Below are 72,089 nucleotides of genomic sequence, written 5' to 3'. Positions count from 1 at the left end.
CTACAAAAAGAGAAGGATTGGCTATGATATATGCTTTGCACAAATCTAGACATTATTTGTCGGGATCACATTTTAAAATGTTTACAGATCATTCAACACTAAAGTATTTGGTTAATAATCCTATCTTAGGAGGAAAGATTTGTAGATGGTTACTATTATTTCAAGAATATGATTTTGAGATCATTATTAAACCACGAAGACTAAATGCAGGACCTGGCCATTTGTCAAGGTTGGAAACAGGGGAAGAACCAACCAGCATAGAAGGTAATATTCCTGATGTGCAGTTATTTGCAATCAGAATTGTGGATGACCATTTTGTAGATATTATTCATTTTTTTAACACAATAATGGATCCTTCAGAATATACTACACAATAGACGAAATAATTGGTGGTTAAGGCAGATGGATTTTCATTGATAGTAGGACAATTATATAAGATGGGACCAGGTGAGATACTGCGCAGGTATGTCAATGAACATGAAAGATAGATGATTCTAACAGAGGCTCATGAAGGCGAAATTAGTGGATATTATGCAAGGAAGGCTACTGTGCAAAAGATTTTGAGAGCAGGATTGTCGTGGCCTACACTACACAAAGATGCAAAGGAGTACTACATAGCATGTGATGTATGTCAAAGAACACGAAAACCTTCAAGAAGAGATGAGATTCCAATGATACCACAAGTTACATTGCGAGATTTTGATAAATGGGTTATTGATTTTGTTGGACCTATCAACCCACCTGGAAATAGGACTGGTCCGAGGTACAAAGTTACTGCAACTGATTATTTGACAAGGTGGGCCGAAGCACAACCAGTAAAGGATTGCAGCACATAGACTATTACGAAGTTTATTTTTGAATACATGCTTTCGAGATTTGGATGTCCAAATATTTTGATGAGTGACCAAGGTTCCCACTTACTAAATAAAACCATTGAAGCATTGACTGAGGAATTCCAAGTTTATCATCAGAAGAGTACTCCTTATCACCCTCAGGCTAATGGAATAGTAGAAGCATTTAATAATATTTTGGAGAATGCACTGACTAAGGTATTAAATTTGAATAGAGATGATTGGGACCTTAGAATTCCAACAATATTATGGGCTTATAGGATCACATGTAAGAAATTGACAGGTCAAACACCCTTCAGATTAGTTTATGGGCAAGAAGTTGTGATGCCCATGGAATACATTGTCCCTAGCTTGAGGATTGCAGCTTTTACAAATATGGCAGACCTTGACATAATGGAGGAAAGAATGCCGCAGTTGATTTATTTAGAGGAAGATAGATTTATAGCAGGATTCCATCAATAAGTACAAAAAGCAACATAAAAGGATTTGCATGATAGACATATTAAGCAGAAGAAGTTCCAAGTAAGAGACCTTGTTCTCCTCTATGACAATAAGTTTGTAAAATTTCCAGGGAAATTCAAGATGCATTGGTTAGGCCCATATATTATTAAGCATATTACTGATGGAGGCATAGTTCAATTAGAAAAGTTAAATGGAGATTTGATTCAAGGAAGGGTAAATGAAAACAAGTTGAAGCTATATAGGGACAACCTTGTCCCTACAACCTTGCTCTAAAGAAGAAAGGGGAAAAGTCTCAGTGCCACTTGTAGTTGAAAGTGGGCATGAGACTATAAACTACGTTGCAGAAAGAACTTCAATGTAGGAAGTTACTTCATTACAGTTTGGATTATTTCAATGTACATAGGAGATGCGGCATAAGACAAATGCTCACTACACTATGGGATGCGTCGAATTTTGCCGAAAAACATAAATATTATTGTTAAAAGGGGAAATACGTGGAAAGTTGCATTTACGAGAATAGATTGACAACGTCTAAGGATAGATATGCAATTAATGAACACAATTGGAACACAATTTGGACAAAATCTAATCTAATTATGGGGTTCAAAATTTCAAACTTGTTATAAAAATCTGCCTCCCGCCCATATCGAAACAATTTGTTGAATTAAGAATTCAAGTACTGAAAGTGTGAATAAATTGCAAAGAACTTCCACACGAATGTCCTGTCAACTGAAGAATTTGTGTGTATATTTGACAAGAGAGGCATAGAAGGAGTCATGGAAGCAGTTGCTGGTACACCTGCAACATCAACTGAGATGCATGTAGTAGCATTGCCCATAGTAGCATCAACCACAGTAACATCAACACAAAAACAACGAAGATCATTGAGGAAGAAACTGACCAAGGTAGAGAGAACTAAGAAGAAATAGGATAAGAAATCTATCAAACCTCAACAACAACCCAAGAAAGTTAGAGATAGCGAGGAAGAAGCAGAGCATGCAAAATATATGGAAACAAAGGGTGTAGCGTTTTCACCTCTACCACCATACATTTCGATGAGGAAACCAACTGTAAACCCAGTCAAAGACTCAAAGGATGAAAAGTTCAGCACCTTCATACACTTGCTGCCAGACAAAGTACCATTTAATCATAAATTAATTGGAAAAATACCGCAGTTTAAGTTCACAGATTATGACTTTAATGACAGGAAGAAGTACCCTCAGTTCGCACCATACCAATATTTGAAATAGGTGCACTATGCAGATAGTGGAAAAACAAAGCTAGAACCATAGAAGTGTGAAAATGGGTTGGCGCAATCAGGACTACTAAATATGTTAAATGTGCCGCACTTCGGCAGAAGTCTAGGAAACACGGTGCGTGTGCATCAGTTGCTTGTGTTGGTACATGATGGATGCTTATGTGTTAGGTCCCTATACTACTAGTGTAACCCATTATTGTTATTAGTAAAACCCCCTTATTATATTGTTGTTCCCATGTAGTCCCCATATTGTTATTATTGTGCCCCATAGAAGCCCACTATTGTTATTATTTTTCCCTTACATTATTATTGTTATGTCGGCTCTGATTATATTATGACCCCTTAAACTCCTATAAATAGAAAGGAGGCTTTGTCATTTTAATCATCCAAGGATTGTTCATTTGTGTAATGTAAAGGAGGTTTCCCCATCAAAGAGACTTATTTCTAAGGCCTTGATCTATCTTTTATATCTTTTTGTGAGCTGGTTTCATAACATTTGGTATAAGAGCTTTGGATTTTAGGGTTTCACTACTCCAAACAGGTCATCGTGGCATTTGCATAATAACGTTTTTTTATGCAAAGTTTCAGAAGCTAAAACAAAAACCCATTTGAGATGAAATCTCGCTACACCTTGGGTCCAAATTTCAGATCTTGTCTCGCTATATTTTAGGATATATGATCTAAGGAAGTTAGGGTTGTTGCAAGCTCCAGAATTTCATCTAAAACAGGTCATCATGGAATTTTCACTACAACTTTTTTGCTACGAAGTTTTAGAACGTAAAATAAAAACCCATTATAGAAGAAATTTGTCTAAACCTTGGGTCCAAAATTTAGCTCTTGTTTCGCTATATTTTCATAGATGTCGTCCAAGATATTTAGGGTTTCTGCAGGCTCCCGAATTACATCCCAAACAGGTGACCTGGGGAAAATAGTCATAACTGTCTCTCTGAGCATCAGATTGAAATTTCATAATAAGTTACATAAATAGAATGGAATGTAGTTTCCTATGTATATTTTTCAAATCCGAAGACCAAAACAGTGACACGTGGTACTTCATACAAGTTCACTCTTCTGAAAAGGTCTATAATTAGGTCATTGCGGGAGATTGGGAATAAGTCTTTCTTCAGGAATCCAATTGCAATAAGACTTGCGGAGTTAGAAAGAGGACTCAGAGGGCTATTATAGACACAAATTTTAGAACTTAAAGATCTAAAACTACAGAGTTACAGTCGTTTCAATATCGAGAGCCTAAAATCAAGAAAAATCAAGATGAGGAAGTTTGATGGCAAGGATCCGGTAAATTGGATACTACAAATGGAGAAATATTTTGATTTACATGGTGTACCACTATTACAAAAGGTATGTATTGCTTCTTCATATTTAGAACAAGATCAATTTTTATGGTATAAAGGGTTTTGTTCTCATAAACAACTTGTTACGTGGTCAAATTTCATGGAGGAAATTATAGCACATTATGAGGATACAAAGAGCAACACCTTCTTTAGAGAAACACCACAAGAATTGGAAGGAAAAAGAGAAAAGGAGCTTTGTTACAAAGTGGAAAGCAAAATTATGGCAACAATGAAGTCTACCCCTCACAACTATAAAGATGGAAGTGTTTTTTCTCTTAGCCTTCCACAACCTACAAGGGTTACACCACAACAATTGGAAGAAAAAAGAGAAAAAGGGCTTTGTTACAATTGTGATAGAAAATGCACTAAAGGTCATAAGTGTGCTGAGAAGAAATTATTTTACATTGATTATGAAGAGGAGGAAGAAAAGGATCAAGAAACATCAAAAGAAGAGGGTATACACCAAGAACCTACCCTAGAGAAAGAAGAAATGAATCCGACCATATCTTGTAAAGCATTGGCAAGAATTACCACTCCTAAAACTCTCAAGATAGAAGGACATATCAAGAAGAAAAAGGTTCAAGAATTGAAAGATCACATCGATAAAGAAGAAATGAATCCAACCATATCTTGTAATTCATTGTCTAGAATTACCACTCCTCAAACTATCAAGATAGAAGGACATACCAAGAAGAAAACAGTTCAAGCAGTGAGAGATCACATCGAGAATTAAAAACAAGTTCTCCAACTTCTAAAGGATAACGCCACTTTGGTGCATAACTGAATGAAACAACAGGAAGATCAACATCGCAGTGAAATTTTTTTGATGTAGGTGATTGGGTATTTTTACGGCTACATCTCAAGAAAGATATTGATGAGAAGGAAGAGTTGGCAATACTACATGCACTTAAGAAATGGCGAACTTACCTTATGGGAAGACACTTCAAGTTAAAACTAGATCATGATAGTCTAAAATACTTTTTAGAACAAAGATTATCTTTAGAAGAAAATAAAAAATGGGTCACAAATATGTTGGGTTATGATTTTGAAATCATCTACAAAAAGGGAAGAAAAATGTTATTGCAGATTCGCTCTTAAGAAAGGATGAGGATGTGGAAGCATTGTTTTGTGCTATTTCTATTATCTAACCAGATTGGATGAACGAAGCAAGGGATGAATGGAAGAAGGACGAAGGAGTGTCGCCACTCATTCAAAAGTCGCAGAAGGTCCCAGTTCAAAAAATATTGCCAGAACTTGACGAGGAAGGAAAAATCATATTGTAACCTGGAGCAGTCATAGAAACAAGAACCCAACTGCTACAAAATTGATCAATTTCAGAGTATCTCATCAAGTGGAAGAACTCACTCTCTGAAGATTCCACATGGGAGGAAAAGAATTTTATACAGAAGCATCAAGAACTACTCAATCATTGAGGACAACACTTTTTGAAGGAGAGGGGCATGTTAGGTCCCTATACTACTAGTGTAACCCCTTATTGTTATTAGTACAACCACCTTATTATATCTTTGTGCCCACGTAGTCCCCATATTGTTATTATTGTGCCCCATAGAAGACCACTGTTGTTATTATTTTTCCCTTACATTATTATTGTTATGTCGGCTCTAATTATATTATCACCCCTTAGACTCCTATATATAGAAAGGAGGCCTTGTCATTTGAATCATCCAAGAATTGTTCATTTGTGTAAAGTAAAGGAGGTTTCCCCCTTAAAGAGGCTTATTTCTAAGGCATTGATCTATCTTTTCTATCTTTTTGTGAGTTGTTTTCATAACATTATGGATGGGAAATAAGATCCCTATAGACCCAATGCTGATCTGGAGGATCATGATACTACCGTACTAAAGGTGGAACCCCATGAAGGAGTTCACTAGAAAATATTAGGACCATGCCATATCAGAGAGTATGAAGAAGAAGTTTGGGCTAGAAAAAGGAAAAGAGGCTACGACATAAATTCAATCAGTGACTAGGAAGTTTGATTCACAGTGCACATATTGGCTAGAAAGATAATGCGAAAGTGTTGGGAAAACCCTCACCTAACCATGATCTGAATAAAACTGACACCGAGATCACAAAACTAAACCGAGCTTGGAAGGCCTCTGGACTCCATCACTATCCTTGAGGAATTTTCCATCTCCTTGTCTCTCAGCCCTTACCGCAATCCACACCAGATCACTAGGCCCTAAACTAGGACACCAGTCTGGGATTTATCGCAATCCACACCAGATCACTAGGACCTAACCTAGACTCCACCCTCAGGATTTACCATGTATCCTACCAAAACGTCAAGAGATTCCTAGGCCTTTGGGAATTTTCCTGAGACCACCTCTGCCTCGGATTCCGAAACCACCCAGAAATTCCAAATCTCAGAACCAAGAAAACAATCCCATCATACCATGGCTATATGGAAAAAGGCAAGGTAAGGTTGAAAACCACTTTCACAACCTGGAAAAACCATGCCACTGACAACAAGAGAACCATATACCAACATGCAAATCCATGCATATCAAAACCTGTTAGGAAATCACACATGAAATATGTTACCTACAAGTATTCCTACTGAAGTTTATTGATCCTCCTCTTCCTTGCTTGATCTTTGCTTTCCTTACTTTGCTTGCTTTTCCCTTTCTTGCTCTAAGGCTAGAATGATCCAAGAAAACTCGAAGTGTCCAAGAGTGTGAGAGAGAGAGAATAATGAGAGAGCTCCAAAACTAAACTAACCAAAAGCTTACACTGACCAAGCCTAAGAAAAATATTTCCAACTGATCCTCAGAAGAATTTTTACTAATGAGGCCTCTATTTTCTTCATTTTCCATTATTTTCCTTCATTTTCCTCTTCACATGCAACCTGTGACCTTTCATCTTCCTTTTCTCCTAATTTCCATTATTTTCATAAATGTCAATTAATGCCTCATGCCTTCACAAAGCCTTTTTCATTTCCTTTGACAATTTCCTTAGCCATAATAACCAAATTGAACACCCACTAGGATGTTTTTCCCACCATTCAACTTGGAATAAGTGTCCTTTAACTGTGGTCTTATTTTTCCTTTATTAACTTTTATAACATTAAATTTTAATTAGGGGCTATTACAGATCCCTCCCCCTTGGGGAACACCATCTAGGTGTTAAACCACACCAAGACTTTAGCAAAACCACTGAAAAGCAAACTGAATGCCCATGGAGCTTTATAACTTAGCTCGTTACAGTATTTACAATGACCATCGCTGGAACATGAAAAACATACCATTTACTGATGCTTTATAACATAGGTCATTACAGTATTTACAATAACCACATATACACATATGCGCATTTGCTAAACCATCAAATAAAAAGATACAATGCCCATATCAATCAACAAGGGAATCCAAAGGCTCACACCTCCACCCTCAAAAGTAATACCATGATTCAGTTCCTTCCCAAGAAGTCCAAAATCCATTTCCAAAGTCAATAATGCATCCAAAGTCCAGTGCTACAATCCTGCGCCACTTGTCCTTTCAGCGAACAATTACTGGCTCATTGTTCCAAGGCGCACTCCCAATGTGCATCTGATTCCATATGGAAATGCTAATGACCAAAACAAATCCATCCTCGACCTTCCCTTCTCTGCTACACAGTCCCTCAGGCAATCCGATCACCCCCTTTCGTGTAGTCACTAACCTTCCAAGTTCCCTGACATCCCCTATCCCGAGCAATCCATCCCTCAGAAAGGCTTCCTTGCATCATAAGGTCAAACAACCAAGGAATATACCTACCTCAAAACCATCATATCAGTCATAGCATGCTCATGGAAATCATTAGACACTATTAGAAATGTCCCATAATGGCCCTGCTCCTGAAGTGCTTTACCAACATACTGTTGCTTGTTCCAATTTATTTCACTACTGCTGCTAATTCTTGTAGTTGGGTTCAACCACCCAACTAGACATTTCTGTGCTTCATGTATCAAGCACATAACTTCCATTAGATTTAAAATAATTTGAATTAAATTCACATCATACCTCATCAGTAGCTTTTCAATAAGGTACACTTTCAATCCTGTTTACTTCCTGTCACAACAATTCAAACTACCATCTTTGATCAAATCATTATGTATAAGCATATCAGGTCAGGTTATCTCAAAACACAACCATCATAAATCAAAATAATGAATTTCATGAAATCATCATAAACCAAAATCATGAATTTCATGAAATCATCATAAACCAAAATCATAGATCACATATAACCATCATAAATCAGAATCATAGGTCATATGTATAAGAAAATGAAATAAGATACTAATACTTATCCTTCATCAATCCTTACTTCTACCTTTTTCCTTATTCTATACGTACTCCGGATTAGTTGCCACACCTGAAAAAAACCTAGTGCCTTCACCTCAACCATGTCCACATACACATAGTATGCATCACACACATACAACCACACACGACATACAACACCATGCAATACATGCACCTACACCCAATGTACAATACAATACAATACACACTCCTACATCTACTATACACCACAACACAATACATATACATACACAAAGTACAACACCACAAATACACATGTCACAATACCATGACTACGCAATGCACATACATAGTACCACATGCTTGCAGCACAACATGTATGACATGCACATAATACCACATGTACACCAGTACCATATGTACAACATGTACACAATACCACCTGTACACCACACAACCTGCACAATATGTTCACAACATCACATGTACAAAACACCACCTGCACAACGTGTACACAATGCCATATGTACACCACACCACCTATACAATGTGTACACAATACCACATGTACACAACACCATGTGCACACAACACCACATGTACAATCATGCACACAACACCATATGTACATAGTACCATATCTACATAGTACGATATGTAAAACATGCACACAAAACATATGTACATAGCATTGCATATAAAACATGTACATATGATGTAGATATCATCATATGTATACAACATCGCATATCCGTCATGTGCACAGTACAATATGTACACAACATTGCATATCCAACATGTACATAACACCATGTATACCCAACATTGCATGTGATATACACACAACACCATATATACAACATGCATGCAACATCATATGTACACAATACTACATATACAACATTACACATCACCATAGGTGCAATCGCTGAATATACAGTATGCACAACATATACACAACAATAGCACTACACATCCAAAACCATAATGCCTCTACCAAGCAACCTTGCTTCCAATGTCTCTCCTCCATCCATGCTTATCTGAGGATGTCGCAGAGCACATTGTTTTCATTCCGATGATGTATCCTTCAGTTTTACTTGTCATAACATGAACATAGGCATAATACAAGCATACAATATCAATTTATATTCACATGATATTGACCTCATATATTTGTCATGACTACTCTTCCCACTTGATTCATCATAAACCAGGAACATCTTCATGCCATTCACCTACATAAGCAATCATTCCTCCACAAGAATGATCCCTAGTGACCCTATCAGACAACGACATACATACATACATGTATACATATAAACATCAACATAAAAAAATCATGATCCCTGATGACCCTATCAGATAACAACGTACATACATACACATATGCATATAAAGATTAGCATAAAGCAATCATGATCACAACATAATTACTAGATATCATAAAGCCAAGGTTAAGAGAACTTCCTTTATTCATGCACAACATGCAAAATATTAAGAACAATAGTTCCCAACATAACCAAGGCATCTAAAACCTCCAATTCATTTACTTTACCCTTTCTATTACCTTTCTGATGATTTTCCTGTCACCATCCATTTACCTCAATGGACCCATCCAATCCAAATAGTTGTCATATGCTTGCCTTCAACTGGCCTTATACATGCACTGAGCTTCATCCAGGCCTTACACCACAAACAAAGTGGCCAGGCCTCACACCCATGGAAAAGTTTATTGGCTAATATTCACAGGTGGGCTAATTCTGCATGATTTTTCTAGAAAAAAAAATCACTAATTTCCATTTTTTCTAAAAATATTTCGCCCAAATTTTACAATATAAAATTGTTTTATCTTAAAGATCACCAACATTATATAAATAATATATATAAAATCATTATAAATTTCAATAATTTTATAATTATATCAACAATAAACATTTTATAGTTTGCATATTAGGGAGTAATGAGATTCGCTAATGCTTTTAAACTTCAAGATCATTTTCCATCCTTAAAATTTTCCTTGCTTGCACCAGACATAAACAAAATCGTAAATCAAGCTCAACAAATCACAAAAGACCAAAATTGAAAGACTAACAATAGACCACATGACTTAATCTCATGGTCCCCAAGGAAAGCTCAACCCAAGCCTTCTTCAAAATTTCGTGGAAACCTATCTTGCCATGAAACTCCATGCATCACACTACCATAAACACAAAATTGTCAATGTATAAATAAATATAAAAATATACCAGTTACCTTACCTTTTCATACTAATGCCAAACATGTTACCCTGCAACTGCTCAAACATGTCAACCACATGTTCCAAATATCAAGACAATCATATCTATTAATTTGAAATCAACCTTTACTAAGACTATCAATCATGTTATAATCAATAGTCAACTCATAGTCATTAGACATAATGCTACAACTATCACCTACTTACACTCAAGTATATATCTGTTGTCTCAACACATATGTGTTAGTACAACCATCTTAAAGCAAGATCATTTCTTCATTCAATCCTATAGACTCATACTCATATCATGCAATAAATCAAACATTCAATAAACTATAAATGTACCATGTTAGATATATCAACTAGATGACATAATAAACACCAAACACTCAAACACCAAATAGATGACATAATCAAACAGTCAAGCACCAAATATACAACATATGAAAACTCATACTTTAATGTATCTTAGGGGAGGCTATCTTGTATGCACAATCAATCTATTTAGCATGATATAACTTCACAACACGTCAACTCAAACATAAGGTCATGATATCCATGGCAATAACTATATAACATGTTCACATCATAAACTCATAAAAAAATGTCATTCATGCAATCCCATATGCACAGTCAATTTAGATTAGTAAAACACAATTTCACAAATAATTCGACTCATTCCTAAATTTCATAACCCTAACCATTTGCATAGGCCAATCCAAATTAGTATAATACATATAACATCAAGATCTTAATGTAATAACCCTAATCATCAAGTTACTAGCATATAACAAAAACAAGTTATATATCATTATTATCAACAACATATAACCTAATCATCAAGCTAACTATCATATAACAACAAGAAGTTAACCCATAACATACTCATCAACAACATATAATACAAACATCAAGTTATCTAACAAAAAACAACAATAACACTGCATACAACCACATGTTACTATCATTCATGACTATCCGAAACATGTGCATATGACTACACTAATCAACTAGCATCTATCATGTATGTAACCATAACATCAATAGAACGAAAGGAATACACATAACTATAATTCATATAACAAACATTAATCAACATACTTGCATGCCCGCCATACAAACCTGTATGAAGATCTTCTCTTACCCTGAAGTACATTGTTGCAACTTCACTTTAATGATCTTCAACTCCTGCTCTATCTCAGCCAACTAATTAGCATCATAACATGCCAATATCATCATGATGACCTAATTGCATATAATGACCCCACAATGCATGTATGACCTACCATACATGCATAACCATAACCATGAAAATGCATGCATAATAACATATAGACACCGAAATTCATATACAACCATACACTCATGACGACACATCCCACAATAACACCATCAACCTTCACATGGTGACATCACTAAAATCATGATAAGAGAAATGCAAATGAAACAAGCACATGGACTAAAAGCATAAGGAACACATATGCAACCAACATGAATGCATAACCAACACACCGCCCATCCAGTCTGAGGGGTGAACCATGATCTTATACCACTCTGTGGTATCAGATATCACCCAAAAAGAATGGAAACCAGACACCACCCAAAGAGAACGAAACTCGGTCTTATACTACTCTGTGGTATTAGATATGACCCAATCAGAGTGTAACTTGGCTTTGATACCACTTTGTAACACCCTCCTCCCACATTTGCCCAAGTAACTGGCCAATTGGGGTAGACATGTGATAATAAGTTACTATGATATGATTTGACTCCCTATGTGTCAATTAAGGAAGTGGAATCGACAAAAACCCAAAACACATACCTTTTGTACCTACTATAGGACTCCCAGAATTCATCCCAGTCATTCCCCTTACCAAACCTTGGGTCCCACTGACATTTTAGACCATTAAACCCATATACATTCCCTTGATATGGATAAGGATGCATCTAAAAACCTACAGACGCAGGCACAACATGGGTATGGATGCATCTAGGGACTCTTATTCTCATACCTGTGCATGCGAATCTAGAATTTGTGCCACTTTTCAAGCCCAAAATCCAGGTCACTTCCTAGAAACCCCTATAACTTTCAAAATCCATAATTTACATTATAAGAAGAATTGCAAGGCAAAACTAACTCTAGGAATAGGCCTGACCATACCTAACCGACACTGACATTCTTTCAAACACTTGGCATCAATTCAATCTATAGGACATGAATACAAGAAAGAGCATAAATGATCGATAACTGATATGATACTTAACAAGAAGGATCAACACACTCTTTCCTTAACTTTTTTGACATCACTTAGGTCTTGCATACAATTATCCTTTCAGTTACAAGTAAATACATGACATAACCATGAATATAACCAATCACATAACCATGCTTATAACCAACATTAAACCATGTAAATAATAATGAAATAAAAGCTATTAATCTCACATAATAACCAGTACAAAATCAAGAGAACTTAGCTTTTATTAAACATAGACAAGAGCCAACCAGGTTCGAGACTTCCACGTACCACCCAATGATAGACATGGCTGAACCAAATATTTATTTTGGCCAGTCACTCCTGTGCCATATTCCAAGCATGAATGTGGGATCTCATGGATAAACCAATCCAAAAACAACCAAGGGAATCCAGAGGTTAAACAACCACCACCACCAAAACTAGCACCGAGATCACAAAACCAAACCAAGCTTGGAATTCCTCCGGACCCCATCACTATCATTGAGGAATTTTTTGTGTCCTTGTCGCTTAGGATTTACGGAAATACACACCAGATCCATAGGCCCTTAATCGAGCCACTAGTCTTTGGAATTTACTGTAATCCACACTGGATCACTAAGCCCTAACCGAGACTCCACCTTTAGGCTTTACCATGTATCCCACAAAAACCGGTCAAGGGATTCCTAGGCCTTTGGGAAATTTCCTAAGACCACCTCCCCCGAAATTTTGAAGCCACCCGACAATTCCAAAGCTCAAAACCAAGAAAACAATCCCATCACACCATGGTTATCCAAAGAAATACAAGGAAAGGCTAAAAACCACCGTCATAACCCGACGTAACCATGCCACAAACAACAAGAGAACCATATACCAACATGCAAATCCATGCATGTCAAAAACATCTAGGAAATCATACATCCAATATGTTACCTGCAAGTATTCTTGCTAAAGTTTCTTGATCTTGCTCTTCTTTGTTTGATCTTTTCTTTCCTTCCTTTTCCTTTTCCTTCCTCAACTTGCTTTTCACTTCCTTGATCCAAGGCTAGAATGCTCCAAGAAAACTCTAAGTGTCTAAGAGTGAGAGAGAGAGAGAGAATCATGAGAGAGATACCAAATTGAACTGACCAAAATCTTACATTGACCAAGCCTAAGAAAAATCTTGCCAACTGATCCTCAGAAGCCATTTTATTAATGATGCCTCTATCTTCTTCATTTTCCCTTAGTTTCCTTCATTTTTCTCCTCACATGCAACCTATGACTTTTTACCTTCCTTTTCTCCTAATTTCCATTATTTAAATAAATAAAATGCCAATTAATGTCTCATGCCTTTCCAAAGCCTTTTCCATTGCCTTTGCCAATTTCCTTAGCCATAATAACTGAAATGAACACCTACTAGGATGTTTTGCCCACCATTTAACTTGGAATAAGTGTCCCTTAACTGTGGTCTTATTTTTCCTTTATTAACTTTTATTATATGAAATTTTAACCAGGGGTTGTTACATAGAAACTCATCAAAAAGGAACTTAGAAGTCAAGTTTTAGATCTCTTCCAAAAAATTATGTTAGACTTGAATGACTTTTCACAAGGAATGATCAAACAAAGGAAAAGAAATGGTAAGCCTTCTCTTAAGAAATTTCAAGAGACCCAAAATATTAATACTGTTATTGTTGGTGTTCAGATATGAATCATGCAATTCACCTAATTTCACATTAATTGTCAACTTGGGGCTCGGATGGTTATTTCAAGGCTATCATGCAAGGTATATGCATGCCATAGTTTCCCTACCCAACATTGAAAATTTAATCATAACATAAGAATGTGTAACAAGTTATAACTGTAATAACAATCAGAGTAACAGCAAGATAAGACTCACAACAACACACTGAAATCATTACACAACAAAGAGATAATAGAACATAAAATAAACCAATGCACACATCTAATCCAATAATGCCTGGTCAAGAGAGTGGGCCCAACTCCCTGATCAGGGTTGTGGAAAGATCAAGATCTATAAAATACTCAAAATATTAGCAATTGCATTAATCAAAATATCATTATAGAGGTTTGTTGATACAACTAAAAAATCTCCCATATCTCTAAGTGGTGGCTTTCCTAACCCCTTAATCACTACTTATACATTTCATTAACAACTAAAAGTGCCTAATATTACGACAACTGTCTACCTACAAATACATAGTGATTCTTGAGATATAACATAATACAAAGATAGCCCGTGTGTTAGTTGATTGGTTGAACCACCATTGTAGATGATATCCAAAGATAGCATTTCCAACTCGATAACACAGGGGCTTCACTCAATGAACCTATGATATATCACATGTGTGCATGACATACTAAACAATACCCTTAATTTGACAACATATTGGAAAATTCCTCTAAAAGTTACATTATTTAACCACCTACAAATACGAAACCAATACACCTTCCCAATTAGAAAAACCCCAACTTCCACTAGATATTGTAGGTGTCCATTTTTTTTTCATTAACAATTTTTATACCCCTTTATATTTTTCATTAACTTTGAGCTCCATTTTTTTATACCTGCTAATATTAAAACCCTTTACCCCCTATTATATTCTCAATATATTATGTCAGTTTTTCCTCAATATATATCCCCCAATATGAATGCATGTGGTATGGTATTTCTCCCCCAGTGAATCCCTCATGCTCGATAGTCATCATACGTTGAATCATGCTTCTGATCACCATTACTCCTATTATGCACGAAAGTTTAAGTTAGCAAGTCACTTTAGGAAATAATCCCTTGTGACTATGCTTCATTGATTAACAATTCACAAAGACATGACAATGGGTGTAGCTTTGTTGTTTAGAATACAATCGACCAACATGGACATGAAATAAGTACAAGAAAGGGATAAAAAGGTGGGTAAAAAGTGGGAAAATTTAGCAACTAACATCTCCCCCCAACTAGCCTTTCTACATATCCTCATGCAGCTTGTCTCCTGTGCATATCTGTGTTAGAGCCATTATGGTTAGTGTTAGGTTCCTATACCAATAGGTGTCATAATTTTGAATGGATGAGGTTAAGCCTTGTAATATTGTACATATCTTTGCTTTCTGTGAATGTTTTCCATATTAATTTTTTTTTTAAATGTAAAGAGGATATGTCCTACAAGATAAATCAAAGCACAAAAAGAATAAGAAAAGGTTAAAAAAAATGAAAATATATGAACCCCAAAAGACAAAAAGAGACCATGAAAGTGTGCAAGTCAAAATGCCACTACTATTTACTTTTTATGCATAATAAATGATTGTGTGCAACTTGTTACTCATGCCACAATCCATGATAGTCAAAATGTTTAAACTTGACTATTTCATGTTTTCAATTTTATGTATATAGATAGAGAATAAAAATCTGGCCAAACAGTGTAACCTTGGCAGATAATTAGATATGTAGAGTAAATAAAAGGAGCCCAACTATTTAATCTGAGCCCTTGAATGAAATAAGGTTATATTTAAATAGTTTTCTATTGTAAAGAGAAAAAAAAAATTTGATAAGGGTTTGCAAGCTTAAGTGCACCCTAATAAAGTGAAGAAAAAATGGTAGGAAAAGTAGATGGGTAAGTAGGAGAAAGGTTGCAGAAGTATGATGATTGATTAGGCAAAAGAATACTTATCATTTTCATCATAAAGTTCCATATATCAATGGAAAATCAAGCATGCAAAGAAATTTCAAAGTCAATTAATTAACTTCCCTCATTCATTTCACCTTTTACTTAACTAATTTGCCATAAATGAAGTCCAAAGTACTTAAAACCTTTAAGTCAAAGAGGCTCATAGCATTTCTCTGACTTTTGGAGGGACCGGACCCTCGACTCAATGATTTATGGATATCAAGTACTACATTCCCCTCATAAAAGTTCATCCCCCCACCTTTAGTCCATTCATTTTCCTAAATAATGTTCCTTTCCTAAGGTTAAAACACTTTTGCCTAGGGAAAACATTTTCCCCCCCACATAAATCATTTTCACATAAAAAACCCACCAAAACACTTTACCCTAAGTATTAATGTTAATATGAGAAAAACATCTAATTCGCAAAAAAAACATTTTCTTAAAGTGTTTTTCCCTTTTCCGCTCATTTTTTCATATTAATTACTAATTTTATTATATTAAATCCCAATTAAAAACCCATTTCCCCGTATATATATAGCTCCTATGTGTTAATTAACCCTATACCCTAGTTTAACTATAAACTATTATTTTCACCTAAAACACGACCAAAATCTTTAATTGGTCGATCTGCGATCAAAGTTAATAAAGCGCCATTTAATCCTCCGTTAATCACCCCGATGGCCTAATCACTCTTTAAGCCATCATTAACCCCTGAAACCACTGTGATTAAGTGCCCATCGAGCCCCCCACTAGCCTCTATGCAGTTTCCCCACCCGATCTCTGTGTGATCGTCTCCCTCCTCATCCAACGACCCTCATCCATATCGGGCCAACCCGACGTCCGTCCTTTACCCGCCCGATAAAGTGGTTTTTCCCCAGCCCCCGATGCTACATGTCAGTTGATGAATGGAATCGGGCAGTCCCTTCCAAACACCACCAAGCACCCAAAATCAGTGCGAAATAAATCGTTTACCGCCATCTCACTACACGACAAAGTGAACACTGCTCACCCTGTGCCCAAAAAACTAAATTTTCGTGCATAAAACCCAAAATGGCCCAAATTGCCTTTTTTTCGCTCAAATTTCAACTATAAGCCTTTGTATGCATGCACAACACCTGCAGATGTCAAAACTGTCAACCCACATTCAATTGCACTCCAAAGATGTCGTAGAACCACCCAGACAGCCTTGCAGCCTATATGTAACCCCTTCAACCACTTGTAGTTTCCAGCCGCCTTGCTCAGAGCCATTTCACCCCACTTCCAGTTATTTAAACCAGAATTCACCAAACACCCTGTCAATTTTAAAGAAACCAGTTTCTGGGTGTTCTTATTAAGTTAAAAATTAATTAAAAATACTCAAGAGCTCAAGCATAATCCTTGATAAACACCATTGCCCTGAACACTACAAATTACCCCCCCCCCCCCCCCCCCACATACTCAAATCCACAAGAACTGAGAATGGCTACCCCAATTGCTATTGATGTGAGACCCATCTCTAAACCCCATTTAGACCTAGACCACCTTCCCCTGGCCGATAAAGATTTCTAGATAAAGGACACCTTTGTCCAAGAATCCCCGCTCAAAGTATTCTGCCAAAGTAGGGATAAATACCTTAACCATGCTGAGAAAATACCAGTTCCCCCAAGTCCACATTTTCCTAGAAATTGTACATTATTGTCATGCCAACTATATTCTAAGCCAAAGAGCAGTCATGTCCCCTAAACAGACCATACTTTTTACCATCACTACAGAATCCATAAATGAAATGTTACTACTCCAGCCTGGGCAAAACTTGACTCCTCTTTCAATTGGAAACTTATTAGACCAGTTTCCTAAAGTTGGCAGAGATGTTCCAAACTTTCATAAAAGAAGAAAAACACATCCCAAAGGATCCTCCTCCATATGTAGCTACAATTTTTTCCCCATGGGGTCAGAGCATTGTAGCCATGATATCCTGTATCCTAGGTTATACCACTAGTGAATATATTGATGAAATTATCTTAGCTTTCATGTCCATCTACACTCCAGGGCAGCCTCTTGCTGTTATCTATGACTATGCCCAATTTATAGCTGATAGGATGCATGACTAGTTTCTTAGAATGAGCAATGAGAGAGTCTTCAAATACTCTTTTGTGTTGTACCATCTTTTTCTATATTACCAATCTAATAAGTTCCCATTCACCCTTCAGAAGCTTGACACAAAGTGTCAGCCCAAATCAGTCATTTTTTGGACCCCATTGGTCCACAAATATCAATCTCCATATTCATATGCTAACTTCATTGACCTATTTGTACATCCAATCATGATGATGTTAATAGGAAGCCCTCCTCCAAGAATCAATGTAGACATTAAAAGGGTCCTTCAATTGTCAAAGTAGACCAAGGTGGGTGATTGGTACTTATACCAAAACCATACCGAAATCAGAATTTATGGTTGCATGTTGGCACCATACAAGCTTCCAAGATACCTCCCAATGAGGTTGTTTTCTTTAGAATACTACAGGCAGATTATCAATGCAGATGAGACAAACTTTGTCAATGCCAAGAAGAAGGCCAACTTCAAAATAAAATACCAACTAGGCCCCTTCATATGTAACTCTAGGGAAGCAAGCCATGAAGCAGATGCAATATTACAGAGCATGAAATTCCAAAGAAGTTTTGTTTGGAGATATGACCCTTTGGAATTCATCACCAAGAAGAGGCAAAAGGTCAAGCTATGACCTTTTATTCACCATCCCATACCTGAGATTGAAGCCTATGCTAACTAATTAGAATGGGTGGAAAGGACCTTGGTTGATGAAGACAACACCATAATAGACATAGAGAATTCTATAATCGATCTGGAAAAAAAAACTTAATGAGGATTCTTTCCTGCAGGTGCCACAACAATCAATCAGGCCAGAACAATCAAGCAAGCTAGAGGAGTCAAGCAGGCCAGAACAATAAGAAGGACCAAAAACTACTTCAAGTACCCATCCAGTCATGCAAACTCCTTAGAATGAGGAGAAGATCCCAAAAAGAAACAGAGAAGGGGCTTCCACTTCAGGAATGCCCACCTTTGATTTGCAGCAATAATCAAAAAAGAGGAAAATGCCCAATCCAGCCTCTAAACAAGAACTTACTGAAGACTCAATTGAGGTCACAAACACACCTGCTGAAAGAAGTAGGCCTACCACTCCATATGGAAGTATGAAAGAGCACTCCACATCAAAAAATCAGGTGTTGGAAAGGTGGCACAGTGTTGAATTATCTTCCTTTAGGATGCCTACAGACAAAGATCAAGATATCAAGGAAAAATACAAAGAGATCAAAGCCAGAAATGAGAGGCTTAAGGCCCAAACATATGCCCAGTATTTGAAGATGACCCCTACCAATCAAACCAGGCTAATGTCGGCCTTTGATATCAAAGAGGGGAAAATACATAAGACTTTCATCAAGCCTACAATTCAACAGCCAAAAGTAGCATCATATTTCGAGAAGGTAGATTTTGAAGTACTGACAAGGGAAATCCATCCCATTGACCAGATTGAACTACAAAAACAAGCAGGGGAGATGATATACTCCACATTGACAGGAAAGGCCATAGTTTCCCACCAACTACAAAACTCCTTGAATAACATATCTGCACAATTTCAGTTGGAGAAAGCCTCTTCATAGGCCAAAGATACAAGAATCAAGTCCTTAGAGGACTTAGTAATTGAATTGGGACACGATCCCAAGGATGTAAAAGCTACAGAGTAGCTGATTAAGAAGAAAAATGATGATATTTCTGCACTTAAGAAGCAGCTAAAGATACCCCAGCTGCATCATCCACAGACATTAGAAGTCCTAGAAGCCCAGCAAGGACATGAAGAGCTCATGGACTTGGTCCTAAAGTTGAATGATCAACTCAAGGAGACAGAGAAGGAGTTGGACCCTTTAATTCAATCGAAGCAAAGTGACTTGGCCACAAATTCTAGAACTATCATCCCTATGGTATCCACAAGAGTTCTTTCTACACTGGTAGCATCACTGGCACCCACAACTCCACCTACCACAACATTTCTAGTAACAACAAAATCTACTACAGCAGTAGGTGCATCAGGAGACAAAGTAGTAGAACTTGTGAAAGTCATGGAAGATATGTCTATCTAGGCTACAGAGCTAAAAATATTAAAGGAAAAAGTAGCAAGTTTGGAAACTCACTGCAAACTTGCCCAACTCAAGTAGAAAGAAGAAACACAAAAGGCCCAGAGAATGAGTGAAAGAATCAAGGTCCTAGAGAAGATTTAACACTGCAGAAACCACTAGGACAAACCAAAGAAATGCTCTGGGCCAATATCATTGAATCTGTCAATGATATTTGGCCATCAATCCAAGTAATTTTTGAACATACAAAATTGGTGAAGATAGCTACTGAAGGTATCTAGAAAGTAAAGGAAGAATTGGGGGATAAACCTGAGGATGCCAATCGACTTATCCACTCTCTAAACAACAAGAATAGATATGAGCTCCATGAGCTTAATATATAAGACAGGATTGAGGCCATTCTAGAAATTAGGAAGGTTCTTTCCAAGAGGAACCTTATTCTCAACTTACAAGAGAAGTGCCACAATATGCAGGTAGCCATTGATAGGTTCATGGCCAAATTCCAAATTTTGAGGGAAAAAGCTTTGCCTAGTCCTATGGTCATCAATGATAAACTCATGACCCAGTTGGACTGATGCAGGTCTACCCTGCATAAACCCAGAATCTTTCACATTCTCACGCATACAAAAATGTTTCTCCAAATCTCTGAAAAACGAGATTCCAATCTGGCAATTTCACAACTATCGCAAACGGTTCAACATATGCGGAAGCTTGTCAAAAAATGGTTCAAAAACCACAACCCAACAATCCCCTTTTCAAAGGTTTCAAATAGCATTAAAAAACCCTAGTGCTTCCCATTTAGTCATGCGCTCAATTTGCCAATTGACATTAAATGTATTACGTTAGGTTTAAAACTCAAAACATCAAACTGGCTCGTTCAAGGCCGAGCACCCATCTATAATTAAAATCTGTTCCAATTGCTTAAAATAGACCAAGTTTAAAACAGAACTCTACGCCTCATACAACGTTCCAATTGATTAAAATAGACAGAGTTTAAAGCAGAACTTTGCACCTCATACAGCTCTGTGTCTGATTTCAAATCAATTTCATTCAACAGCGTTTTAACCGACAGCTTCCCTCCAACGTAATTTCATTCAGCTTACCATCAAACGACAATCGATTTTAAGCATTTTTAATATCAATGAAGTCGCCACTACAAATAACATTTGCCCACACAAAATTACAGTCCTTCGATCCTTGGATTACCCATTTAATTTGGCACTTAACACTACAATTTCCATCTCCAGCATTTGATTTCATTTAACCTCATAGCGTTTGGTTTCAATTACATGTGACACCTGCACTAAATCCACAAATGAACCAAAACACGACTTCCAAGTCGCGATCTTAGATACGTTGTTTATTTTCAATTCGATTCAACCACAAAACAACAGTAACCCTCTATTTCATTCGATTCAAACACAGATTGACGGTAAATTCAAGTTTCTCTACACAGTAAAGTCTCACAAATTCACTATGTACACAATTCAGAAAAAGTCCTTTAGAAACAAACAAGAAGTTAAATACAAAAGGAAACCTTTTGGTTCAAGGCCAAATATTCAAAATCCATGGCCCTTTCAGTTGTTCCTAGATTTTTAGGAAAAAAACCCCTGTCTCCTACGTCTGTCCCTGTTCTATGCTACCCAAAAAAAGAATTTATACATTAGTGATATCTAACTACTTCTTTCCACACAAGAAAGAATTAGCTATTTATTTATATCTCAACATTTAACTAAACTAGACCACTTTTAACTACTTGCCCTTATTGAAATTAACACAAATTCAACAACTAGTCTGCCTCAAATCTTGCATTTAGCCACAACATGTGACCACCCCGTCACATTGCTGGCCCAAGTCTAGATGCTCCTGCATCAGACTCTCACGCTTGAAAACATTCATGATCTCCTGATCATGTGCTTTCAAGAAGGAATGAAGAAAAGTAAAAATCCCTCCTCGATCCCAGACTTGGTCCTGGAGTTCTCCATATGCTCTGCTCCTCTGTTTAGGCTGCGTGTTAGCTGCTTCCTGCTTCATCTTCCTTCTTCGGTCACAATAGTGCGGAGCTGAAAACACTGTAATAAGCTTGCCATTGTGTTCAATTTCATCTTCCTCTTTAACTTCATGGGACCTAACCACCCGCGCAAGATTGTTTTCTTGGAAAAGACAAACCAACCTTTGGGTCACATCTTCTCCAAAAGACAAACCAACATTCCATGTGCTGTGTCCATGCCCTTTATGGAGCTGTGCATCGCTACAAAGTATTCTACACATCAAACCCTCTTCAGGTGGCTCGCGGAATCGAACAATTTCTTTGATATCTTCCAGTCCTATACCATCCACGCTAAAAAGACTATTATGGACAACAAGAATCTTATCATTGAGGACATGAGCCGAAAGCAAACAACAAAACGCTTAAGTGAAAATCTCAACCATACTTCTGCTGCACTTGGACTTGACTTCTCCCTCAAAACTATAAATCTGGTTCTTCCTCCTGCTTCCATGATTTCCTCTTGGAGACATATACTTGAATACAAATGGCACAAGTACGACTTCAACTGAAAATAAGCCTCGATCAACAAAATAATCATTAAAAAGATAAGGATTTTCCTCTGAAGGAAGCCTACCAACCTCAAGGATGTTAAAAAGGTCATAATACTGACCATGGATGTCATTACAAACAGTGAATTTCTTTCCGTTCGGAGAAATCACCTCCAACAAATCCTTTACTTGCAATACTATTTGAAATGCACACCTTCTGCGTATAGTTTCCTGATTCTTGAAGTCATTCATCTTTATAAATTCCAATGTTACATTTTCTCCTTCTACTCCATGCCATCGCTCCACCTTTATTGAATGAAAATTAATGGAATCATCAACAAAGTGATTCTCAAGACCATTCGCTGAGATGGCATCAATAAATCTAACTTTTTTTACTGCTGTTTTGGTCTCTTCAAGCTTTTTGGTGGCATCAGGACCATTTGGACAAATTCCTTTAACTTGCTGAAAATCTTCTAATATTTGATTGTTCACCTCTCCTGATGCTGCCAGCCTTTGCCTTCTGGTCTGCTGCAACTTCAATTTCTTTATGTTCTCAGTCTCTGTTTCCAGTCGATCTTCTTGCTGGTCGTCTTTATTAATTCTCCCTTCCTGCTCTAGCTGGTTGCTGCTATCCAGCTGCTTCTTCCTTTGTCTCACACATCTACACTTTGTGTCTCCTTTCAACAGAGTTTCAACTTGCTGTGCTGGACTTTTTTCTTTCATCAACACTTCAGTGTGTTGATTTAACTCCTTCAAAGAGTTTTCAAATTTTTCCCCCGCATCAACTATTCTAATAAGGCTTCCTTGGTCTCCCAAAGTATCATGGACTACATTGACATCCTTCCTACCAGCTCCTACAGAAGTAAGTTTAGATTTTCCTTTCTGCATATCAACATCATTATTTACTTCTTTGATGGAATTACTAATTACATTTTCTATTCCATGTTTTGAATCCCCACCAATGCTATTTGTCTGTGTAGACATACGGATATCATGTTCTGTTGACCCTACAGAACTGACATTTATGCCCTGCTTATCAGTCTTATGTTTGCTTTTTACATTTCTGTTACTTTTCTTCTTGTGGACTAGAGAAGCACCATCATTACCACTGGCAGCAATTGGAATGTTTAATGGCATACTCGTTTCAAACTTAGAACTACCTGACATGTGGAACCCATCATTTTTAGTAACCAACTCCACAGAATTTTCTTCTTGAAAACAAATTCTGGGGCAAACCCAAAATCCGGTTTCCCCAATAAAACCACCTTCAGGTCTGTGGGTTAGCGGCCTATAAGAGTCGCTTCTCAATCTCCTCTTCTTATCTTTACTGGCACCATGCTTGCTATCAGTGCAACGGGGGTTTTCTTCCAAAACTGCCACGTCGGTTTCCTCAAAAACTTCGTCTCCTTTGCTAGTCTTCAATCCCACCTTTGTGCGACCTCTTGACTCTTTTTTTTCAGTCTTGGACCCTCCATCGTCTTCATTGTCAGTAGACCGTGGTGTCTCTTCAACCTTTTCTTCTTCCTTCATTTGACTGCTCGACTGAGTCAAATGTTTCTCAGCACCGACAACAATACCTGTATTCACCAATAAATTGTTAGTTTTAAAGAAATAGGACCTTTCGGTCTCTTTTGATGCTTCAGGCATCAATCTAACATCATTTACTTTCTGGACTTCAATAGATCTTGCTTCGAATTGTTGGCTGCTTTCGTCTTCATCCTACTGATTCACAGTTTCTTTAATGTCCCTACAAACACAACTTCCTTGCTGATTCTGATCTTCCATCTTACTGCCAAATAACTTCTGCTCGATTCCTCTGATTTCGACATCATATTTTTTAATGTCGTTTTCGAAACCTATAGTTACATCATTGTTTGAAAATTTATGACATTCATTCAACTCCATAAATGTTAAAAATATTTCATCTCTTTCATGCACAGTAACTGTAATTTCTCCTGGATCAGATTCTACAGGTTTTCCTCCTCCATCAGGTTCCTTTAGCCACCGTTCCAAAAACTCAATTTCCCTCTGAAATCTTTTTAGCACTTCATCACTACACTCTAGCAATCTTCCTAAGTTATCCTGGTTTCAACATCATTACATTGAAAACTTTCGTCAGCAATTTCATTAAACAAATACATTTGTTTACCTCCTTGGAATTTTTCTTCGGCATTTCCACGTTTCTCCTGTTCCATAACAGCTTCGATTTTCTGTCTTATTCCCAACAAGAATTCATTTGTGATTTCTTCTTGTTGTGATAAATCATTACCTTCCTTTTCTGAAAGGATTTCCCTACCAGGATTTACCTCAAACGTTTCATTTTCCTTTGTGATAGTTCCATCAGACTGCTCACCATCTTTCGCGCATCCTGCAAACATACATAAACTGTGAGAAAAATTGCAAGACTACATAGCCTCATCTGCTTCTCTCGCCAACACATCTTCAGATGCTTTTGAACTATCCCAATAGTTCATGAGATCCTCCTCTTTGGTCTCTTCACCCAGACTTTCACCCTGTTCTGGGCCACAAATGGAAACATCCATTTTTAACTCAGCCTCTCTGAGTTCTCCACAACTTAACACCTGCTCGAGCTTCCTTAGCTCTTCTGCCAACTGTATGTTTGTCAGCGTTTCTCTCTTTGCGTGTAGCTTCTGCCACTTCATCCTCTTTCTCATGGTCCAACCATGTGTCTGGTTTTTCACATTCTCCTGTAACAACTCCATCAATCACTCAAGTTGCACTGCTATCTCAACTTTCTCTTTCTCATACTCTTCATCAGTCAACTGCTTCCATATGCCATTTGCCTTGGCATCCTTCTCCCTCTTTCTACTGTGGCCTTTCTCTGAACCTCTGCTCCCTCCTTTATGACTTTCAATAGTCATCTTATTCGCCATGAGTTTCTTGCCCATGAGTTGCACCAAGCCTCTACAACAGCAAGCTCTCTAGCTGCCACTTACCTCACCAATCCTTCCCTCCGGATCTGGTCTTTTGGTAATCACCTGGTCCTCTACTGGAACCTTTTGAGCATTTCTCCACTGCTCCTTCAGGCTTCTCCCATCTGCAACTTTCAAGAACACACTTGTCCTTTTCATTCAACCTCTGTTGAATCTTCAGGTTCTGCCACATTCACTTAGAATCCTTTGTTGGACTCCTCTATCAATGTTCTACAGCTGTGATCTGCTTCTTCCCGCTGAGACTTTCTTAAATCTACTTGCAACCTGAACTCTGCAAACAACTTTCAAACCAAAGTTAAATATCATCTGACAACTCACCTTCAAGATCCTATTGATCTTGCTTCACTTCCTCAACTGCACTTGCATATCTGCGCTGCAATCTTCATCAGTTCCAAAATCCGATCTTAACACATGCAATTAATCTAACTGAAAACTTAAATCTCCACACAGAGCTATTCCTGCTCTCATACCACTTGATGCAGGTCTACCCTGCATAAACCTAGAATCTTTCACATTCTCACGCAAACAAAAATGTTTCTCCAAATCTCTGAAAAACGAGATTCCAATCTGGCAATTTCACAACTATCGCAAACGGTTCAACATATGCGGAAGCTTGTCAACAAATGGTTCAAAAACCATAACCCAACAATCCCCTTTCCAAAGGTTTCAAATAGCATTAAAAACCCCCAGTGCTTCCCATTTAGTCATGCGCTCAGTTTGCCAATTGACATTAAACGTATTACATTTGGTTTAAAACTCAAAATATCAAATTGGCTCGTTCAAGGCCGAGCACCCATCTGTAATTAAAATATGTTCCAATTGCTTAAAATAGACCAAGTTTAAAACATAACTCTGCACCTCATACAACGTTCCAATTGATTAAAATAGACAGAGTTTAAAGCAGAACTCTACACCTCATACAGCTCTGTGTCTGATTTCAAATCAATTTCATTTAACAGCGTTTTAACCGACAAATTCCCTCCAACGTAATTTCATTCAGCTTACCATCAAACGACAATCTATTTAAGCATTTTTAATATCAATGAAGTCGCCACTACAAATAACATTTTCCCACACAAAATTACAGTCCTTCGATCCTTGGATTACCCATTTAATTCGACACTTAACACTACAATTTACTACAATTTCCACCTCCAACATTTGATTTTGTTTAACCTCACAGCGTTTGGTTTCAATTACATGTGACACCTACACTAAATCCACAAATGAACCAAAACACGACTTCCAAGTCGTGATCTTAGATAAGCTGTTTATTTTCAATTCGATTTAACCACAAAACAACAATAACCCTCTATTTCATTCAATTCAAACACAGATTGACGGTAAATTCAAGTTTCTCTACACAGTAAAGTCTCACAGATTCACTATGTACACAATTCAGAAAAAGTCCTTCAGAAACAAACATGAAGTTAAATACAAAAAGAAACCTTTTGGTTCAAGGCCAGATATTCAAAATCCATGGCCCTTTCAGTTGTTCCTAGATTTTCAGGAAAAAAACCCCTGTCTCCTACCTCTGTCCCTATTCTATGCTACCCAAAAAAAGAAGTTATACATCAGTGATATCTAACTACTTCTTTCCACACAAGAAAGAATTAGTTATTTAGTTATAACTCAACATTTAACTAAATTAGACCACTTTTAACTACTTGCGCTTGTTGAAATTAACACAAATTCAACAACTAGTCTTCCTCAAGTCTTGCATTTAGCCACAACATGTGACCACCCCGTCACATTTCTGGCCCAAGTCTAGATGCTCCTGCATCATGGACTGTGGTGATAGACAGAGAAAATTGGCTAAGGAACAAGCCAATTCTTCATCCATTAAAGCCCTGCCAACAGGCAAAGTGTTATATGACACATTGGAGAACTTGTTTTTCCTTGAGCATGAGGTAAAACATTTGTTCCTCACCAAGCCAAATTTTTCAAAATGTACAAAATCTAATGAAATCTACAGAAGGATGGTGAATGTAAAATTGCCTGATGCAGAATGGTGGGAAACGATGACAGATTTACTGTAATAAATTTACATAAGAAAGTTACTGCACAGTAAAAATAAAGGAAGCCAAGTAAATAGGTGAAAACAGGGCAGCAACGTCAAAGAGTATCAGTTGAAAGATGAGAATGAAAAAGACTCTAGTGTGAAATTCCACAACTGCAAGCCAGCATAATGGGCTACACTTAAACCATAAAGGCCAACACAACCAAAATTAAAGGGACAACATGAAACAGTTCAATAGCTGTCTCTATTTTTTGGAAGAAGATATTTGTATTCCCTAAATTAAATCTCAAGTTGTTTTGAGATATTTTGTAATAGTTTTTGTATATATACTTCATAATTAGAAGTATGAAGGGTGGATTCCAAGACCGTTCTATAGACTTTTTCTCTCAAACCAAAAATTCTATTGTATTAATGACTGTATTGGCTTGCTGGATCAATGAATAAAGATAATATATTTTACAAGATTCTTGTGTAAAGCGAAATACAAATAAGTATTCTCTCATGTTTAATGTTGTTTTCCTTATGTTTTTTCCATAATATTTTATATATTTGTAAAATCCAAATGTTATAACATGGAATGATATTTCAGAAATTGCTTAATTGCACTCTGCCTTGACTGTTATGAATTATTGTATTTTTTCTTCACAAATCTAAGTTAAGGAATTCTTGATTGCTCCTTAGTTTAGGTAACTTCTAGTGATCTATAACAAAGGATTCTAAACTGCCCTTTGTTCATGATTATCCTCTGTTCTTCGTTCTGATCCTGGTCCAAGGGTTCTTAAGTGCCCTTTCACCCTAGTTAGAATTACTTCACCCATTAGGCCTAAGGGTTTGAATTTTGCTCTACTAGCCTGCCCTGTGAAGATTCCCTTTACTGATCTAATCCAGTTATGCTATCCATTTGTTGACCCCATAGCCCAATGGCTTGAAGACCTAGCTCTATCCATCTGCTCCAAGAATTCCACTAGCCAACCTTCAATTCAAAACCAAAACCCCAACGAACACTAAGAACTAGCCTAAAATCCCATAAAAATAAAGCTAAATTATATAGAGAGTTCCCTCTCTAAGTCATAGGTTGGCTAGAGCCTATACTTAAAAGATTGGTTTGTGGTTACCTCAGTTTCTTGCTTCTTCTGATAAATTCTAAGGAAAATTTTGAGTGATAACAATCAGCATGGAGCTGTGCAAGGTCATATTTCATGGCCATTTCTGTTCTAGGAACCTTGTATCCATCTGTGTGAAAAACTTCCTTCCACCAATCCTTGTGTAGCACATAAGTTGGTGTGTATTTCTTTGCTGGAAACCAAACAATGGGAAAACGAAATCTTAGACCCATCCATTGGGTCCCATAGGTCTGAATACATGCAATATATCGTGATATTCTGCGCAAAGCCCAAAAAGAATTAGGGGCCCCAAAAGGTTCATGTATCCTTACTGTAGACGACGACAACACCCATTGTTTTTGACAGCTAGCTCGGGCCTCCTCCTGACAAGTAAAAATTTTCTTTGTACACATGTCAACACACCACTTATGTGTTGCTAGGATCTGACCCTTCCGTCCTTCTATTCCCAAGAAGGTATGATGTTTGTTAAAAATATTCACAGCCTAACAATGCTTTCCTCAAACTACACGTGGCATGTTCACTTGGTTCTCTTCGAATGTGTCGAAGGATTTCTTCCACTTAACCTAGTTAATCGTGAAGGAGGTGAAGGCTCTCGACTAGATATCACCCACATATGGCACTAAATTGAATGATTGATCGATCCATAGAAAATAATTGTGCATGTAGAGTTCGCACGTCAAGTGTTGGTTCAGGATATTGTGACCCCTTAGGATCCACAGAAACTGTATCAGATCTTCAATTGCATGGCTTATATCCTGATGGATGCTCTCCAAATAGAAGAAGGGGTACTGTTCATGGAAGAATAGAGCATAAATATGAGCAGGAGGTCGGCACACCATTACAGTTGTCCCACAACAAACATTTCATCTTTGTCAGCCCTTAGTAGATGCACTTTCTCTTCTAGTTCCTCAATCCTTTTATGCTTCTTTTCTTGTTTCTGCTTTTCTTTCTCCATTTGGGTCATGTAATCAGTCACTACTTTCACAACTTGTTCTCGAATTCCTCTCACTCCTTCCCGGTGGGCTTCCAAAGAGATAGACCCTCATTTAAGGCAAGATGCAGTAGCCTGCCATTTTTGAATTTCTGTGATGAACTAGAATTCCCGTGACTCAGCCATATGCAAAAATGGCTCAGTCTATACTGCTGCTGAAGTGTTTTCGGCTCTAGGATTTGCAACAGCCCAACCAATATTCCTCTTATGCTTCCTCACCCATCTTTATAAGCTTAGCACATGCTTCCTCAACTTAATAATTTCCATTTTTAATTACATATTCTCCCTAAATTGTGATTGGTACCTTTCCTGGATGGGGGCCCTTCTCTTTACACATTGTTCAATGAATTCTTGTTTGATAAATACCTCCTCCACTGGTCTCATGTCCATTGTTGGATTTGGCGGATTGATGTCAGGAAAATCATCAACCAGTTCTGTTTCACCCTTATTTCTTCTCTCTTCTCCTCAACTGGTGGGGCAACCCCAACATTTTATTCCGCAGATCTTGAAACCACCACATCTTCCCTGAATGACTCTAGAGCCACTGCAGGCCCTTGTGGAGTAACATTTTCAACACCCTTTTCCTGTGGCTGCTCTGTTGCCCAATTATCTTCCTCCATTTGCTCAAAAATTGGTTCTAGCCCTTGCGGGTTGGTACCAACAACAATGTTTTCTTCCAACGGCTTTGTACGAACAACATCAACCATAGTTTCTTCAACTTGCCCCTCAGTCGACATTGGTTCTTGTGTAATAGTGTCAACCACTAGTCCTTTGATTTGCCCAATTTTTCCACCAGTCGACACTAGTTCTTGTGTGACAGTGTCAACGATGGTGTGCGTAGCTATCCATACAAATTTTAGTATCAGGGGAGAGATATTTTCTTTCACTGAGCATCTAGGGGAGTGAAATTTTCTTTCCCCTCTTGGCAGGGAGGCGAAAAGTAAAGAACAAGGGATATCCTCCTCGATTTCCATCCTTTCAGCACCTGTTGTTTCAATTCTTTCTCCTTCCCCTGGTTGTTTCGCACTTTCCTTCTCCTTTTCTTCATGTGCCACATATTTTTCCATTTCGTCCACTTGATCGATAGTTGACATTGGTTCTTGTTTAACAATGTTGACTACGACTTCCACTTCTTCCACTAGTTTCTCCATCACTTTGGCAGGCGACGCTCATTCTTATGTAACAACTTCACCTGTAGTTTCTTCCATTGTTGGAAATTATTCCATCAATTTAGCGATCAATGCTAGTTTTTGTGTAACAATGTCGACTGCACTTCCTTCCACTTCCATTGCTCTTGCTTCCAGTTTGACAGTCGAAACTAGTTCCTGTGTAGCAGCATCACCTACACACCCTTCTACCTCCATTTCTTTTGCTTTCAAGTCAGTAGTCGATGTTGGTTCTTGTGAAACAACATCGTCTGTGGCCCCTTCCTCTACTGGCAATTCTATTGTAACTTGCTCCATGGTCATTTCTTCCAATTGTTTGACAGTTCACACTGGTTCTTATGTAACAACGTCGTCTGGGATTCTTCCTCTACCACTAATTCCTCTTCCTCTCTTGCCGACATCATGGCCACGAGTTCCTCTTATTCTAATTTAGGGAATTGTGACCAAGCCACGGAATTCTGTGACAGGGAATGCACCACCAACAGAATGACAAGCCTATGGTTTGTGAGGACTGCCAACGGTTGATGCAACCGATGAGCAGACCATGCCATTAACTAAAGGTTATTCCATAAGAAATATGGCATATCTAGAGAATGCACATGAAGGAACCTAAGGCTTGCAAGAAGTTAAAAATGGTATTTAAATAAGGTAGTGATCCGACCTTCACAAGTAATGTATCGCACCATAAAGTACGCAACCTCATCCCATGGATGTGGCAAGTATTTCTGATCGTATCCCCTTCCCTTTTGAACCATGATTTATCCTGTCTGTAAGAATAATTCTGGAAATTCTAGTAAGGGTGATTTTCGAGCGAACCATTTCTGCCCTCCTTGCAGCAACCCACTAATAGTCGAGATAATTTCCTCCATGATAGGAATGTCCAACCCAGGGACTCTGGAATAATTCATATCCAAGTTGAATGCAAATTTGACTGTAATAGCTTCATCGAATCCCTGCAACCTCTCGAAATAGGTATGCCATCCCGAATTTTGAAAAACATGCCATACATCTCGATGGCGTCGGATCTACGCTATGTCTTCTAGCTCAAGCCTTATAACTTTCCCACCTATTCTACAAGTTTCTCTGTGGCAGCACTCGGAGTAGCAACAAAAACATTGAGGAGAGTGTTAGTGGGTAAGTTGTGATGACAGTGATTATGGTTGCAAATGATGTAGTGAAAGGGAAATCCAAGCAAATATTATGGGGAAATCCATGGTGAATTATGGTAAATAATGGAAATTATTACAATGCATTGGGAAGGGTCGTAATTCAATAAAATCATATGTAGTTCAAGTTCCAATGCGTATGTATAAATGCGCAAGGTATGGTGGGGATCAAAATGATGATGTGGAATGTACGAGTTGGCATGACGTTCAACAACGATAATGATGAATCATCATTTATATTAAATACAACATGTTTAACATTAATATGATACCTCCCTAACTAAGGGATGACCATCCACGGTCATGTCTAGTCATGTCATAGGTGAAATATCAATCAAATCCATGAAGTTGGTTGGGGATGTACCTGGCGACTTACCTTAACAGAGTAACAACACCAGAGGAGTAACAACACCAGTGTTCGTAGACGAAATTGCCACGAACGGAGTAGCAACACCAATGTACTTAGATGATCGCGACAAACAGAGTAACAACATCAATGAAGTACTTAGATGAAATCAACATCTGCATAGTAACAACACTAGAGGAGTAACAACACCAGTGAAGTACTTAGATGAAATCAACATCTGTAGAGTAATAACACTAGAGGAGTAACAACACGAGTGGAGTAGCCACACCATAAAAGTACCTGCAAGAAACATAATGATAGAGTAGTAAAAACATTTTATTGTATATATATATGTGTGTGTGTGTGTGTATTTTATTTATTTATTTTGTTGAATTAAGAAAAAGGTGTAGAGGAAGAGTTCTCTGCACTAACAATTTCAAAACCAGAATTATCAGAAAGATGTTTAATAAAGGAGTCTTTGGAAACTAGACAATGATGCAATCTAAGGTGATGTCCATTTACAATTAGGGGAGTATGTGCCTCATCAATTGTTATGAGCCTAATAGTCTCGTTATCAAACATCGTGTCAACTTCACATGGTCCCATCCATCTAGAGCAGAGTTTTCCTTTAAAATATTTGAACCGAAAGTCATAGAGCAATGCCCAATCTTTAAAACACCTTTTTATTGATAAATTTAGCATGCCATTTAGTTCACTACTGATGAATTATAGTAGTGTTATGGATAGCTACCAAACGAATTTCATCCAACTCATTTTGCTGTTCCAGTCGATGTTTTTGGGCTTCTAAAAGATCCAAACCTACTTCAAGGATGTCCTGAGCATCTTAATTTTGAATTCCACTGGAAACAAATGGGATTTCCCATAGACAAGCTTGTATGGTGAAATCCTATTGTGTTCCACCATGTTGTTCTATATGCCCAAAGTGCCTCAGGAATATTTTCGGCTTAGTTTTGGCAATGGTTTGCTACAGTGCTCGTAAGGATATTCTCCAACACTTTATTTGTACTATTGACCTAACCATTCACCTGAGGATGATATGAATATTTCACCTTGTACTTGATTCCATAATTCTTCATAAGTCCTGCTATCATATGTGATGTGATGTGATGTTAAACATTTAATCATAACATAACAATGTGTAACAACAAGTTATAACTGTATCAACAATCAGAGTAACAACAAGATAAGACTCACAACAACACACTGAAATCATTACACAAGAAAGAGATAATATAACAGAAAATAAACCTATGCACACATCTAATCCAACAGTTCCTAGTTAGGAGAGTGGGCCCAACTCCCTGATCAGGGTTGTGGCAAGATCAAGATCTATAAAATACTCAAAATATCAGCAATTGTATTAATCAAAATATCATTATAGAGGTTTGTTGTTACAACTCAGAAATATCCCATATCTCCTAGTGGTGGCTTTCCCAACCCCGTAATCACTACTTATACATTTCATTAACAACTAACAATGCCTAAGATTATGACAGTTGTCTACCTGCAAATACATAATGATTCTTGAGATATAACATAATACAAAGATAGCACTTGTGCTGGTCAATAGGTTGAACCACCGTTGCAGCTAATATCCAAAGATAGCACTGCCAACTCAATAGTCATCATATGTTGAATCATGTTTTTGATCATCATTCCACCAAATATGCACAGAAACTTATGTTGGCAAGTCGCTTTAGGCAATAATCCCCTATGACTATGCTTCATTGATCAACAATTCATAAAGACATGATAATAGGTGTACCTTTTTTTGTTTAGAATACAAATCGACCAACAAGAACATGAAATGAGTACAGGAAAGGGATAAAAGGCCGGGTAAAAAGTGGGAAATTTTAGCAACCAATAACTATATCAGATGGTCCAAAGTGAATAACTTTGGGTACTAGTTGTACCATTGGAAAATCAATTAATACACCCCTCTCTTTAAAGAATTTCAGTACATTTTCACATGGACTTATGATGATATTAAGGATTACAACAAATCCATCTTTCAAAATACTATACCACTCAAATAAGGTTCTAAACCTTACGAAAAGAATTAAGAATGATCAATCCAAATTTGAAACCCCTTGTAAGGTTGGAACTTGAAAAGTTGAAAAAGGCTACGATAATATTCTCAATTAAAAATTCAAAATAGGTATCATTTCTAGTGGTGGTTAGAAATAAAAATGGTGACATTCATATTTTTGTATATTTTCATGATCTTAATCGAAAATATTCCAAAGATAATTACCCACTTTCTAACATGGATATGTTATTTTAAAAAGTGACTAGTTATGCATTTGTATCGATGTTAGATGCATTCTTACGATACAATTAGGTTCTTATTGTTGAAGAAAATAGAAACAAAACAACTTTTTTTCACACCATGGTAAACATTTGCTTTTGTTTATGTGTCTTCTGGATTGAAAATGTTGATGTGACAATTCAGAGGGCTATGGACCATGTTTTCAGTGATATGATTGGAAAGTATATGATAGGTTATCAATTTGATCTAACTTTCCATTTAAATTTTGAGAGAGCATTAGTTAAAACATATTAAGCAAGTTTTCCAATAGTTTAGAATGTATGACATATCTCTTACTCATAATAAATGATTGCCTACAATATCAAAAGGAAAATTTGTAGGTCATATTGTGAGTATGGAAGGCATATATATTGATTAGGGGGGCTTAAATTAATAAATGACTTGAAGCAACCTACACCTCATAAAGGAGTATAATATTTCTTTGGAAAGATAAATTTATTTGAAGTTATGTCCTTGATTATGCTTTGTTTGTAAATACAATTAATAAATTATTGAAAAAATATCAGTTTTTTTTTTTTTTTTTTTTGTCTACTCCTATATTGATACAAAATAAATTTACAGAGAGGCCACAGCCTCAAGATGTCTAGCCCAGAGATGCGGCATGCTCACATTGCAAAGCCAAACACTATCCAAAAAATCCTGCTGAAGACCGACCATAAGGGCTTCTAGGAACATGACCAAGACTAATACATAGAAACAGAAAAAACACCATTATCGCGACTGAAACTGAAGACTGACCCGTGGAAATTTAGTAACCAAAACAAGATGACTGGGATCAGGCAAGAAAACAGAGAGGCACTGCCCAAATCAAAATTGAAGTCAGACCTGAAAAATAGCTGTGACTGAATTCGAGACCAAAACATATTGCCCGAAAAATGCCGCCCACGCATATCATGGCGATAAAACAGGAGGAAATTGAGCACCTTCGTGTCTCAGAGAGACAAAAATCATTGAACACAGACCTGAGTAGGCTTCATGAGAGGTGGAGGGATGCTCTTCAATGATCTGGCACCCATAATTGTAGAGGTCTTTGTCATCGGAGGGATGGCCCTCTTTTCTTGAAGAACCACTACCAGAAGGGATGCTCGGACCAGCCTGATTATCCTTGACCTAGGCTGCAATGCATTTACTTGGACCTGGAGCCTTGCTTTGCTTGTTATCAAATTGAGTAGCGCCATGCCTATCTTCTGCCCTCATCTCCAGAGTCACCCTAGAGGTCATGGCATCCTGACTAGAGGTAACCTCACTAAGCTCAATGGTGACTGAGGCTAAAAAGGAGACATTACTAAGAGTACAGGGGAACTGAAGATGAGCTGTATTAGGAGGAGAATTGAGAGAGCACACTACCAAATTGAACTGCCCACGACCTTGTCCACGACCACTCCTGGTAACAGGATAACGGTCAGAGTAGAAGTCCGAGGAGAATGACAAGGGTTCTGTCGTGGAGGAGGAGGCTTGGCGGTTAACTTGCCCCTGGGAAATTCCCCTCCTGCAACTCATTCTCTGGCGTAATCTGGTCATAGTGGGAAGAGCAGGAGGTTCAGAATTGACTGCAATACTGTGGAGGCAGAAGGGGACTAAGAGTACCTAAGCTTCAGTACCCAGAGGGGCAGTGGGAGGGACAGAGGACGAGCTGCTATTACAAATGTAGAAATGGCGGTGAGGAACTTGAAGAGCCAGCAATAATTCCACCCAGTGTTCCAGAGCCCAACGATTCCCAGGGTTGGTCTAGGAGCGAGGCTCTGCAACAGTGAAGGAATGACGTGAGCACAGAGGAGGAGCGAAAATGAAACCAGGAAGGGGCGACATGATTGAAGAATGAACATGCTAATAGGGAGGGAAAAGCTACGTTAATGCAGCAATGAAGTTGAGAGCATATGCATTAAAAACTATAAATGCGCGAGGCCGGGTGGCAGTGGTAATGAACCACGCGCCAACCCCTATAGCCGCCCACGTACCATTCGAGCCATTAAACACCCGGATCCAGGAGTGATATATCTTGTTGCACCAGGAGAGTGCAGTCTTGTTGGAGTTGTATATCATTGGAACTGTTCAAGGGGCCAGAGAAGAAAGGGAGCTGCTGATCGACTCCTTGATTTTCCAGTCTAGCTGCTACCTTATTGGTTGTTCGTTGAATATGCTTGAAGGTGATGCTGCGTGGAGCCCTGAACCACTCTTCAATTTGTTCCAGTCTGCTTAGGAGCTGCCAGCTCAAAGCAATTTTTGCTGCTGACGAGCCTGATTGAATCTGAATGGCAACCTCTATTACAACTTGAGAATCCCCTTCCACCTCTAAAGGGAAAAAATTGTTTATTTTTGCTATACAGATGCCCTACCATAAGCCTTCAAGTTCGACAGCGTTGTTGGTGTCTCTTCCAAGTGAACCATGATATATGTGCAGAACATAGCCTACAACATCTTTGAAGATACCACCATAACCAACAAGCCCAAGATTTCCCTTAGCAGCTCTGTCAAAGTTCAGTTTGTAAGGGTGGATGGCAGGAGGGGACCAGAATTGGGAAAACTTAGAGCGAATGGAGGATTTGGGCTTGATATGAGCTAAGAAGGTGAGACCCAGGTTCCAATTGGCCAAAATGAGGCATTCCTGGGGTGAAACTGGCAAATCTACGTCTTGCCAATGTCTTAGAGCTAGAGTTTCTTGAAGGTTTTGCTTGAGAAGTAGCCAAAGAGTGTCTAGGGGCTTACTATGATTTTTGAAGATTCTGTTATTTCTTTCCTTCTAGATGATCCAGTAGACAAAGCCCGGTAAGAGGTTCCAGAGGGAATTGAGTAGAGGACTTTGGAAAGGATGCCGAGGCCAATTCCTGATGGTATTTAAAATATCTCCCACACATTTGCCCATTCTTCTATTACACTGTGTTGTTCTCCCCCAAAGTTGATCTGCTAATGGGCAGGTGTCCAAGAGATGCAAGATGGTCTCTGTGTGAAGATTGCAGTTGGGACATCTGGAAGGCCCAATGAATCCTTGCTTTTGTAGATTATCCCAAGTGAGGATCCATTTTTTGCTTAGTAGCCAGAGGAAAGTGGAGACCTTAGGCTAGATACTTGGTTGCCAGACCTGATCCCATAGCTGATCCTTTATGTTTTGCATGGGTTGATAGAGAAGATGGTATGATTCCTTGGTAGTGAACATATCTTTGGGTGTATATCCCCATCACACCTTGTCCTTCTGATCAGAGAGTTTAATTTTCTTGAGTTTGAGCTCTTGATCGACCTCTTCATAAGTTTCCTCATGCTAGTTAGCTTGCTAGGTGTTAGCTTTTCTCCAAAGTTGAAAACCTTGAGGGGATTTCTATTGCCAAAATTGATGGACATGGATTTGATCATTTTACTGCATAGTTTTTCCACTTACGTTTGTGAAAGAGAGAGGCGAGTTTGGGAAGTTGTTGCCAAGAGTCCTCTTAAAATCTTGCAGTGGTACCCGAGTGGATTTCCCAGAATCTATGTGCTTGAATAAAGGCACTATGTTGCTTGGCCGCGTTCCAAATCAGCGAGCCAGGGGTGGTCATGCTGATGCGGATGAGATTCTCCATTGGACTGCCTGGAGCATATTTGGCCTGCCAGAGACGTGCCCAGGGAGTGTGCGGTTTTGAGATCCAATTCCACCAGATGCGGGCGCCCATGGTGTTGTTGCTGTGGAGGGGATCCCTCAGACCAAGCCCACCAGCTGACTTCGGAAGACAAACCTCCGTCCATTTGACCAGAGCCCATTTTCTGTTGTGGCCTGAGGAACCCCAAAGAAAGTTTCTTTGAAGATTGCGGATATTTTTAAGAACCCATTTAGGGGCAGCCAGGATTGAAAATAAATACAGAGGCATGGCTTGGAGAACGGATTTGATTAGAATAAGCCTGCTTGCAATGTTGAGCGAGCGGTAGGTCCAGGAGGAGAGCCTGGTTTCTAAATTGTCAAGGAGGGTTCTCCAGGAAGCATGTTTAATGGCTGAATCAAACAGGGGAGCTCCAAGATATTTCGAAGGAAGCATGGCTATCAGAAAGCCCAGAATCCTGGCTATATTTCTCTGAGTGAGAATGGGAGTATGGAAGAAGAAGAGCTGGGATTTAGAGGCATTGATAGTGGTGCCAGAAGCTTCTGAGAAGAGATTGAGAAGGGACTTGAAGGCAGAGGTCTCTTGAACTGACGGAAAAAATATCAGACTTTTGAACGAATTCTTGAAACTCAAATTAATTTTGAAAATATCAAGAAATCAATTACTATTGCCCTTATTTTGGTTAGTCATGATTTTTATAGACATTTCATACTTTATTCATTTGGTTTAGAAAAACTATTATTGCCATAATTAATCAAAAGAATCAAAAGGGGAAGAATTTCTTATTTCTTTAATGAGAAAAACTTTACATGATTTCCCTTATTTTAGTTAGTCTTGATTTTGATATGGATTTCATATTTTATTCATTTTCTCCAAAAGAAACTATTGTTTCCATACTTACTCAAAAATATCAAAAGGGGGAAATTTTTTCTATTTCTTTAATGAGAAAAATTTACATGATTAAGTGAGAAAGCAAAGTGATTAACAATGATAGAGGAAAGATAGTGGGTGATTCTTTTAATATTTTTCTTATTGTATTTTCTTTAACATGATTGATCCAAAATATAGGCTTAATATTTTACAACCAATTATGTTTTTTATTAATTTAAATACTTTCTTAAATACAATACAATGGGATCATATTTAAGAAAGAGAGTGAGATGCAAGGGGGAATAAAATGTGGGAGAGAGACAGAGAGGTGAGACACATAGTGAGAGAGAAAAAGCAAGAGAGAGAGGAGGGGGAAGAGAGGGAGGGAGAGAGATGGATTTGGAGTGGGGAAGAGAGGGAGTGACCAGGGAGAGATGAAGATGGAATGAGGAGAGAGGAGACTAGGGAAGAGAGAGAAAAGGAGAGGATAAAGATAGGGAAAGAAGGGGAATAAAGAGACAGAGAGAAATATATATGGAGGGGGGAGAGAGGGGGAGATAGAAGGAGAGAGGGAGGGAGATAGTGACAGAGTTGGAGGGTGGAGAGAGAGTGTGTGTATGATGGGGGAAAAGACAGAGGGAGGTGGGAGAGAAGGGGAGAGAGGAAGGAAAAAGAGAGAGGACTTGAGAGAGAGGAGAGAGAGGGGGAGAGAGAAATAGAGTTGGAAGGGGAAGAAATACATAGAGAGAGAAAGGTGGAGAGGGAGTGGCAAGGGAGAGAGAGAGAAAGAGAGAGAAGGGGAAGAGATAGAGAGGGAAATGAAGAGGGAGAGACAGATAAATATATAGATATATATGGGGGGAGAGAAAGAGAGAGAGAGAGAGAGCATGACATATGTTTAGGGGTTTGAGATAAAGAGACAAATAAGGAGAGATGGAAGGAGGTATAAATATAGATAGCAGGGGGAGAGAGGAAAGAAGAGAAATATAGAGAAAGTTAGGGAGAGGTAGATAGAGTGAGACAGGGAAGAGAGGGATGGGAAGAGAGAGAAGGAAAGGAGGAGGGAGATACACATAGAATGGAAGGTGGAGAGAGAGGGAAGAAGAAAGAGTCTCACAGAGACAAGTACAAAAATAGAAGTTAGATTTAGAAAATCATGAATATTTTAGATTTTAGCTAAAATAGATGTATTGATTTCAATGTAGTTGTTGATTTCTAATCCTATTTGATCACATGCACTACATGCATTTATTTCAATGTAGATGTCAATTTATAATTCTATTTAATACCTTACACTAGATGCATTGATTTCAGTGTCGATGTTGATTTCTACTCCTATTTGATTGCTTACATGGGATGCATTGGTTTCAGTGTAGATATTGATTTATAATCCTATTTGATCCCTTGCACTAGATGCATTGATTTCAGTGTAGATGTCGATTTCTAATCATATTTAATACCTTACACTAGATGTATTGATTTTAGCGTAGATGTTGATTTCTACTCATATTTGATTTCTTGCATTAGATGCATTGGTTTTAGTGTAGATATTGATTTAAAATCCTATTTGATTACTTGCACTAGATGCATTTATTTGAGTTTAGATGTGGATTTCTAATCCTATTTGATTGTTTGCACTAGATGCATTGATTTTAGTGTAGATGTTGATTTATGATTTGATGCAAGAAGATGTATGATGTACATTAATTTCAAAGTAATTAGATTAATAGTGTGTATTGATTTCCATGTAAGCACATCTCTACTCCTCCATCTATATCTTTATCTCCCATTGTCTCTCCTTCTCTAACTCTCTATATCAACCCCTAAACATAAACACTCTCTCTCCATATCTATCTCTCTCACCCTCCCTCCCTCCCTTTCCCCTCTGTTATAGACAATTTTGTGCCTTACAACAACAAGCATGAATTGTCAATAATCCAAGGGATCCAAAGTTCCCTAAACATGATGTTCCTACCCCTAGAGGAACAAGGTCAGCAAACCAACAGCTCTCAGATCAGTTCTCCACCTGAAAACACTCAAAAACAAGCAATCCTGAAATCAAAGCAGGTGCTCCACTAGGTTTCTGCGCTGAAACTCAGTTGCTCCATGGTGTACCTGCGTTGCAAAGCAAGTGGGACAAAGGCCACCTGCGCTGAGCGAGATGGGACAAGTGGCACAATGAGTCATTGCTTTGGAATCTTCCAAAAATGACACTTGGATCAGGTATTTCACCTTGTGATGAGTCAGAGGCTCTGTTTCTCCAAGTGGACTCAAGAACTGAAGATCAACTAAAGATTAACTGAAGAGAGAGAGGACACAAGGCAGCTACACATCAGTTGCAAGCTGACTCATCCTTTCTCAATTCATCTATATATTGAGCTCTCTCCTATGAGCTCAGGAGGCTGGAATTTTGTGCAAAGTAATGATATGCTGTTGGTTTCACTATTGAGCTATTGGGTGATTGTTTGAGAGAGGTGAAGAGGAGCAATTCTTTCTGCTGGGAGGTGTTGCTGGGTTGGAGCCTTCAATGGTTGTAATACTCTCAGAACCTTTACTTCTTCATTAATAAAAGCTATTGAGGTTCTTCTATGTGCTCTTGTTTCAATAATATATTGTGATGATTGCATGTTTGGTTTACACTAATCCATGAACCAGTTATGATTGCATGCCTCTTGTAGTTTCCTTCTTTGTTATTTTGCAGGATCTCATTGTAGCTGGGCAAGAAAAAGAACAAGGAGCTAGGAGCAAGCGGCCAAAGAGAAGAGTTTGGATTTGACATTAAGCGCAAGGCAACGGTTAGTGCATTTCTCCATTCTCTTTTGCTTTCATAAAGAAGTAAACCTTAAGTAGTTTGTTTTACAGTTGTTGCTAAGGAACTATCACCCTTAGAGTGGGATAGGGTCATCCGAGTCGGATACTTTTCCCTACAACAAACTGGCGACTCCGCTGGGGAGCGTATCCGTTTGATTGTGTTTGTAGTATTTTTCTATTCATTTCCTGAACAAAAGAGTACCAAATCGAAAAGCTTTTGACTATATCAAAAGCGAAGTAGAGGGCAGCTACTCTGGCTCATTTCTGAGCAAGATTCATGATTTGAAGAGCTGATCTACAAAGATCCTTGTAAGCTCTTAGTGATAGCTTTTTACCTTCCTAATCATCCCTTTGAGTGTGCTTGACTGATTGTTTCTGATTTGAGCAAAAACCGTGCATTTTTGAGAAAATTATGACCCGGAAACTGTGAAAACGCAATTCTCGTTTTCCAAAGCAGGTAGTACACAGGCTACCTGCTTTGCAACGCAGGTCCCGAAGGGGCTACCTGCGCTGAGAGCCAGTTTGGTTGTGCAGCACCTGCGTTGGCCCAAAATTGCCTAGTGCATTTGGGGTTTCCTCCCTTTCTCTTGCCTGTTTTCACCATTGATTTGGCTGCCAGTTACCAGTCTTGCACCTGTTCTGAAACCAATATTACTTGCCATCATTCCGCCTCTGTTATATAACGAAATTGCACTTGTTCTTTGTATTTCTTACCCATTTACAATTTCCCATAACGAAGAGTAAACTAGTCTTGCTTTTGGCCTCTTAGATCTGACCCTGTGTTAGGCATTTTGTTGGTCTAAAGAGTTAGCTTGTTTGCTGTCCATAGTTGATTAGTCATTTTACTTTCGTCAGTATGGTTTGATTTCATGTATTTCCAGTGATTAAGCAAGTGAATCTTAAGGTGTCTTTTGATTTTGGACAAACTTGTTTGTTTTCGCTCTAAATCGAAATCAAAGTTATATAACCACTTTCTTTTTGTAATCCATTGACATTAAGAAAGGGAAAAGAAAATACATGCATTGTGCATTTTGCATTTGAAAAAGTTTGCATGATGATTTAGGAGAAAGTGCATTAGTTTGTGCTGTATGAACTGTGTGAAAAGAATTTGCCTTTCTTCTCCCTCAGTAGTTAAGATTTTCATCAGTCAAAAAGATTTGAAAAAGCTTGCTTCTCATCTTAGGCTGCATTTAGGAATTTGTCATATACATCTCGTGGTGAACCTTGAAAGGCAAACTTTAAAAAGATCAACTTAAAATATACTGAATGAACCTAACAACGCATTGTAACATAACGCAAACATCTAGAGGTCTAGGTAGAGACGTGTTCCGGCGTCGTTAAACATAGTGACTGTCGATCTCTACGAAGGTGGGTGATTCCTCCTGAGAGTCGGTAACACTAATACGGACTTGTGCTCCCACGTACCGTCGTGTATATATTGGGAGACCCCTATAGGCAATTATCCTTTATCCATAGGAAGCCGTGTCGGCCGCCCTACTGATCGCGATGCAGTGAACACAGCATTCACGAAGATCGACCACCCGTACCGTAAAACGTATTCTGTGGTTTCGCAAAAAGTTTGGCACACCCTCTGCCTAGATCTCCAGAGCAGTTTCTTTTGGCCCTTTTCAAACTCTATAACTGAAAAGGTCCAACCGAGCATTTGTCACTTCGGGCTCGTTAATACATCGAAGGAGACTAGAGTCATCTTTAGCTTTTTCTCGACTCTTAAAACATGAAAAAGCAAAGTTATGTTTAAAAGCATCTAATAAAATTCATTCAAATCAGAAACACAAATTTTCCACTTTATATTTTAGTTGATCGAGTAATCCGCAATCATGGAAGAAAGTCAATTGAATATCTGTCGTTCTCGGAGGCTTGCGAGTCAACCGTCTTTGTCTCCGGAATCGAAAACAATCCAGACAAAACGAGCTCGTCGAACCAGTTCAAAATCTCCTTTAAAAGTTAGAACAAGTGTTCCAACAACATCTGAGATTCTGGTCACTCCAAACATTTCCGGAAAACCTGCCTCCATAGAAGAAGTTCAATCGCCACAGACGGACAGTAATACTGATCCTAGTCTGGGGGCAAATACTTGTATGACTGAACCAGTTCCATCTGTAACCGGTCCAGAGAGTTTTGTTCCTCAAACATCTGTCGCGGTCGATACAACCCCTTCTTCGGCACCGGAAATCTTTTACGGACCTGACGGTCTTCCTCTTCCACCTGGTCTGATTGCGATAGAGGAAATTATAGAGGAACCGCAAGTATCCACTCCAATTCAATCTGGAGTAGGGGTCACTCTATTTCCTGCTACAACAGAAGTTTGTCCATCACCAGTGGAAGTTCCTGTAGAATCACTAGGTGATCAATTGGATAGACTAAAAATTACTGAACAACCGTCGACATCTAGGACTGTGTCGAATGACACGGCGACGGCAGAATTACCTGCTGCAAATCCAACAATGTTCGCCGGCATACCATCTGTCCCAACTAGCTCTCAGTCGCTAGGAGGAGTCCACCAAGAGACTATCTCGACAGTATGGTCTGTTCCTGTTTGTTCCGGAGTAATTTCTGGTAACTCTCATGGTGAGACTCATCAAATTGACCCTTTTGGGAATCTAATTAGGCCATCCAGTCCTCCAGGACAGTCAATTGCCTTGAGTTCTGGATTGCTACCGTATGGGGGGCAGTATGCCCTTTCATTACCCCATACGGGAGGGTACCCATACGGGAGTTCTCAACCTTATTCAAGTTATGGCGGAATTGCAACGAGTAGTTGGGTACCTATGCTATCCCAGCCACCGAGAGTTGTATATTCTATGCAACAGTGTGTACCTGTGACAAACATCCCAACTACACCGGCTATTGTGACCGTGTCGCAAGTTCAAACAATGCCTGTTGTATGTCAACCTCAGATTTCTCAGGTTCTCATGCAACAGCCCCTTGACCCTGCGACCCAACCACAATCGCCTACTGGTGGGGCAACACAAGTACAGCCGGGTACAACTACCCCACATCTTGGTCCAATGGTTAGTGTAACGCAACAACCCATGGTGTCGCAACCGTGGATAGTGCAATACCAACAACCGCAATTCCAACAAGTGTACCAAGGTTTTGAACAGCAAATATTTGCGAATATGGGACAACCATATATTCAAAATGGTCAAAATCAACCACTTTATAGTGGTCAAGTCCATCAACCGTATTCATCATACCAACATCAACTCCATTATGCTGGTATGCAAAGACCAACTGTTCAAGCGATTCCATCGTATCCTGGTTACGCTTCACCTAACTTGAATCAACAGTTACCATTCGTGGCAACTTTAGAGTTGCCTGATTTACATCGGTTAACCAATGATCCAATTGCTTACGCCCCTTGGTGGCCAGTGATTCCACACAAACTTCCATCCGACATTCCTAAATTCAATGGAAATCCAGGTGAAGACCCGTCGAATCATGTAATGACATTTCATCTATGGTGTTCATCGAACACTTTAAATGACGATTCGATAAGGCTTCGCCTCTTTCAGAGGACATTGACAGGTCCAGCGGCAAAATGGTATATAGAATTGCCTAGAGCTTCGTTCGACAATTTTGGCTCCCTTGCCACGACATTCTTGACCCACTTTCAATTACCAATAAGGTATGAAACAGGAACAGAGATATTGACTAACTTCAAACAGACAACCGCAACTCATATATCAGATCATATACATGAGTGGCGACGTCGACGAAGAATGGTTAAAACATACGTTCCTGATCAGCTTTTAGCTGAGTGGTGTATAAAGTCGTTACTTCCGGCCATAACGGAAGATGTAGCAGAGGGAGGAGTCGTAACAGAAGAGCAGGTTATCGCTCGTGCACAATACTTGGATTTAGTATATACTCAGTCCGGCACGCTCTATGACAAAATACCAGACGCCCCTAGACCAGAGTTTTCAATCCCTCCTCCTCCTAAATCAAACAGTGACTCTCATGCTGGTGATGGCGTGATTGGCACGGCAAACACGAATCCGAAAAAGACCCAACAAAAGAAGGCCCGTAAGGATTCGAATCAAAATGCGCATGAAGAAATTCTTGCTTCGGAAGTAAATGCCGTGTCGACAGATAAAGGCAAAGAAACCAATCAACCAGGAAGCAAGAAGAATCAAAACAAAGGGAAGAAGAATAAACAAGGTGAGTCATCTCCTAAGAAAAATTCTTCAAACCCTCCTGGGAATAGGAAACGGTTTCCATGTCAAATATGCGATGACAAAGATCACAACACTAAGGATTGCGCATTCAAAGCTGAGCTAAAGAGGTTCTTTAAAAGTCCTCATACCTCAACTGTGTCAAGTGATCGATTTCCTAACCCAGGTCAAAATCTGGTTGATAGTGGAAACGCTTCCCCGTCCCAAGTACTTATGTTGTCGATTTCGAAACAGCAAAATGATGCTTTGATTTCAACAAGGAGCAAAGATTATGGGAATCCACAGGTGTCGAACGATAAAGGTAAAGATCAACCTAGCAGTTTGACAACAACTTCGGCAGAAGTTGTACCCCCCATCACACATGAATTAACAATAAAACCGCCAAAGGGAGTAGTACACAAGTCGACATTTAATCCTCGTGCCAGAGCGGCACAGCATTACAACATAGTAGAAGATTTGGCGCAATCGCCATCTGCTATGTCGACTCTTGAGGTATTACAGCATTGCCCATCCCAAAGGCAGGCATTGTTATCAGCAATTGGTGGGGTGGATCCCAAAGATTCCAATCTGGTATCCTTTGATCACAAAGGGTATGATCCTCAGTTGCCAGCTCAATTAGCTTTCCTCGTCCAAGTGAAAGCCCTCAACAAAACAGTTCACAGAACAATTATTGATGAGGGAGCATCGACGTGTATTATGTCGATGAGTTGCTGGAAAACTTTAGGATCTCCAACCTTGTCGCGATCATCGACAACATTAAAAGCATTCGACGGGAGGATATATACCCCTTACGGTATCCTTAGTAACCTGAAAGTTGAACTAGGGGGCAAAACAGTAGAAATAGATGTTGAAGTCATCGATGGCAATCTTGACTATAACATCCTACTGGGAAGACCATGGATTTATGCCATGCAAGCTGTTGTGTCGACTTATTTTAGGAAGATCGCATTCCCCTTTGAAGGAGGGATTACGGTCGTCGATCAACAAAACTTCCTCCCTAATGGTTCACAAGTTACAGGAAGCGTTCCCATGATCCATGGCAGCGACCGGTCGATTCAAGACATTGGAGTAGGTCTGTTGAAAGACCCCACTATGATGGGAACTTTCGCGCTACCACCTCCTATTTGTATAGGAAATGTACCATTTGTAGCAACATGCAATATGGTATCCACCTTGAAAGTCACAGAAGGCAGAGTCGCTATGGATCATGCAATGGTTTTGCCACCAAGCCCCATTGAAATATTGTAGCAATCAATGTTTCATGCATGGGAGGCAAACCCAAGTCAACGCTCGTCGAGCGTTTGGGTAGATAGATCTAGAGAATATAGTACCCCATTAGATCCTTGGTCGCGAGTGCATGGAACCGACAAAGGAATAATCCAATCAATGGTAATTGACGGGGCACCACGGAATGATTCCCACCATCGCTCCCTTCTCCCGGGTTGTGGGGAAGATACTCAAAATAACCTTTATCATCCTTCAGTTTTCGATTTTCTATCGAGTACTGTAAATACAGTAGGCAATGAGGATAGTTCTTTTAGTATGTCAACCTCATTAAAAAATGAAACGATCCCCTTTCCAGATCTCAAAGGTAAACCTTCATTCCAACCAACAAAGTTGAATGCAATGAAGCTTGGGGGGCATGCACCTCGATTTGCGTTATTATGCTGGGGGCATGCAAACATATCTTCGAGCAGTTTTAGCACACAGTTCATGCTCGTTAAAAAATAAACGCAAGATCCGAGCAGTTTTAGCACATAGTTCATGCTCGTTAAAAAATAAACATAAATTGTGAGCAATCTTTCCCTACAGTTCAAGCTCATCCAGAAAAAAATGAACCGGTAAATAACCTTGAGAAATGTAACCTTTGACTGCCATATTAAAGCCCTTGGTCATGTTCTTGCAGTCTCACCTCCATCCGTTCATTTGGCCAATCGTTAATCTCCATATGTTTGTTTACCCTTTTTGAGGAACAGCTGCGAAGAGTGATTTCACTTAGCCATCCTTGTGACACTGCCGTGATTGGAAAATTCCAACCTGTACCTGGAATCTGCTGCTATCCTTGTTTATCACTCGTTCCTCAAAAGACGAGTCTTCTTTGAGCTCTTTTCACTGACTCGTAAAATATGAAAAGTTTGCCGAGTTTTGGCCTTCCAGCTCGTTAAAAGGACCGGAAAAGCTATCCCTCCTCTAGATTTTAATCTTTTTGAACCTGAGGGATTATTGCACAAAAAGATCGAGCGCTTGTTTTGTTCGGCTCGTTAAAGAAATCGAAAATTCATCCCTTTTGTATTGTTTTATACTTTTTTGGACTTAAGGGATTAGATGACGAAAAAGGAATTTTGGAGTTAACTTTCCGTACCTTTTCAGACTCTCTAAAAATGAAAAGGACCGAGTTTTCCTTGTCGTTAGACTCGTTAAAATGATTAAATAGCGACAAACTTATCTTTAGACGAGAACGAGTTTCTCTATCGCTAGGCTCGTTAAAACATAGCGATGGGCTTGCCCGAAGGGCAGGTTATAGAACAAGCATATGTTATCCTCCTCAAGCTTGACAAAAATAAAGAGGTACTGGTCAGCAATGACTAGGGAAAAATTGGGAGAACCTCACAGCATTAATGGTAGCAAGTCGCTCTTGAACATGACACTTTTTCCTCCGTATCACATCGGGTTGGGTTGTTTCATTCACCGGTCTCATAACCATGGTCCTCGCCACACCATCCACAATTGGGGTAATGCTACCAATCCATCACATCAGTGTCATTATATGTTCAAGAGATGTGGTTCTGTAAAGAGTCAACCGTGTTCCACCCACTGCCATACATTATCCTTCATCCACTTCATGATCGCCACCCTGAATCATACATCACAGTTTGTTTTCACCTCATCACAATCACTAGCTCCGTTCCGTGTCACTGATGTGGGATTCATTAAGGCCCTCCTTTGACGGATCGCTCCTTGTCGACATCAGCTCATTATCCAAGGAGTTGATCTAGGAACACCCCCTTCAATACTTTGAAGCTTGCATGCCTCAATGGCAAGTTTCTCACTTCCGGCGACAGGTATACATCAATGACCTTCGACCAGAAGATTTTACATGGTGGTCGACGCCAAGTCCTTTATTCCCACCATGTGGATTGTACTGCCGTACCTTGAGGGTCATCATCCTTATCGGTGATTCCTCTCGCGCTTGTTAATGGTTTACATCATTGACCGGTAATCAAGCAATGCCTTTCCATGTTCGACTTCAAGAAATTCTCACATGGATCGACTTGTACATCGAGTGAAGATCGGAAGAGATTGAAGACCCCAGATCTAGTTTCATCCATCCGGGCTGCGATATATATTCAGGACATAAAGACATTTGATATGTACACCATTACAGCAGATGATCATCCTTCTCAAAGGATGATAATTTCAGCAGAGAATTATCAGTCTACAATCAGACGATCGTCTGTTCTATGTACCAAAATGTATTTATAAAGCTGAGCATGGGAATGCCCGCCTCAGCTAGATCATGAAAAATGTATGAAAAATAATGTATTGTATTGTATCTTATTACAGAACACTTCTCAGCAGATTGAATGAACTCCGGATCCTCTCAATAAAGCATTTCACCCGATAAACGACCTCATACTTTAGGGGGCATCTGTTATAGACAATTTTGTGCCTTACAGCAACAAGCATGAATTGTCAATAATCCAAGGGATCCAAAGTTCCCTAAACATGATGTTCCTACCCCTAGAGGAACAAGGTCAGCAAACCAACAGCTCTCAGATCAGTTCTCCACCTGAAAACACTCAAAAACAAGCAATCCTGAAATCAAAGCAGGTGCTCCACTAGGTTTCTGCGCTGAAACTCAGTTGCTCCATGGTGTACCTGCGTTGCAAAGCAAGTGGGACAAAGGCCACCTGCGCTGAGCGAGATGGGACAAGTGGCACAATGAGTCATTGCTTTGGAATCTTCCAAAAATGACACTTGGATCAGGTATTTCGCCTTGTGATGAGTCAGAGGCTCTGTTTCTCCAAGTGGAAGCAAAGTTCTCCAAGTGGACTCAAGAACTGAAGATCAACTAAAGATTAACTGAAGAGAGAGAGGACACAAGGCAGCTACACATCAGTTGCAAGCTGACTCATCCTTTCTCAATTCATCTATATATTGAGCTCTCTCCTATGAGCTCAGGAGGCTGGAATTTTGTGCAAAGTAATGATATGCTGTTGGTTTCACTATTGAGCTATTGGGTGATTGTTTGAGAGAGGTGAAGAGGAGCAATTCTTTCTGCTGGGAGGTGTTGCTGGGTTGGAGCCTTCAATGGTTGTAATACTCTCAGAACCTTTACTTCTTCATTAATAAAAGCTATTGAGGTTCTTCTATGTGCTCTTGTTTCAATAATATATTGTGATGATTGCATGTTTGGTTTACACTAATCCATGAACCAGTTATGATTGCATGTCTCTTGTAGTTTCCTTCTTTGTTATTTTGCAGGATCTCATTGTAGCTGGGCAAGAAAAAGAACAAGGAGCTAGGAGCAAGCGGCCAAAGAGAAGAGTTTGGATTCTGTTGATGCCTCGAAATTCGTTGCAACAACATCGGGGAAACCACCCGGTCCGGAACTTAGTGCAGCTCCTTTTCCGTTTGGAATAGTGGCTCCGACTGGGGATAACGGGACCAGTTTCCCAAAGATTATAAGTGAACGGGATGGATGGATGATTTAAGATATGAAATGATAATAAACAAAATAACTAAACTATAAAAGAAATACAAAAAACTATAAGCTAATCCCGGGACTTATCAATTCAGACAGTACAGCGTTTAATAAACTATGCTTAATGACAGGCATATAGATGACACTAACAACAAGCATAGATGTTTAATCATTTGAGATTGCTCTGCGTAAGTAGTTACGCAGAGCTATAATAGCGAATTACTGTACTCAGTCATTTATATCATTGATACATACATGGGTGAAAGATAACAAATCTCAAAACATTCAATAGTGATATGAAATGAAGACTTGTTGTTGTATTGCATACATGTATTCAATAATAGCAAAGTAATAACACAGCAATTCATATAACTGAAAAGAGAACAGATACAGATAATAGTACCATGCAAGTTGTTTGATCAATCCAATGTATTAATCGCTATGTAGCAGTCCTTCCTTCCAACCAGAAAGCATTCCAAGCAAACGACAATAGTGCACAATTTACTTAAACAACATTCCAAGTAAAATTAAGGACCAGTGGTCGAGTTTCAAAAAGAATATAGACTGAAGCACAATAGTGCAAACTTCAGCCTTTTAGTCTTTTACAAAATTTTACGACCCTTTCCAAAACAATGAAAGGGTCTATAAATACTATTCTAATCTAACTACTAAATATCTAAAAACTGAAAACTAAGAAATCGGCATCAACAAATATCATTTTGCAATTTGGGTGATTCGGCAGTCGGCGGCGATGCTTCAGTTAGCTGTCTCTTTGCCTTTACTCTTTCGCTGACATATCGCCAGCATTGGCTCTACTTCAGGTGGAGTATTGAGGCGAGAAGTCAGCTGTGCATCATATGTGGCATCTTGGAAATCGGCAATCAGGTATTGGAGAGCGTCGGTTAGACAGTTGAGAGCCGACCTTTGAGAATGCGGTTTAATCAAGAAAAGCCAGTATGCATCGGAGGTCAAGGTATTCACTCCAGCAATTAACTGCCCTTGTTCTTCCAGCTTAAGATAATTCTTATGCTCCAGCATATTTGCGGTTGTTATGTTTCCAGGTGTGCATTGTGAAATCATGTTAGCCAGATACAATGTATCGTTGACTATATTGATCATGTTCGTGGAAATTGTTGTGCATCTGGATGCTGCCCTCTCTGCCTTCATTACCTGTGTTTCCCATTCCATGAACAGTATGTTCTTGTATGTTTCACTAATTCGGGCTAAATTAGCAGCTTGCCCTTCTGGAGTATCTTGCCATTCAATATATTCTATTATTTCATCTTCGGCCTGATCCAAGTTAGTCCTGGCTTTCTCGATTTGCTTACATACTGCTGTAGATATATCACAAAGTGACTCAGCCTCAACTAGCTGTTGGCACAAAAGTCTAATCTGAGATATTAAAGCGCCGTTTATCAGAGTTGCCTCTGTTCTGAAATCTTCAATACTCTTGGCACCTTTAATACCTTCAAGCTGTGCTGAGAGTTGAACTATTTGATCTTCTTTGGATTTCATTAACAGCTCATTTGATGCTTCCAACTGTGATAATGCCTCTGCTAATTCACGTGCTTTAATGTCACTTTGGTCTATCCTTAGTTTTTCAATTTGCTGGGTTAACAAATGATTCTCTTGTTGTTGAGCCAGCAATTGTTCTTCCGCCTGTGTCGTTTTATTCTTTGCCTCTATCACTTCTGCTTGCAATGCATATACCTCATGCTCTTTAGTCTTCAAAAGAAGACTCACTTCGGATGCTTTGTCAATGGTTGCTGCTGAATAAGCTCCCGCAAATTGCGACAGCTTTGTTAAATCTTCAGAGGGACTTAATTCTCCCTTCCAGACGACATTGCCCGTGACTGTTTGCTCATTTGAAACAGAAGGTTGATCAAGCCTTCGCCTCTTCCTTGAGCGTCTTACAACGGCTTTATGCTTAGGGCTGTAGAAAATGTCTAGAGGAGGAATTTCCTCTACCTGAAGATCAACTTGATCAGATGGATTCTGAGTAACTTCTTCAACGTTCGGTACTGTGGGTGGGCCGCTGGTTCCTTCAAGAACCGGAGAAACAGTAATATCGGGAGTCTTTAAGGCATCTGAGCCTTTGGAGGCTTCTTTACCACTTATAATGGAATCAAATTGGTTCCATTCCTCAATCAATTCAGTATCGACAGAGATTTGCTTACTCTGTTCTTTTTCTTTTTCAATTCTCTGCTGTTCTTCGAATGCCTTCCGCTGTTGCTCCTCTTGTATTCTCCGTTGCTGTTCCTCCAATTCCTTTTTCTGCCTATCTTCCAGTTCTTTCCTTATTTTTTCTTCTTCCTCTCGTTTCCTCTGTTCTTCTATCTCTCTTTGTCTCTGTTCTTCTATCTCCCTTTGCCTTCTCTGCTCTTGTTCAATTTGTGCTTTTTGCTGCCTTTCTGCCTGCAGCTTTCTTTGACTTTCCTCCTGTTCTCTAATTGTAACGGGAGGTAAATTTATTTCTGGCTGATCAGGCTCGCTTGAGGATGAAGTTGGGGTTGTAGATAATAACTTTAGAGGCAAAGTTTGCAACCTTTGCTTTCTAAGTTTATTAAATTCAGTTAATTCCATATCTTCATATCTCATCGCAGCAAGTTGTTTGACTTGGCTTATTGAATCAGCACCCATGAACAGGTCGTCAAACTGGTCTTCTTGGTGAACCACCTTTGTCAGCTTAGCCTGTTCCAAGGCAATGAAAGCAGCCTTGTTCGGGTCATAGAGTCTGTTGGGAATAGAAACTAGAGATAGCATTTGGAGTTTTGCTGCTTCCTTTTCTGCATGTTTATAATTTAGCAGCGTATAAACTCCAATTCTTAAAGGAAACGATGGCCATCCTCTCTTCTTCTCCTCTTTGAGAGTTTGGGTAACACCTTCAGACATTATCTGATAAGAGATTTCTCGGGCTAACAGTTTGTCTGGCATGTATACGGGAAGAACATGTGGCCTGGCCTTGCTTCCAAAAACTCTGATATAAGAAAAACATTCTTCGCCAAACCAATGGGCTACGGCTGGCAGGTCAAAAGAGGCTTCATAGGAAATCCTAGGGATAGGTCTGTCAAAAATAGAATAGTGAACGGGAACCATAAAACCATTGCAAATTTGGTACAAATGGTCTTTGTGAGAAGGTTTCCACAATTTACGATGATACAAATGAATAGGTGTTGGGTCATGGGTTGTCCATCTCCAACCAAGGACAGGAAACTCAGAATTAAAACAAAGGGCATCCATAATGTATGCAGAGTAATAAAAAGGTGGGATTTTTCTCTCACTGACTCTGGTTTTGGCCCTAAACTCACGAATAGCTAAGACCAACTTATCAGACAGGATAGTGGCCCAATCCATAATTATACTATTAACGGCCGCTTCCATTAAGGGAACCATATCAACATGGATATTTGCAGAATCATGAAATCCCCACAATCTACACATCATAATTCCAGCATAGCAGTAAGGTGAAGCCAGAGAGGCATTGGAGTACTTACCCGACATATCCTGTTTGTGTTTTGCTGGATTTTGCCTCCAATTTCGGAGAGGTTCGGCTGGTGATTCATTCTCTCTGGAAAATTTTTCCACAAATGCTCTGTTATAGACTTGCTCGGGATTGGGCAAATGATACATTTGTCTTAAGTCGTCAGGCTTGAAGGAGCCGAAAATCCTTCTATCCTTAGAAACGAAGGTTCTATTAGTGAGAGGAACTTCTTCAATTGCCCAACGTACCACATCAGTATAAGGCAGGACTTGTTCCCTGGCTGCTATTCTGTGCAGAAAAGAGTCAGCCAAATCTTTAAGAGTTGCCTCAGACTTTCTTAATTCATCCACACTTGCCTCCGTTACTGTCACTTCTGGTTGTTCTCCTTCTAGCAAATTGTATGTCCCTTGCCATGTAGTACCAGTAAGACCAGTGCATGTAGTATCTGAGATTAAGCCCTTCCTTGAAGGTGTAGCAGCTTGGCCTGAGGCGGGTGTCGCAGTAGAACCTGCCATCTTCTTGAACTTTTTTCCCATCATATTCAGACTTCTCTCGTTAGTCGAATTCTACACAAGTGCAAGAGAAATCGTAACAAAGAAATAACAATGACAATCCATAACGGGATAAATATATGATTTGAAGCGTGTCGAGATTATTCCTAAAAGAGGTTGCGGATCTAATGATCTGAGAAGGCACCGTAGATGTAATGATGATGATTTTACGGCCTGCAGCTTCATAAATGACCATTACTTAAGTTATTAAACCGAATGACCCCTTAAAGCGTGTAATAGATTTTTTCAAAGGTCTAATCGTAATTGCTCGTTAATTCGAAGGGGCAAAGCTTTAAATACGCATGCATTACCTTATCCCTTTACTTAACGGCATTTTGAAATCTGTGATTTTGTCAAATCGATTTTAAATATAACTTTAATGCTTTGAAATAATCACCTTTTGGAACTGAGGTCATCATTAAGCGTCATCATATCGCATCGGAAGTGTGTGTGTGGCGTTATCACTTGGGAAAGTTCTTTAGCGAACGCCGATCGCGATATCGCATTCGGCGCGCGAACATAACCCCCTAATGTGTATCAATTGCTTTTAGCGAATGCCGATAGCGATATCGCATCGGGGAAAGGATATAAACGTCTTATGAAAATGCGTAGGATTGTACCGATTGCCGATATGCGATATCGCATCGGGCCGGAGTGTTAAAACATTTTTCACAAGACATAGTGCGATGCCGATAGCCGATCGCCGATATCGCGTCGCATCGGGGAAAAGGTATGTGCCCTTTTGTGTGTGCATTGGCTATTGCCGATGGCCGATAGCGATATCGCATCGGGAAAAGCCAAGATGGCAACCGAACTTGCGATTACTTTTTTGGACTTAACCAAAAATTGCTTATCATTTGCTCAACAAGGGTTTTTTGCATAAATTCATTTGATTGTCATACCTTATTTGAACAAGTTTATTAATGCCAATTAAAAATTTTAAAAGGGACCCATTTCATATGTAAATTATTTGTGATAAAAATGTTATGAAATGGGGGGTTGTTGTAGGGCACAACAATTGGCGATTCGCTGGCAGAACCAGTTATCTCTGAACTAACAATTATATTTACATTTTCTCAAATAGAATCTTTATAAAAGAAAGGAAATTTCTAATATAACTAGATATCTATTGATTCTAAATAAAACAGGTTTCTTCATTAAACTTCCTCTTTTTATAAATGCACTTCGAGTATTAAAATAAGTCCTTATTGGTTTGTAAAAGTAAAAATAGAAAACTTTTCCATATCAGCTTTTAAAATAAACTCCTCTGTCACAGGTAGAGCCTCTGCTGCCAGCAAACGTTCATAGTCTCGGCAGGGTTACCTTTTAACCATGTTCTTGTCCATTGTTCCATTCACCTTAGAGTGTGACTAAACAGAATGAATTCAAAAGATATTCTCGTATTTTTTGAATTTCAATTTCTTTTTTCGTTTAAGATAAAAGCCATTGTCCTGGTTTGGTGGCCAGATAGGTGACAATGCCATTCACGGGTAGTAATTAAACTGAACAAGCTGGCTCGTGATGAGACCCCTTGTCTTGAGATTTCAAGCCATTACCTTGTTTGGTATGCAGTTTTGGTAATGTCAGTTAAATTATTTTCCTATGAACATGGTAAGCAGGCTTGTGATAAGACCTCTTATCTTTAATCTTTTATATTTTAGAATTACACTCTGAGTAATCAAAAACTGTTGGTGAATGGGATGAACAATTATCTTATTAAGAATAAATGGATGACAGGTTTAAGAGTTGAAGATGCTGAAGATGAATTAGCTCCTATTTTCGTATAGATAACCTTTGGGGACTAATTTCAACCACTCAAGATGATTCATAGATCTTTGTTCAGAGTGAAATTTACAAAGGTGAGTCTGTAATGCTTAGAATAAAAAGACATCTAATTTCCTAGAAATGATCTCTCTTGGTTCAGGATGCTATTTTTTTAAAAAGTAAATATTAATATTACTATGGCGAGACAGCTTTTGTTTACAGCGAAAGGTCAATGGGAATGTCCCACATTCTTATTCCTACAAATCCTACAAACTATGAAAAACTAATAAGCTAGAAAGAGAAGGGGTTACCTCCTCAGTTAAAGAATTTCTTCAGAATTAGACCATTGACAGGGAGAGAATCTCTCACCCCTGATAGATTTTGAAGTATGAATGTGGAATGGCCTAATTTTTTACAGATTTGAAATGGTCCTAGCCACAGTTTTTGGAATTTGGAATGTTTACCTTTGTCTTCATGGGCTTTGTCCCATTTCAGGACTAGATCTCCGACTTCAAATTGTCTAGGGCTGGATGAGGCTAGATCGAAAGCTGCTTTAATGACTTGCTGATGTCTTGCATGTGTAACCTTGGCTTTATCCCTTTCTTCTTCAAGTTTGAGTATTTGATCATGTCTAAACTGTATAGAAGAAGAAGGAGTTTCGTCTATAAATTGCACTAGGGCTAAAGATGGGAGAAGAAGATTGGTTGGTACGACTGCTTCTTTTCCATAAACAAGATTAAAAGGAGAGGTTCCTATGGAAGCTTTCTGTGTAATTCTATCGCCCCATAATGCAAATACCAAGGATTTATGCCAGTTCTTATGATTTTCTTCAATTGTTCGCTTAATGATTTTGATTAGATTTTGATTAGTTGATTCTGCTAAGCCGTTACCCTGGGGTAATAGTTGGCAGAATACTTTAATTTGAATCCTCTTTTGATAGCGAAATCAATCATTGCATTGCCTGAGAAGTAAGAAGCATTATCAAAGACAAGAGCGTTTGGAACACCAAACCTGGTTACGATGAACTGATCTACAAATTCGATGATTGCTTCCGAGTTTGTTGTCTTTAATGGAACTGCTTCTACCCACTTTGTAAAGTAATCAGTTGCTGTAAGGATATACTTGTGTTGCTTGGAAGATGAAGGATTTATTTCTCCAATGATGTCCAATCCCCATTGTTCAAAAGGTTGTTCAATGTTGATTGGTTGTAAAGGGAAAGCTGGCTTTCGTTGTCTTCCATTGGCAGTTTGGCACTTAATGCATTTCCTTACGTATTCATGAGCATCTTTAAACAAAGTAGGCCAGTAATATCCGGCATGAATTACTTTATGAGCTGTTGTATCAGCTCCAAAATGTCCTCCTGCCGGTCCATCGTGTAGCTCCTGCAAAACCTTTTGAGCTTCAGGTTTCTCAAGGCATCTTAGTAATACAGAATCATAGTTTCTCCTGAAGAGCACATCGTTAATAAGAGAAAAACTCTTAGCTTTCAATCTAATGGCTCTCTTATTCTTGTAGGACAAATTGGTAGGTGCATAACCATTCTTTAAATAAAAGATTAGATCTGAATATTGAGATTCGGAATCCGGTATACTTAGCTGATTGACTTCTTGGTTTTGCTCTGTATCACCTGATTCAGGAATGTTTGATGCTCCTGCTAAGATCCTGCAAAAACCTTGACCTTTAACAAATTTTGCTGGCTTTATTTCTAGATCATATTCTTGGAGGGCTGCGACCCAGTTTGCCCTCTTTTCTCCCAATTCCTTTTGAATTAATAGTTGCCTAACTGCGGAGAAAGGAACTATTACTTTAGTATGGGTTTTAAGAAGAAAGGGTCGATAATGTTTGACTGCTTTAAAGACAGCAAAAGCTTGTTTCTCAATTTCAGAATAATTCAATTCGGCGCCTTGGAAGTTAGAACTGAAGAACGAAATGGGCGCTTCCAAATTGTCATTATTCAACTGAGTTAGTACTGCTGCGTAAGATAAGTCGGATGCAATAGTATATAATGTAAAATGATTAGAAAGATTTGGAGTATTCAGGGCTGGGACATTGATTATGGATTGTTTAATATCATGAAAAGCTTGCTTTTCTTCTAGTCCCCATCTGAAGGTTGAATTCTTTTTAATCATCTTTTGCAGTGGTAGTACAATCTGTGAAAAATCTGGAACAAATCGCTTAACGAAATTAATTTGTCCTAAAAACGACTGCATCGATTTTTTATTGTGTGGAAAAGGAATTTCAGAAATTTCTGTAATTCGCTCAGGATCTACATAAATGCCATCCTTAGATACAATAAACCCTAAGAGCTTGCCTTGGTTGAGAGCGAAAAAAGACTTTTTCGGGTTAAGAGAGATACCATATGTTTTGCATCGTTGAAAAATCTGATTTAAATCATGCAAGTGATTATATCTCTTTTTAGAATATACAGTAATGTCATCGAGGTAGACAACTACTGTTCGGTTAATTAACCCTCTAAAGGCTGTATCCATAGCTCTTTGAAATGTCGCTCCTGCATTTATGAGTCTGAAAGGCATCTTTTGGTATGCGTAAGTTCCCCATTTTGTTCTGAATGTAGTTTTTAATTGGTCATCAGGGTGGACCAGCACTTGATTGTATCCTGAGAAACCATCAAGAAAAGACATCAATTCAGATCCTGCTACCGATTGAAGGATTTGCTCCATGGTAGGCAGAGGGAAGTTATCTTTTAAGCTTGCCTTATTTAAATTTCTGAAATCAATACAGATTCTGATGTCGCCGTTTTTCTTCCTGACGGGTACCATATTGGAGACCCAGTTTGAGTGTCGGACAGGAAAGATAATCTTAGCTTTTAAAAGCTTATTAAGTTCCGACTTTATCTGGCTCTCCAAATTTGGATGGATTTTTCTTAACTTCTGCTGGACTGGTTTTTGATCGGGAAGCATAGGAATAGTGTGTTGTATGATAGATGTATCATATGTTTTAAGGTCATCATACTTCCAAGCAAAAACTTGTTTGTTTTTTCTTAAAAGTTTGATAAATGCTTCCTTTTCTATTGTAGAAAGTCCTAATCCTAAATTTATATTCTGAGGAGTTTGAGCCGTTCCTAAATTAATCAATTCAAACCTAAGAGTAGAGCTCTGGAGTTTAGCATTGATTACAGGTTTAAACCTATCTTTGATGTCATAAAGGTCTTCAAGCTTTACCACAGGTTTAGGAATAACGTTATCTTGAGATGTTTGCTTCATTTGAGAATCATGCTCATCCTCTTCAATGACTTGATTGTCATAGGACTTTTCAGAGGTCAAAAATTGCAAAATATCCTCGTCATGGTTGAAAACCCTCCAGCTAGTGATGTTATCAGGAACTGAAGGTCTAAAAATTAACTCTACAGAAAATCTATCAAGACTATAGTCTTCGGAAGGGAGAAGCTTGGAAGCTACGTTGGCTAGTAAATCAGCTGCTGAATTTTGCGATCTTGGGATTGATAAAATATTGAATGCTGAGAAATGCGAAGTGAGATCTTGCACTAGCATTTGGTAATGCTTAAGGTGGCTTGAGAGGCAATGGATTGTATTCCTTACCTGTTTAACAATGATCTCACTATCGCCGAATACTTTTAAATATTGGACTTTAAGGTCAATTGCCTTATATAATCCCTGAAGTAGTGCTTCGTATTCGGCTGTATTGTTGGTGCATTCAAATTCTAATCTACAAGAAAGCATTGTCTTTTCGCCTTTTGGACTAACCAAAATGCAACCTGCTCCTGAGCCCTCGCTGGACTTAGAGCCATCAAAATACAAAGACCAAAATAAAGGAGAATCAGAAATATTTACATCCTTTTGATCTACATTAAAGCATTTGGATAAATTTGATTGTGAAAAATTTTCTACTTGAGATGTACAATGATTAACTTGAAAAGGGGAAGATTGGGCAATACAATTGCCAAAGAATGATTGTGAAGAATAATTTCCCAAAATGTTATTGTTGAAAGCCACCGGCTGGTTTTCTTGTTCGAAATCGGTTACTGTATGAGTCATATGCTTCTCACGGTCAATCCTTATTTGATTTGGCTTACCCTTGTAGGGGAGCCACATATGTGACCAATCGGTGGAAATGTATCCATGTAGTTTCTCAGACCAGTCTCTGCTCAAAATTAAACCGTAAAATTCAGGTATGTCGGCTATCAAAATGTCTATCCTCTGTACTATTCTGGGATCAGCAGACAACCTGATAGTCACGGAATTAATTTCTCCTATGACCTGTACTTTGGTTCTGTCTAACTGTACAATGTGGATGGCTGACTTCTGTGGTTCTATGTTCAGTTTAGAACAAACTGAAGCTGGCATAATATTGGATGAAGCCCCTGAATCAATTAAACAGTTATGCAGATTTCGATTATAGATTTCATAGGTGAGCAAAAAAGGTGGGGTATGAGAATTGGATCTATCTCCAATCAGAACCGAATCGGTAGCCTCGACCATATCTGGAGGGGGTTGTCCTGAATCATTAGCAGCTTTTGAACTGGGAAGAGGGGAAGAGGGAATAGCGTTAAATTCCCTTAGGAGCAGTTTTTGCTGATGTTTTAATTTACCTAGTTCAAACATAGTTATGTTTGCCTTGGTCTTTTTCATGTCATCGACAATATTATACTCCATATGGTCAGATACCACTAGTGTTTTGGATGTTGAAGGAGAATTAGAAATTGGAGGCTGGTTTTGAGGGGCTGCTACCGGAGATTTCTTTGGAAGAACTTTTTCTTTTGGTGTGGCAGCACCTGCACTCCTCTTTTTTGTTTGAGTAGGTTCAGAAGCGCTTCTACTTCTTGTAGTAACCGGAAAGGCTTCTTCTTCATTCTCAGTATCAGAGTTTGGGAGTATAAAATCCCACATTCCATGGCATTCAACTACTTCTTCTTCATCATTGGTCTGTTCAGTTGTTTCGCCTTCCTCTTCTTCTTGGTCTGAGTCTGCATTGGATATAACATTGGGTGGCTTTGACTCAGTTTTCTTGTAAGTTCTAAATGGTCTTTTATTTGAGGTTTCGGCCACCTGTTTCTTGATATCAACCATTTCATTAGACAATGTTTTAAGGACCTTTTGTAAACCCTCCATATCATAGGGGTCCTTTGGGGTTTTCTTCTTGGAATCTTCTTTAAACGAGACTTTTTTAGCTTTTCGGTCTTCAAGAGCAGCTTTCTTCTCAAGAGCATTAATGCGCTTTTCAACAGCAAGTGCTTCTTTCATGTTTTCAGCTAAGGTAGGTTTGCCAGCCCTGTCTACAAAAATAGCTATGTTGGCAGGTAAGGCAGTAATATACCATTCGCTTCTGATTTGTTCACTTGGTTTAGAGTCGGTAGGGATTTTATTCAGGAGTTTATTAAATCTAGCATTAAACTCTTTTATTAGTTCCCTATGCTCTATTCTCAAGTTGGAGAGATCATTTATTAAAGTAGCTAAGGACCTATCATCTCCATACTTGGTAAGAAACTCCTCTTGGCATGTATTCCAATTGGTAATTAAACCAGAAGGTAAGGAAAAATACCAGGATCCTGCCGATCCTTGTAAAGTGTAGGGAAAAAGTCTGACAACAACATCTTGCTCTGTTACTCCTTTCAAGTTAACTGCTAACATAAAATTGTTAATATGTTCTTCAGCTTGGGTTCCGTTATCTGGATTAAATTTAGGCAACCATTTTTCGGGAGCGTCTGGTAGATCATGTAATGGTCCAGGCATGTTGACTGCACCTGGCCTAGTCCATGGATCTGCCATTGTGCTAGCAACAGTGGTTGACACTACTTTCGGGGTTCCAGATATTTGAGGAGGTATCAAAAATGAAGAGTGAATAGGTTGGGATATTGAGGCTCCTATTCCCTGATGAACAACAATATGTAATGGAGGAGTGGATGGTCGACTTTGCAGATGAGGAGATGAAATGGAGGATGTGGAAGAAAAATCTCCACTATCAGATCCTTCAGTGTTTTTCTTTGGCCTTTTCCTTTTGGGTAAGGGAAACTCAGTGGGTTCAATACCAAGTTTTTCGCTCTGAAGTCTGGTGAGAGGATGAGTGAGGTTGAACTGCGAAGTCGCACTGCTTTCTGATATCTCAGATTTCTGTGGTGAGATGGAGAAGCTCTGAAGTTTCTGGATTAGAGACTGGACTTCAGGAGATTCAAGACTCAGTTGTTCTGAAATATTATGGGTGTGAGCAGTGGTGGTTGATTCTTCCTTTCTTTGATCATGTGCTGGTAAACCAGCATGTGATTGAGAAGGAGAAGATGGTTTGGAGGGGGAATTACTCTTAGAATGGTTTGTGGGGTTGGACCTACTTGCCATTCACAGTTGATGGCCCTCCTTCTAGCGCCAAAAATGTTGATGCCTCGAAATTCGTTGCAACAACATCGGGGAAACCACCCGGTCCGGAACTTAGTGCAGCTCCTTTTCCGTTTGGAATAGTGGCTCCGACTGGGGATAACGGGACCAGTTTCCCAAAGATTATAAGTGAACGGGATGGATGGATGATTTAAGATATGAAATGATAATAAACAAAATAACTAAACTATAAAAGAAATACAAAAAACTATAAGCTAATCCCGGGACTTATCAATTCAGACAGTACAGCGTTTAATAAACTATGCTTAATGACAGGCATATAGATGACACTAACAACAAGCATAGATGTTTAATCATTTGAGATTGCTCTGCTTAAGTAGTTACGCAGAGCTATAATAGCGAATTACTGTACTCAGTCATTTATATCATTGATACATACATGGGTGAAAGATAACAAATCTCAAAACATTCAATAGTGATATGAAATGAAGACTTGTTGTTGTATTGCATACATGTATTCAATAATAGCAAAGTAATAACACAGCAATTCATATAACTGAAAAGAGAACAGATACAGATAATAGTACCATACAAGCTGTTTGATCAATCCAATGTATTAATCGCTATGTAGCAGTCCTTCCTTCCAACCAGAAAGCATTCCAAGCAAACGACAATAGTGCACAATTTACTTAAACAGCATTCCAAGTAAAATTAAGGACCAGTGGTCGAGTTTCAAAAAGAATATAGACTGAAGCACAATAGTGCAAACTTCAGCCTTTTAGTCTTTTACAAAATTTTACGACCCTTTCCAAAACAATGAAAGGGTCTATAAATACTATTCTAATCTAACTACTAAATATCTAAAAACTGAAAACTAAGAAATCGGCATCAACAAATATCATTTTGCAATTTGGGTGATTCGGCAGTCGGCGACGATGCTTCAGTCAGCTGTCTCTTTGCCTTTACTCTTTCGCTGACATATCGCCAGCATTGGCTCTACTTCAGGTGGAGTATTGAGGCGAGAAGTCAGCTGTGCATCATATGTGGCATCTTGGAAATCGGCAATCAGGTATTGGAGAGCGTCGGTTAGACAGTTGAGAGCCGACCTTTGAGAATGCGGTTTAATCAAGAAAAGCCAGTATGCATCGGAGGTCAAGGTATTCACTCCAGCAATTAACCGCCCTTGTTCTTCCAGCTTAAGATAATTCTTATGCTCCAGCATATTTGCGGTTGTTATGTTTCCAGGTGTGCATTGTGAAATCATGTTAGCCAGATACAATGTATCGTTGACTATATTGATCATGTTCGTGGAAATTGTTTTGCATCTGGATGCTGCCCTCTCTGCCTTCATTACCTGTGTTTCCCATTCCATGAACAGTATGTTCTTGTATGTTTCACTAATTCGGGCTAAATTAGCAGCTTGCCCTTCTGGAGTATCTTGCCATTCAATATATTCTATTATTTCATCTTCGGCCTGATCCAAGTTAGTCCTGGCTTTCTCGATTTGCTTACATACTGCTGTAGATATATCACAAAGTGACTCAGCCTCAACTAGCTGTTGGCACAAAAGTCTAATCTGAGATATTAAAGCGCCGTTTATCAGAGTTGCCTCTGTTCTGAAATCTTCAATACTCTTGGCACCTTTAATACCTTCAAGCTGTGCTGAGAGCTGAACTATTTGATCTTCTTTGGATTTCATTAACAGCTCATTTGATGCTTCCAACTGTGATAATGCCTCTGCTAATTCACGTGCTTTAATGTCACTTTGGTCTATCCTTAGTTTTTCAATTTGCTGGGTTAACAAATGATTCTCTTGTTGTTGAGCCAGAAATTGTTCTTCCGCCTGTGTCGTTTTATTCTTTGCCTCTATCACTTCTGCTTGCAATGCATATACCTCATGCTCTTTAGTCTTCAAAAGAAGACTCACTTCGGATGCTTTGTCAATGGTTGCTGCTGAATAAGCTCCCGCAAATTGCGACAGCTTTGTTAAATCTTCAGAGGGACTTAATTCTCCCTTCCAGACGACATTGCCCGTGACTGTTTGCTCATTTGAAACAGAAGGTTGATCAAGCCTTCGCCTCTTCCTTGAGCGTCTTACAACGGCTTTATGCTTAGGGCTGTAGAAAATGTCTAGAGGAGGAATTTCCTCTACCCGAAGATCAACTTGATCAGATGGATTCTGAGTAACTTCTTCAACGTTCGGTACTGTGGGTGGGCCGCTGGTTCCTTCAAGAACCGGAGAAACAGTAATATCGGGAGTCTTTAAGGCATCTGAGTCTTTGGAGGCTTCTTTACCACTTATAATGGAATCAAATTGGTTCCATTCCTCAATCAATTCAGTATCGACAGAGATTTGCTTACTCTGTTCTTTTTCTTTTTCAATTCTCTGCTGTTCTTCGAATGCCTTCCGCTGTTGCTCCTCTTGTATTCTCCGTTGCTGTTCCTCCAATTCCTTTTTCTGCCTATCTTCCAGTTCTTTCCTTATTTTTTCTTCTTCCTCTCGTTTCCTCTGTTCTTCTATCTCTCTTTGTCTCTGTTCTTCTATCTCCCTTTGCCTTCTCTGCTCTTGTTCAATTTGTGCTTTTTGCTGCCTTTCTGCCTGCAGCTTTCTTTGACTTTCCTCCTGTTCTCTAATTGTAACGGGAGGTAAATTTATTTCTGGCTGATCAGGCTCGCTTGAGGATGAAGTTGGGGTTGTAGATAATAACTTTAGAGGCAAAGTTTGCAACCTTTGCTTTCTAAGTTTATTAAATTCAGTTAATTCCATATCTTCATATCTCATCGCAGCAAGTTGTTTGACTTGGCTTATTGAATCAGCACCCATGAACAGGTCGTCAAACTGGTCTTCTTGGTGAACCACCTTTGTCAGCTTAGCCTGTTCCAAGGCAATGAAAGCAGCCTTGTTCGGGTCATAGAGTCTGTTGGGAATAGAAACTAGAGATAGCATTTGGAGTTTTGCTGCTTCCTTTTCTGCATGTTTATAATTTAGCAGCGTATAAACTCCAATTCTTAAAGGAAACGATGGCCATCCTCTCTTCTTCTCCTCTTTGAGAGTTTGGGTAACACCTTCAGACATTATCTGATAAGAGATTTCTCGGGCTAACAGTTTGTCTGGCATGTATACGGGAAGAACATGTGGCCTGGCCTTGCTTCCAAAAACTCTGATATAAGAAAAACATTCTTCGCCGAACCAATGGGCTACGGCTGGCAGGTCAAAAGAGGCTTCATAGGAAATCCTAGGGATAGGTCTGTCAAAAATAGAATAGTGAACGGGAACCATAAAACCATTGCAAATTTGGTACAAATGGTCTTTGTGAGAAGGTTTCCACAATTTACGATGATACAAATGAATAGGTGTTGGGTCATGGGTTGTCCATCTCCAACCAAGGACAGGAAACTCAGAATTAAAACAAAGGGCATCCATAATGTATGCAGAGTAATAAAAAGGTGGGATTTTTCTCTCACTGACTCTGGTTTTGGCCCTAAACTCACGAATAGCTAAGACCAACTTATCAGACAGGATAGTGGCCCAATCCATAATTATACTATTAACGGCCGCTTCCATTAAGGGAACCATATCAACATGGATATTTGCAGAATCATGAAATCCCCACAATCTACACATCATAATTCCAGCATAGCAGTAAGGTGAAGCCAGAGAGGCATTGGAGTACTTACCCGACATATCCTGTTTGTGTTTTGCTGGATTTTGCCTCCAATTTCGGAGAGGTTCGGCTGGTGATTCATTCTCTCTGGCAAATTTTTCCACAAATGCTCTATTATAGACTTGCTCGGGATTGGGCAAATGATACATTTGTCTTAAGTCGTCAGGCTTGAAGGAGCCGAAAATCCTTCTATCCTTAGAAACGAAGGTTCTATTAGTGAGAGGAACTTCTTCAATTGCCCAACGTACCACATCAGTATAAGGCAGGACTTGTTCCCTGGCTGTTATTCTGTGCAGAAAAGAGTCAGCCAAATCTTTAAGAGTTGCCTCAGACTTTCTTAATTCATCCACACTTGCCTCCGTTACTGTCACTTCTGGTTGTTCTCCTTCTAGCAAATTGTATGTCCCTTGCCATGTAGTACCAGTAAGACCAGTGCATGTAGTATCTGAGATTAAGCCCTTCCTTGAAGGTGTAGCAGCTTGGCCTGAGGCGGGTGTCGCAGTAGAACCTGCCATCTTCTTGAACTTTTTTCCCATCATATTCAGACTTCTCTCGTTAGTCGAATTCTACACAAGTGCAAGAGAAATCGTAACAAAGAAATAACAATGACAATCCATAACGGGATAAATATATGATTTGAAGCGTGGCGAGATTATTCCTAAAAGAGGCTGCGGATCTAATGATCTGAGAAGGCACCGTAGATGTAATGATGATGATTTTACGGCCTGCAGCTTCATAAATGACCATTACTTAAGTTATTAAACCGAATGACCCCTTAAAGCGTGTAATAGATTTTTTCAAAGGTCTAATCGTAATTGCTCATTAATTCGAAGGGGCAAAGCTTTAAATACGCATGCATTACCTTATCCCTTTACTTAACGGCATTTTGAAATCTGTGATTTTGTCAAATCGATTTTAAATATAACTTTAATGCTTTGAAATAATCACCTTTTGGAACTGAGGTCATCATTAAGCGTCATCATATCGCATCGGAAGTGTGTGTGTGGCGTTATCACTTGGGAAAGTTCTTTAGCGAACGCCGATCGCGATATCGCATTCGGCGCGCGAACATAACCCCCTAATGTGTATCAATTGCTTTTAGCGAATGCCGATAGCGATATCGCATCGGGGAAAGGATATAAACGTCTTATGAAAATGCGTAGGATTGTACCGATTGCCGATATGCGATATCGCATCGGGCCGGAGTGTTAAAACATTTTTCACAAGACATAGTGCGATGCCGATAGCCGATCGCCGATATCGCGTCGCATCGGGGAAAAGGTATGTGCCCTTTTGTGTGTGCATTGGCTATTGCCGATGGCCGATAGCGATATCGCATCGGGAAAAGCCAAGATGGCAACCGAACTTGCGATTACTTTTTTGGACTTAACCAAAAATTGCTTATCATTTGCTCAACAAGGGTTTTTTGCATAAATTCATTTGATTGTCATACCTTATTTGAACAAGTTTATTAATGCCAATTAAAAATTTTAAAAGGGACCCATTTCATATGTAAATTATTTGTGATGAAAATGTTATGAAATGGGGGGTTGTTGTAGGGCACAACAGATTCGACATTAAGCGCAAGGCAACGGTTAGTGCATTTCTCCATTCTCTTTTGCTTTCATAAAGAAGTAAACCTTAAGTAGTTTGTTTTACAGTTGTTGCTAAGGAACTATCACCCTTAGAGTGGGATAGGGTCATCCGAGTCGGATACTTTTCCCTACAACACCCTCTCTCTCTCTCTCTCCCTTCCTCCCATTCCCCTTCCTCTCTCTCTCTAACATTTCTCTCTCCATATCCATATCTCTTCCTCCCTCCCTGTCTTTGCCTCTCTCTTCTTACCTCTCCCACCATGTATATCTCTATCTCCCCTTGTCTCTCCTTCTCACCCATAAAACATACTCTCTCTCTCTCTCAATGTAAGCACATAAAAATTATTCAACCATAAATACAATACTTGAATTTTCATCCTAAATAAAATGTTTTCTTACTTGAATTTATAATTGGGTACATTCTTATTATTCCCATTTTCCATCATTTAACATTGCTAATTACTTTGCATTCAAACACAGTAATAGAAAATAACTACCATTGAAAATTATTTGGGGCTTAACACTCCATAAGTCACAATGATTGGCTTTGTAGAAAACTACTATTAATATTAGACAGTAACAGAGACAAGGTATGTTATTTACTACAGTAGCTCGAGTTAAATATTTGAATGGTCTATGATTACAACTACTCTTTTCATATGATTGATATGAGAAAATGGAAAAAAATAGTTTCAGATTAATTGCAATGAAGATTGTTTGTAGTTGATTATATTCTTAGTATTCACATTTTCTATCTATCAAAATTGTTACATTGACACTTTGCACTCAAAATTTGTATTTCATCATTTTTTCATCATTAAGTTACTAATAGTCTCTCTCATCTCAAACTGAGGTAACTAAGAAAATTTTAAATTAAACTGACCAAATTAATCTTAGACATATTTAGCATATTTAAAATTATCAAAATAATTAGATGTTGAACAATTTTTTTATGACCACACACGACTGAAACCAACCTAGATCCATCTTAACTCCAGATCTATCAAGTGCCGTGAGGGATCAAATCTCTCGAGGTGCAAACCTTTCCTCAAGTTTTGCACTCAAAAAATAGGTTTGCACCTCGAGAGATTTGATCCCTCTTGACGCTTGATAGATCCGATGTTAAGATGGATCTAGGTTGGTTTATAAACTCCGTTGTAAGCAGTAAAATGTTTTTTATTATTAATATATTTTTAAATACATGTTAATATTATTTAACCGTGCGTATTGAATTTTCTTAATTTATGGCCTGCATTGAATTTTATTATTATTATTATTATTAACATTTTAAATGCAACATATTAATTTTATATTAGAAATTTGAATGAATTAGACATCTCTCTTTTATTATATTATTATCAAGAAGTAATTAAACTTCTTTTGCTTTCAATTAATTCTTCTTTTTACATATAGGCACACATTATATATATATATATATATATATATATATATATATATATATATATATTTTAAAAAGTAAGAATTATACATTTTTAACACTCAAAATAGAAAATATAAGATTTTTTATTTTTTATTTTATTACTTTGTCTCTCTCTAAATTTGTTATAAAATTATGTTACTTCATATGGATATCAAAATATTGTATTGATGGATGGGAGTGAGAGAGAATGATTTTTACATCTCCTTCATACTGGGTTGTAATATCAATGACCAAGCAAACACTGTGAGATCATTAAAAATAACTAAACATGTACATTCATTATTATTATTACTACTATTATTATTATTATTATTTATTATAGTCGACTTTGTATTTTTATTTGAGAATATCCTATTTTTAATTTAAAAATAGACATGTGTCAACTAAAGGTTGAGCATGGAAAGAATCACATATCACTTTCATATTGGTTTGTAGAATGTGCTTCTCGGCACAATTAAGATATTCTACCATAGAAAAAACAAATTTTTCTTTAGTCAAGGGTGTTTCTCATTTTATAACTTATATTCTCTCATTGAATGTTATTTCTTATGTACCACATTTCTCTATGAAGATGCTACTCAATCAACAATTTAGAGAATAGAGATGGGAAAATTGATTCTCATTTTATAAATTATATTCTCTCATTGCATGTTATTTCTTATGTACCACATTTCTCTATGAAGATGCTACTCAATCAACAATTTAGGGAATAGAGATGGGAAAACTGATTGCAAAAGCTTCAGGAATATGATATTGAAATTAAACCCCTCAAGGCTATTTTTTTAACAATAATAAGATAATTTATATTAGAAACTTTTGTGTGAAAGCATAGAAGAAGTAGATCCAATTATGTAGGCAACAATTTTTGAAAAAAATCTAAAGCTAATATAATTTTAGCAAGCCTTCTATACCAATATCTATTACAAAATTCCAAAATTGCCCCTAGGGATACTATTTGTAGAAAACAAAAGGATTTGAAAATATTTTGTTGGCATGAAAAAAATTGAAAACAAAGGACCTCATTACTACTCATCTAAAATTATTAAGTTTTGCATTGATGTTACATGTTCAAGTTGGGCAATCTAGCTAGCATAGGATATGTTGAGTTGGTAGAAGAAATTGGAGCCATAATGTCTCAATGTCCTTCCTATTGCACTAATTAGACATTTTTTAGTTGATTTTGAAGCTCTTGAATGTCCTCTCTCAGTTCCTAGATACACTGGCATTGAGTAGAGAGAATTACCATTAATTTTTATCTGTTTTGTTGAATTTCTCCCCTATCCTTGCCTACCACCCATTCCCATGATGAGAATGGTATTCTATGTAATTGTTTGATCCACACTTTAAATTCCAATTAATCCATTCTCATTGAAAAGTCTTGTTAACTTGTTACATTTATAACCTCTATTGGTGTAGTTGAATTCCTTTCGCAATCAGGAGTGGAAATTTGTTATTTCTAAGTCTCTAGATATGGAAACCTACCAAACTAATTTTGTCTTGGTACAATAACTACTATGAAAGTGTAATTGTGGAAGGATTATAAAGTTAATGGGATTCTAAATCTACATATAGAGCATTTCATCTTTAGATTAGTTTGAATTTCAACCACATTCCATTTGTATAAGGGAGCATATTCTAAATAATTTCCTACCTAATTTGCACCATAGCTCTCACATGAGTTTTCTGAATTCCTTTGTTGATTCTGCCATTAATGGCTCATGGGTGACATCCTTCTACCTTGCTCTAGCAATTGATCACTTGGAGGTTTTAACACTATACCTTAAATATTGATTGTTCTGTTACCACTTATATGTCCCTCCAATTCTTCCATGTGCTATTTTCTTCCCAAGTTTCATACATGTATACGTTGTCATGAATTTAAATTATTTCCAAAGTTCATTATTATGGCTTAGGCGATTGATGCTTCCCTCATGATTATGTTGACTTTTGTTGCACCATGATAGAGGCTAATGATAATACTTGGTCATTCATATTATCTTCCATGTTTTAAATTCCTTAAGCACATGTTTGGC

The sequence above is a fragment of the Pinus tabuliformis genome, chromosome 4_1 (assembly GCF_031772625.1).
Source record: "Pinus tabuliformis cultivar Carrire ecotype Pingquan chromosome 4_1, CPIR1, whole genome shotgun sequence".
NCBI lineage: Eukaryota > Viridiplantae > Streptophyta > Pinopsida > Pinales > Pinaceae > Pinus > Pinus tabuliformis.
The sequence above is the reverse complement of the archived record's forward strand: the minus strand, read 5'-3'. Positions refer to the sequence as shown.